Below are 72,089 nucleotides of genomic sequence, written 5' to 3' on the forward strand. Positions count from 1 at the left end.
GTCCCCTTAAAGAATATGACATGTATCAAAAGTATGATCATGTGGTCACAATTTAGGCATGTTAGCTCTGGTATTTTCCTAAACTAAAAGGAACACTTTGCTGGATTTACCTACCTTAAAAAAAATTCATACAAGTGAACCCTTGAATCTCAGCTGACACCATCAAAGAGAGAAGAAATCATCTTCTCTTTCCTACTCAACACATCTTGTACATCATGAACTGACAAGAAAAAGTACAAGTGTTACCCATATAATTAACATTCTCCATTCTGGAGAGGCTACAGGAAGCTACAGGACAGGAATAGTGTGCCAATCACAGTAAGATGTTAACCATAAGCCAAAATAACATTGGTCACTATTTTCAGTGTAAGAACAGAGGGCAGAGGCATAAAAGATTAGCTCAATTAATTGTGGGACTGAAAATTTTCCAGAGAGCGAAGGATACTTGTAAGATATAATAGAGTGCAGCCCCCTCATCCTTCATATGGAGGTCAAGCTCACAGAAACTCGGCCTGCTGAGCAGTTTCTGCTTGCTGCAAAATGAGGAATTGGCATGCTGCAAGAACCAGGGGGCTGCTTCTGGGAAATTCATGTAGTAAAGCACTTCAATATAGGTGGCTTACCTTGCTGGTAGAATCTTGAAAACAGGCAAATGAAAGGGAGACATAAAATGCCTCTCACTACAAAGACTGTAAAATAACTAGGATTTTTTTTTTTAAACTTGTAAACTTTTACCATTACTTTCACTAAGGGATGTACTGATCATCAAAGAACAGAGTAGCAGTAAGTATTTTCATAGAAAAGGTGGCAACAGCAAAAAGAAAAGGATGTGTTCTGTCACTCACCAACACATGCTTCATTTTTTCTAACCATCTATTATTATTATTTGTCATGCAATTCACTAAGCAGTAAAAACATGGCTGTAGTTATTCACAGGTCACTGGAAGTCTGGCCTGTGCTGCAGTGGAGTTGTGGAGTTGTGTTTCACAGGATAGTTTTATTTATGTTTGACTGATGCAGGCACAACTGGAGGACAATTTTTCTTTTTTTGGCTTTCAGTATAAACACTCATGGCAGCTCTCTATTTTGGGTGCAGACTGAAAAACAGATTGTTTTGTAGCTGCAGAAGTCTGCTGGGTACATCTGAGAGCATTGTTATTGCAACTGAACTTTTCTCTCAGGAAAGCAGGAGGAGTTGCTTTATTTTTTAATTCTGTGCAGCTTTATGTACACCATTCGCTCCAAATATTTGATGTTTGCCACACTTGTTATGAGTTTCTCCAGAGAGATGCTGTCTTTTGGCAGCAAAAGATAAAGCTGACTGATACAAATGAGTCACAGTACCCCAACAGTAATTAACAGTGATGCAATACCCATGCGAAAAAGAGGACTTGAAGAATTAACTGTTGAGTTTTCTTGACGATGCAGCTGCACTTTAAGAGAGAAAGCTCAGCCCATCATAGAACTCCATTGTGTACATTAGAGAAAAAAGCTTGGCAAGATACATTAAAGATTTTTGCTAAAGAGATACAAATATTTTGCAAGGTCAAAGGGCACTGAGGCAGGCTGTACTTACTTCCACAGAAAAGTAGGCTGAATGACAAAGAAACAGTAATATTTTTTTATCTTCATTTTCACAGTTCATCATCTAAGAAAGACTGTCTTTTTCAACCTGCTGAACTGATTTAATCCACCACAACTCCAAGTTAACTTTTACTTAAAAGTCAGTCTATGACATCCTAATCTAAGAACTTATCTGTGCTCGTGGTTTCAGTGCAGTCCTACAGAAGGCCAGTACTGCTATTTATAAACTGGATTTTACTAGTCTATAAAGATCTCATACAAGTCTTATGGGTCGAAAGAAAAGGAATAATTTGGTAAGAAGACGAACGATTGAAGCAACTGTTTTATAGCACAATATGAAACTTGACACTGTTTGCTGCTGCCAGTATGATTCCCAAGTGAGATGGATAAATTGTGGTCAAGACCTGGACAGGTTAACTAGTGGTCATCAGTGCTGGTGGTACCTTTATATACAAAAAAAAAAAGGATACTATTGGACAAGGCATTTGAAATTTAATACCAGACATGAAACAAGACATCTGTTGGACTCTCATTTGTTTCTCTTTGAATGGGCTTTAATTGAAAGCTCAGTGAAAAATGCAGGTTACATTCTTAGTGTTATCAATAGTTTGTAACAGCAACAACATCAGAACAGTGATGCATCTAATATTTATACACTTTCTAATTTTAGATGTCTAAGAGCAATACATTATCAGATATATATATATACACACAATTTCAAGCAATTAGAAGTAAATAATAAACCCCTCCTCCCCAAACCCTGAAACAATATATTTCCTTACACCAATAACGTCTTTTTCACATATACTTGACAGAGTCTTTTTAAGTTACTTATCTTAAGAGTAATCTGTTCATGGAGATCCTGGACCAGCCCCATTAAAAGTTCAGTTTTAAGTTTATACAGCTTGCTAGCCACATAACCAGTGTGGCTTTACATTGTAAACAAATCCAAAATGTCTACAATGATTGGAATTAGTTTTGTGTAAAGGAGATATATGCAGCTCATGATAGAATAAATTTAAATCAATACATTAAAAAGAGAGAGGGAGAGAGTTACTTGACAAACAAAACAGTTTAGAGGGATCAATTATGTGATTATTTAAAAACCAAGTTAACTTCATGGTAAGATTCTTGTTTTCTGTACAGAGTGGCTCTGGTTCATCTACCTTTAGATGCTCTAGAAATCTGGTCTTAAAAAAAGGTTTGATTTTTGAAATTCAAAAGCATAGCTTCCAACTTTAAAAGCCCTGCCTTTGGCAGCACTAGTACAAAGTTTACCAAAAATATCTCAGGTGGTTGTTCAGTCTCATTTTGTGAGGATAGCTGTACTAGCATTTGGAAACTTCAGCATATGTACAGATGCAGTAAGCATAAAGTTAACCTTCAGCAGGGAGGAATCACCCTTAGAAAGGTCCAACAATATGTACCTAGAAAAGTCCAAGTGAAAACAGAACCGGAAAACCGGAGACAGATGTGGGAGGAAAGCACAGTTTATAGTAAAATTGAAACTGGCAATCTTGCTTACTTTTTAACAAAATTACAAATAAAAATCTCTTGAATTAATTTGATAGGAACTTCTGTAAGTCCAAATTGGAGACAAGGCTGAGCAGAATCCTACAGCTTAGTTAACTTGTGTCAAATGGGATGCGAAGACAGCTGCAGCTTTCTGACAGAGGTGTTCGAAGATGGCTGATAAAGTTTGCAGTAGCTCATAATGTCCCATCTGGTTTATTCACTTGTTTGAACTGCCTAAAGGGCCAACTGTAGTTTAGTCATGTTCCTCTGGTGCATGTTGTGATGACGAACTAATTCATCAGACCTGGCAAATTTTTTTTGACAGCTGGGCCACCGGCAACTGAAAGGCTTTTCACCTGTTAACAAAACACCCTGTTATTAACCAGGTATACAGCTCGCCTCAGACACTGCTGTTTGTTTTCTTTCTTGTGAGGAGCCAGGCAGAGCTCGTGGCAGGGGGAAAAGCATCCCAGGCTGTCCTGAGAGGGCGTGGGAGTGCTCCCAGCTCCTGCTCACATCGGCGCTTGGCGCTTTCTTACATCTCCTACAGCTGATGTTTAACAACAGCCTTTCCCAGTGACCTAGAACATTTTGCAGTGGTTCCCTCCTGAAGACTGGCCCTTACTGAACAAGTTGTTGCCATGTCTATGCTGCTTTCAGCTCTTGAATGAACTAGTTTGAAAATCAGTCCGGCATTCACACAAGCTTCAGTCACCCCTTGGACTGTGGTGCAGACAGTCCCTGGGAAAATTGGCAGCGACTGTTTAAGTCAAGGAGACCTTCTCCAGTTAGTTCAAGGTCTTTGACACCAGTCTTCAAACTGGTTACTGAAAGTGACTTACTATGGCAGAAGCAACAGAGTTCAGCATGAAGTCTGCTGAGCCAGACTGAAACTTGTCCACTACTGTGTAAAGAAAGTCGAGTTACATCTGTGGGCGATGTTAAAAGTTCAAAGTAGTCACTATTGTTCCAATGCATTCCCATCTGCATAATATTCACTAAAAATGACCCCAAGCAGAGCACATTTAATTTTAACAAGAAATGTCATCAACTTTTTACAGTTTAATCTGGTCTTCTGATATTCTACAACGTTTAAGTGGAATTTCAGGGTGTGTTTCTGATGCTGCTGGAATGCTGCTGGAATGCTTTCATTAGCTCAGATCAGTGCCTGGTGAGTCATGTTTCCTTTAGACCTGCGTTTTCTTTTTGCCCCCCCCCCCAAAAAAAATAGATGCAGTATTTTAAAGGAAGCTCAGCTCTCTTACTGGGCTCTTTAGGGTTGTCTGGACACCTTGTACTCTCAACTCAAGACATAGCAGGTTTGTACAAGCTCACCCAACCATCTTCTTCTCTTATTTGCCCCACATTTTGTGCATATCACAAACATCCAATTTCAGGCAAAAGGGGATCTGGGATTAGCATAAATACGTATTTCTGTTGGCAAAATCCCATACATGTAAGAGGAGGAGGGGGCATGGTTAAAATATACTTGTTCCACTTAACATACATGCTGGCAAAAGCATCAAATATTTCACATGAGTGCATAAAACAGTATGGGACAAAACTGACCTGGTTAGAGCTACAAGTAAAAGTTACATATTGTATGAAGTGGTCTTTCATCTCAGCAACATTAACAAAACCATTCTGTCAACTGATGCGAGTTCCCTACAATTGTCCAGATTTTCACTGACCTACTGCAGTAAAAGCTGCACAGTTTTGCTGTTTCCCAAGCAATTCTGGTTGTCCTCTTACAGAGGGCATCAATCTCTACTAGTCCCAAGCTGGTCACATTACTTTGTATGGCTTCACTGTACAGATACCAGAAATCACATTTCCATTGCAAAAAGTATGCAGAGATGTATGGAATTTTCCTTTGAGTCTTTTTCTTTTTTTTTTTTTTTTTTTTGTCTTTCTACACTGATGATTGCTATCAGAGAAAAATTTCTTGTGGAGACAAAAAAAACCCAAATACTTTGGTAGTAGACTTAAAATTAGGGTGAAATTAGGGGGAAGTCATCCATGCTTTGCTTCATCAAGACTTAACATGGAGTAAGTTAACTTGAGCTAGGTTTTTTCTTGCAAAATTTAGAGGGTGCAAAATAGAAAGAGAAATGAAACTACAGGGTAAAATGGAGATGAAAAATTCTGAGCCACCACTCAGGCTCATTCCCCTTAGGACACATGTATTTTACAGTCAAAGGAGCATGACACATCCCAAACTGCCAACAGGAGCATTGTCACAGCAGCACACAGCTGGGCTGCAGAGCTCCTACAGAACTGGAGCCAGCGGCAGGCAGCAAGCCCAAAATCTGTGCTATGGGGACAGCAGTGCTCAAGTGAAGCTGCTTCCAGCAGTGAGTGCAGTGTGGACTTGGATCACATGGAGCAAAGAAGAACTTAAACGGGAAGAATGAGTTTCACAGGAAAAAGGAGAGCAAGTTCTTCACTGCTTTAGCTAGTCTGGAATAAAAAAAATTCTGAGGCCCTGAAAGCCATGAATTAGCAGATCAGTAAGTGATGAAATGTGATGGGAAATGTTGTTTATCCTGACTTGCTTGCATGTGACAACCACTTGCCATATTGTCTTTATCAGAACATTACCTCTTGCTGCTTAATATCTGTCTTCATGCAAATGCACACAGGCCCTGCAGCTCAGCATGACACTATGGGGAGAGCCCAGGAATACAGCCATGCCCTTGACCATTTGCAAATAGCAAGTGCAGATATGGCCATTACTTGAAGCATTTATTTGCCCAGTGCCACAGAAAATGCCATCATTCTCAGATGAATCATTTCTTTCACTGAAGTTTCTTTTGTACTTTTGAAAATCTTAAATCTGTGTTTTTATCGTCCAGAAGAGACAAAAGAATCCTTAGCAGGCAGAAAAGGATTTTCAGACTCCTTGTCCATCTGTACAGAGACTGAATTTAAAAGGTTAACACCAGTATAGAACACTGTGACACTTAATAACATGTCAAAGTGCTGGGTAAACACTTACGTGGTAAAAACACTGCATATGTGGTAGAAGGGAACAGAATTTGTCAGTTCACAGGAATATTTCTAAAACTTACAAGTAAAGTATAGAGGTTGCTGCAGTTGTTCCTTAATGGTGTTTACATCTACGTGAGGGCAGAGTAGACTAAAATGGCCTCCAGTTTTTTCCCCTGCATTTATATGAAATACCATGGTTTCTACAAAAAGGTCCTTGAATATTTGAGTAAGCTTTTACTTTAGTGTCTGTCAGTGTGAGTTTGCAAAAGGCACTCCTTTTATCTCCTGGAGAGATTACAGTACAAGCAGGAACAGCAAGAGCTTTGCTGTGCTATCCTGCATTAGGCTCAACTGACACTTAGGAGAAGCATGAGTAGCTATGAATACTTTAGATTACAGACCCTCGGCTGAAGCTAGAATTAAAATTTCCATCTTGTAGGGTTTTTTCAGTAAAGGCAGTAGATCAACTTGACATTCGTGGGCTGAGACCACGATGTTCATTTCACAATAGCTGACAAAATATATTTTGCAGAGCTGAAATTTCTTTAAAGATGGAGAAATAAAGCATCACTTCCACAACCACCTAAATCTCTTTTCTGAAAGTTGACTGTGACACTTGGGGAATGTAGTCACACTGAAAAATCAGTACACTCTGAAATTATTTCTGTTATATTGAACATTTAACTCCTGGTTAAGAGACTTTCCACCCATGTGATTTATAATAACATTTATATAAACAAAAATTTTAAAAAAGGAAATATAAATGTGAAGAAAAGTTTACGCACTTGTTTTACCTGTATGAGTCCTGGTATGAGTCTTCAGATGATCAGATCTGGAGAACTTTCTCTGACAGGTTTTACACTGGAAGGGCTTCACACCTAAAAAGACAAAAGAAGTCTATTCTCATATCCCAGCACTACTTGGAAGGGTGAAAAAAATCAGCTATTTCTGAATTTTCAAAAGCCTGGGTTTTTTGGTACTAGTTACTGTAACTGCTCCTCCCAGCTTCATGCCTACACGTTGCAGAAAGTCATTAATCAGACCACCAGCCCTTTGTAACCTCCTCTTCCAATGTCTGGGTCTGAAGCACCCTAACAGCACCATCATAAACAAGCACCCACTTAAATTGTTGGACTAACAACTTCAAACTTTATTAATTCTGATCCTGGGGCTTGGCACCCTATGTAACTCATATGAGCAAATATGATATAAGTAGAATAGAGGTACATAGATTTATTTTTATGCAGTCCTAGCAGGCTTAACTGACTACACTTCTACTACTAACTTTACACACCACACACAAGTCTTGGAGACCTCTTAACACAGATGCTCTAGCACACAGTTGCTAAAAATGTATAATCTTAATAGAGTACTTTTACCACCAGCTTTCAGAGACACTTCCTACATCTCTCAACACCCTTTAAGTGGGACAGAACATCTTTAGCAAGAAAGGCAGTAGGCAGAAATCCACCACAGAACAGTGAGTAAACCAATTCTCAGGCCAGTCCTTGAAAGACAGGAGATCCTAATGCAATTTCTTGCTGTGACTCAGTCACAAAATACTCTCATCTCATCTCCCATGCAGAGTGGCCTCAAGGTTCTGCTCCTAGCCAGGAGGATAAAGCCATCAGCATCTCCTCTTCTGTGACTTTGAGAAGAGCAGTTGTTTCCCCTGTCAATCTAATGGAGACCTCCAAGAACTCCTGAAATGGGCTATCTCGACTTTTTGCAAAAAAAAACAAAACAAAACTTCTTGAATTTGGGTGGAACTCACAAATAGTTTTATCAGTCTCAGAATGTTTCACTCAATAAATGACTCACTAGAGAAAAAGAAACAAGCATTCATACTGCTGCTGCTCTCTCCTCTACCTGTGAGCTGCTATACACTTTCCTGCATAGTCTAGCCAGCCAGATCTTTCACATCTCTCTCTTGCTGCTCTTAGAATCCTTCTTTACTTGGCAGAATTCAATAAAGGCTCAAATCCAAGCTTAAGTGTTTTGTTGAATTAGGGTCTTAAGCATTATAGCTACTATGGCTTTTGCTTCTCCACTTCTGCTTTCCACATATAAATGCACAATGATTCCACCAGCCTTTCAGCAGCATTTGCCCATTAGCATTGCCCTAGAAACATCAGAACACCAAGAGCAGTGTTTATCAGTTAATCATTGGCAACTTTTTCTTGCAGAACTGTTCATTTTTTAAAAGTAATGTATTCTCTATACTGGGAATACAGTATAGAGCAAACAGTTTCATTAAGAAAGCTGTTTCTGAAAGGTGGCAGCAGGATTAAAGTGTCACCTATGCAACCACTGTAGTGATGAAATACCAACAAAAAATCAGCTGCAGTTCTCTCCTAGAGCTAACTTCAAGAATAGATCACTAAAAGTATCGTGTATGAGCAGACACAATATCAGAAAAACAGAAGTTTAGAAGGGTAATTTTTGAATCACAATTCACATAGAAAGATGAACTCTAATGAGCAGAGATGTTATCAACAAACCTGTGTGTCGTCTTTGGTGCCGTTTGAGTTGGTCTGAACGAGAAAATCTCCGTTCACAGTCCTTAAAATCACACTGATAAGGTTTTTCACCTACAAAGGACAAAAAGTTTATCAGAAAATGTGGCTAAATGAGGGGACAAGTCAACCAGAATCAGAAAATAAAATCTGTTACACAAAAAGACTTCTCTCCGGTCTAAAGCTGTCTAGTGGTGCACCAGCACTTATTTCCTATAAAACCTTACAAATGTATTGGAATCTATGGGGAAAGGCTTGCATGATTCTGCTGGAGTGACACTGATACTGAACCTGCTCAACCTGAAAAAATAGCCCATTAAAGCTACCAAAAAAAAAAAGAGGCTGTATGATTTTTGGTTTTTATTGTTTTCTGCTGGAAAAGAAATCTCTTAGTTTGTATTTCAAAAATAAACTGAAAACCAACCAACATTAATCCCTTTCCACTTGTTTCAGAAATACATAATTTGTAAAAGAATACCACTTGTGATTTGCTCTAAATTGGTTTTGAAGCAAAAATGAAACCAATGACATACACATAGGTGGTAAATTTAACAATACTAAATGGATTAAAAGAAAATTAAGAGTAAAATTCAACCACAGAAAAATACATTCTTCCACAAAAGACAAATTATGTTTCTTCTATGAATCACTGTTAAACAGAATCTCTCCTGCATCCCTCATGTAGCTGCCTCTCACAGACTGCAAAGCCTCATGTAAACAGACTCTTCCCATAGAGTTCAGCAGAGATCCTCAGGATGGGTATTCTCTGGGATGAAAAGTGAAATTCAAACTTGTACAAAAGAATGAAATCCCTACAAGCCATCTTCTCAACAAATAGGGTTTTCAATGCAAAGGACTTCACCAGCCATACAAACATGGAATGAGAAATGCCAGCTATCAAGGAACTCAAAGAAAGAAGAGAACACTGCTGGCATGTTACCAGAGTTAGTGGAATTTGGCCAGCAGAAAATAATCTAATCCTTATGCTGTTACAGAAGCTGTAAGATCCTTCAGATCTGACTCTCATCTACTCTCAGGCCCCTTTGTACAACTCTGGAAACCTGCAAGAGCCTCAGATATAATTACATTTATACCTACATGAATTCTATGTACAGTGCCACAGCCCTGAGCAAAGGCCCCAGCACAAGAAGTAATTAAAGATCTCTCACTGCAAAGTTGGCAGAATCCTGGGTTTTATCTGGAAGGTACACACCAGACCAGCTGGGACCCACTTTACAGTGGAAAGCTGAGATATAAAGCAAAGGTCCAGAAGAAAGGACCTAAAGGAAAACATCAGCTGAAGTGTGCAGTGGGTTTAATTTCTCTGGGTCTATTTTTAAACACCTACCACTTCCATAAAACTTTCATAAAATCTTCATTTCTCTTTTTATCAAGATGAGGAAAAGATATTGATGAAGAAAAGGGGTATCTCAGGGTACAAGTGCAAACTGGTTTAGTTTAAAGCCTCCCAATCACGTTGACACAGTATAAGTAGCATATTAAGGAGAACATTTCAAATTCATACCAGTGTAGCCAAGATCCAAATTTTACAAAAGCAACTAAATCTGCAAGAACAGGCTCACTTCCTGTGACAGTCACCCAAAGGAGTTTACTGATTCTCCAACCTAGGTGTGGACAATTTCCATGTCTGCTGTGCTTAATTTATTAGCATAAGGGATTAAAGTTGCCACAGGTGTTTGAAATAGTTCCGTACACTTTGACCACAAGGACTCCCTGGGGGGTGCCTGCTTTTCAGAAACCACTTACTTCCAAGGAATTCAGCCCTTTGGCAGATTTAAGAGGGGGAATGTCAGCAGAGCAGAATGCAGTGACAGGATGATTGTCTGCTAATTGCAATATAAATGCAGAAGACGGTTAAGGAGGTACTTGAATAAAACTGTATAGTGGGTCTGATGGAATGGCCATGAAAGTATTTCTTTAAATACTTCAAAATACAATCTTGATTAAATTAACTCCAAATTTAGCATATATACTGTGCATATATGAAAGGAATTAAACCAAGATGCTTACACAGAGATATACTGACACTGTGTAGAAAACTAAAATAAGCAAGCAAACAAAAAGAGGCACAATATTTTGATAGGAATCCTAATTTCCCTTTCCTTCTACATCTTCCATGACAGCTAGTCCCAAACAAAATGCCTGCAAAAGCCAACTGTCACATACCTGTTAACTCCCACGAGTTTCATCAGAACAGGACAGAAACGTTCCAGATTCAAAAAGGTCTGTTAGCACCTCATTAAATCACTATACCAAGAAGGGTTAGAGCAGTGTCCAGTTTCCTCAAGCATATTAGAGCTTCTCCAATAATAGGCTAAAGTTTCTCAATGTATGAGCAATATACCAAAATGCTGTCACCTTCCTAGGTGACCATATACAATTTCAAAACACAACAGGAGATGAAGTTTCACCTGTCCTTGCCTGAGATTTTGAGACTTCCATGGTTATTTACATTTCATGACTGAAAGAGGGCATACAAAAGAAGGATTAAACTTAGTGCATAACAGTATAGTCAAGATGAGAGAGGACAGAGGGAATAGCACTTCTTTATTACTTAGGAATATATTCACAAAAAAAAAAAGCTCAGCAATCAGAGAACAAGTGTGAATCATCCTTGGACACACCACATTAGATGCATCTAATAAAATAAACCTATTCACTTAAAACAACTAGAAGGGAGCGTGCACATTTCCCGTGGAGAAAATTAACTCAGCCACATGCATGTCAAACCAGAAATTCCTATTGCTGTAGCAGTTGCACAAAATGTTCATCATCATTGCACTTAATGAAGGATTACTGCAAGAGCAAAAGGCAATTTAATGTTCTTTAATGAAGTTTCTTTCTATCGAGTTGTCCAGCTCAGGCACAATCACACCCATTTATCCATTCCTCAGTCATCTCTGTAGAGAGGACATAGATCTGCCTTTCAAAGTGTTGTAGAGATGAGCTGTGCTAATGACTGCAAGGCATTTAGCAACATGGTGGCACATGCCATAGTAACAGGATACTTGCTTCTAGCAGAGCAAAGGAATCACTGCTAGGTGATTAGCATAAAAATCATTATCAGACTGCATTAGTTAAATCTGCTCCAGCCTCAGAAATTTATCACCAAGAACTTAGTCCTACAAGGAACAGGACAACCTTTCTGATTTACAGTCCCTCAGACTTCATTGTACAATCTCACCCCTGCAACTGACTGTATCTACATATCCCCAGCAATCAGGAAGAGTGTATTTTCCCTGCAAGGATGCTCAGCTTTCTGTTAGGATAAATCTGGTTTTTCCAGTGTGTGGCACTGAACCCAAAAGGTGTCTGGCAAGAACGCTGATATTACCACCACAAATGAAATTTACGGAGGTCTAGACATCAATTTGTTTCTGCATACAAGTCTCTGAAGTCTGCCACAGGATGACTGTTCACATTAACTGTTGTACTGTTGAAAAGTTATATGTATTTCTGCATTTCCTCTCAGAGGTCTGTCTACTGCAGCAAAATGCACCAAGATAAGAAAAAAGCTTTTTTGGCTGTACGTGTTTCAATAAAGGCATTGTTAACAATGGATAAGCAGTCTTGGAGGGTACAAAATGTCAACATACTTTCAGCTAAGGATATGTTGAAACATTGGCAAAAACTGATTACAGAATCTATTTTTGTGTTTCAGGGCCCTGCTCAATTTTGCAGTACTGCAACCAGTGAAGAATGGAAGACCTGATGAGCTAGTCCTCTGTAAGTATCTATTACAGAAAGAAAAAAAGATAATCAAGAGACAACATTATTCTGCAAAGATACTACCTGTTGGTTTAATACTAGATATATATAACCACTTGTTTTCAAATCATGTTTTGATAATTTAAAAAGTTGACCTATCACTACAGTAAGAAAGGTGGAAGAACTTCAAACATATGAGTGAATCCTGAACGACCTTAAAAGAGGACTGATAAAATTCTGTGTTGGCTGCAGAGAGATGTGCCAAATGCAACCACATTTTCCTTCACTTGAGCTGATATCTGACAGCATTCCTGACTTTATACTTGCTTGTCAGGATTATTCCCCATCAAAACACTGAAGCAGAAAAAGAGAATATTAGTAAGAATACTACTGTTTTTAGTAAGAATATTAGGTGTTATGTTTGACAGTTATTTCTGTCTATATACTAATTTCACCAAGCCAGATTTCTGTATCTGGTAGAAACAGATTTGCATTACAACAGTTGGTTTGACTGCTTAGGACTCCTGAAGAGAGTGGGACTAAAAAAAAGACCATTCTGGCCACCAAGTCCAGACTCTCCACCACACCAAGCAGTCAAGAAAATAGATTAACTCAGAAGTATTTGTAGACTATCCAGTACTAGACAGTAGAGTTCATCAAGCACTACTAAAAATATGGGCCCACCTGAAGAGGTGTTTGGAAGGAAAAAAAAAAACCACCATTTTTCTTCTACACTGTTCCACTACCTCATAAACCAAAGGAGAAGGAAGGAGCATTTATGACCTCAAAGACAATGACAGAAGTCTCTCTATGGGATGCTAGATGGCCAAAATCCTATCCCCATTGTCTTCTGGGGCTTTTGTGGCTCTACACACCTAAATCATATGTCATATTACACTGAAAATCTTCACCAATTAAGGAAAACAAAAAAGATATAAGCTGAAATCTTTGTGATGCATCCAGAAATAATATTGTGAAAACCAAGCAACTAAGTGGAATAAAATACAGGACCAGAATAAAGAAATCATAACCACTAAAATACAGCGTAAAGCACACTAGGAAAGAAATAAATAGATTATACGAAAAATTCAGAACTGTTTAGGCATACTTAAGAAAAACACCGCAGTTAATGGACCCCAAAAGAGCTCAAAACTTTCTTCTGTTTCAAATTTATTAACAGAAATAGAGTAGCATGTCTCTACACCTGCAGCTCTGGAGGTGAAATTCCAGTTACACTGTAAATTATTTGACTGTGAAGATGTCTGTAACTTGCCTATTCAGAAACTAAAAATGCTTTATAACATTTATTTCTCAACTATGAGTATTTTACACAATTAACCAATGTCACCACGTGGTTTTGAAAAGGAAAAGTTTCCAAGTATATTTATGATATGTTAGGTGATCTGCTAGGTCACAAGAGTATGGACTCCCTTCCTGTTGTCTGTCTCATCCCTTGGACCTTGCATCATATTAATGGCTAACTGAGCATTCACATTTACAGATTTTATACACAGATTCTAGATTAGCACAGGAAGAACTGTCTAAACAAAAATATGATAGGCAACCAAAAAAATGCAGAAGGAGCATAAGGTAAATGCAGAAGGTATATCATAGCATTTCCAACAGTATAAATCTTCCAACAGGAGAAATAATTCTGATTACTCTTTGGCAAGGTGCAGTAGGGCATTTAATACCCACATTTTGAGATGTAACTTTTATTGCCTGAACTCAGAGACAATCCAGATCTTAGCCACAAATTACTGGCTTCAGGCTCAATTCTTCACAGAAAGATCCCAAAGCAAGGAAGTTCATTTGCCTATCCCTGACTCTACTCCCATCCAGAAAATCTTACACAGAAGGACAACAGGATACCAAATGCCTAGGATACTCGGGTAGATAAACTTCTTAGTAGCTAAAGAAGGGGGGGAAAAATAAGTGAAAATAAAAGGGGAAAAAAAAGAAGACAATTCACAGCTCTTAATGATGCTCTGTAAGAGTAAGAGAGGGAGGTGATATACTTGCTGTCAGTGCTGCTCTGTGTTTCTTTTCACAAGATTTAATGAATCTTCTGCATCCCCAGGAGGGATTGCCCAGATGGCAGAGGACACACAAACTCATCTAACAGATTTTTGTTGCCCCTGACCTGGCCAATCATTTCTTGCACCTTATGCTCTTTAATAATCCCCCTACCCACTTTGCTGCCCAGTGCTGTCATGTGATTTATACCAATGCATGCTGACACTTACCAGTGTGCTTTCTGCTGTGCATCTGTAAATGGGACAACTTAAAGTATCTCTTGTTGCAGCCAGGGTAGGCACACATGAAGGGACGTTTTTCATTCGTCTCGCTTGCTGATCGGACAATAGTGGGAGCGACTCCGGGCACCCGCCGGACATCCTGCAGTGACAGAGTTGTTAATGCAACGTGCATGTTCTCAAGCTTTGAATTAACATATTCAAAGACAAACAATCAAAGGCATATCTCCAGGACAGAGAGATACTTAAATATATTATACTGCAAATGGGCAGTTTTATTTTATTCTACATTAATGTAGTCATCTTAGTACGCCTTAGCCTGTTCTTTGCAGTGTATTAATATTACTTGAAGGTGAAATACAGTGACATCTAATTATTAAATTATCTCACCAGTATTAATATGCAAGATTAAATTTACTGCATTCTGACCTCATTTATAATCACACACTCCCAGAAGAACACACATTGGTATACAAAATAGTTTAAAGCTTATACCAATGAAGCGATAACAGCATGAGCCAGAGTAGCATTCTCTCTTTCTTTCAAATGCTCACATGAAGTTAAAGGACAGAGAAATGAATGTATTGGGTTAATTCAAACTGGTAAAAAAAAAAAAAAAAACAAACACAAAGGACTGTCTAGGTGGAGCTGGTGAATAGTTCAGCCTTTATGCATTTTGGCCACTGTTACAATGCCCTGTCAAAGATGATCTCCTCCTTCTGGGATAATTAACTTCCTTAAACAATGTCAACAGCTTACTTTTATTCACTCAACCAAATATGGCTCACAAGCCTATTTCTGAGAGCTTGCCACTGAATAGTGACTTGTTACACTCTACAGAAAAGGAAAAGAAGATGCTATCTAAAAACATTGATGTCTGGACACAGAGCAATACAGAACAGACAAATATTATGTAATGACTTTGCCATCAGTGGTAAGAAGCTATACCTTTTACACTGGCTTTTATTGATGATATGACTGCTTCAGAAAGGGAGGAAATTAACTCCCATGAATGTTAGGTTACTCCCAAATGTTCACTAATTACTTACTCATTAGGAAACAGCCACTTACTACATTTTGTTTTAAGGAAACACATTTGAATTTGTAAAGTTTCAGAAATCTGTAAAAGCAAAATATCACCTAACACTTTCTCCTACATAGTTATTAGACACAGTCCATTGTAAGCACAGAAGCTTCACATAGCCAAAGTGGTTGGAGCTAAAAGTTGGGAACTGGTTCATATATTTTGAGCCTAAGAAGCTGTTAAAGAATATTGCATTGCAGATATACTTTAGAAGAAGAAATAAACAACTCAAAGTGACCATGTCAGAAAGAAATTTTTTATTATGAAGCCTTCAATGGCTTCAGTAGAGTCAGGACACTGTAAAGCACTTCTTCAAGGGCTGGACTCGATGACCTCTGAGGTCCCTTCCAACCCAGCCAATTCTATGATTCTATGAATTCTATGAACACAGGGGAATGGCAAATCAAAGATGGATTTATAAATACCTGTGAAGCAGCAAACACTACAAACAGGCAGCAGTTTTACTTCCCTCTGAAGAATGCTCTGCAATACTCACTTGTATGCCTCTAAAAACTCCATGGGTGTGTATTCTGTATTGGGCCCCACAGCTGTATAACATGGGAGCACTGTGGTTCTCATTTTCATATCCTGTTGTATGGCTGTAAATAAAGATGGGAATAATAGAAAAAATGAAATATTTTTCAGTACCCAACTCCACATGTGAGGTTTAATTTCTTAGGTCAGTGATAACACATGCAGAGTTCCCTTTTATAGCCAGGACATCCAAGTTCATATGAAATTCACCAAACACTCTGCCTACTCTGCTTTTGTATGGATCTGCTCCTGCTGGCACAATGCATTGACTCCATACATATATGTGTTAGTACCCATTAGGACAGTCCAGGGAAAATAAAATAAAAAAAATTTAAAAAAAAAATTCTCAGGATTTGAACTCTGATGTATTTCCACAACAAGTTTAGGTAAGAGGAAAAAATCCACATAGCAGCATGACTGTGTCATGTGCACATGTACACGTTATTTATCAGCTAAATGTGGGGCTGGCTATTGCTAATATCTTTTGGAATGAGCAAAATGCCTCAAGTTTCACATTAAGTGCAGTGGATTTTTGTCAGCACCTCATGACTCAGATATTACCAGATAGTACCAAGAAAGTGATGACATTTATAAGAATAGCAGTCATGTACTCATAAACAGAGATTACAAATCAGTGTCCAAACTATTTATCCCACACATCAGATTGCAGAATGCACTACAAATTAACCCTTTATAAAAATAAAATAAAAAACCCAAAGAAGCCTATCCCTACTAGGTATAAATGTTCAAGATTCCTAATGCAGCAGCATCCCAATAATTTTAAAAATTGGTATCTTTTTGTTGTCTTTTGAGGTGTCACAACTATGCGTTTATCTAATTATGTTCTTCACACTATGGAAAACTTCTAATTACATCCAGAATTTTAGGACCATTGCTGCATTTGCAACCTTCTTAATGTCAAACTTATGTAAATGTTTTTTTTTCCATGAGTATGTTACAGTAGTGTGTACATTGCCACATGTATTTATATACATTAGTAAGTGTTCATATTTTGCACTACACTAGAAATTAGAAAGCCCAGGACAAAGCCCAAGGGCACAGAGCTAGGGACGAAGATGGATACATAGGATGTTATCCCATTCTGCCAAATGCTTGCAATAGCAATTTGAAGGAGTCCCTAAGGCCCAGGATCTCATTTCACTGGTTCTTCCTTTTTCTTCACTCAAAGTTCATGAGCAGAGTAGAATTACAAGGAAGTTTTAAACCTCTTAAGTGATTTGCAGAACAGCCAGTGGAACTGGAATGTGGGAGATCTCTGAAGAGTTTGTGAGCCTCACTAACCAGGAGGGGATCAGTGTTTCTGAAGAGCTCTGACTGCAGCCTGTGGCTCGCATTCCACAATATTTGTCCCCACAGCAGCTTGCAGGCTGCCACCTGGCAGATGTGTTACTTTAGAGCAAGTTCTTTGCTACTTAAAATACTAGATTCCAATCCTGGCTCCACCTGGCTGTTTAAATCAAATATTATGCTTTCTAGGTACCTATGCTCTGTTTATTTTGATTTTAACAGGCAAACCAGTGGCCACAATGAAATAACTGATAGAGTGGTGGCAACAAAAGTATCCCTGATTTGTAGTATTATCTGTAAGAAAAGAAAAAGTAAGATGCCGCTGTCTGATTTAAATTAATGAAACTCTTCTCTAGATATGTACCAGTTAAATAGGTTCTCCTCTCTGCTCAGGACTTTTGTTCCTTAATACAAAAAAAAAAAAAATCACTGTTTTCTTAATTCATTTTCCCCACCAGCATCAAATTTTCCTCTCTGGTGAAAGGCAGCAAGTCCACAAATGTTGAGAAAAGGAGGAGGGAAAAAAAAAAAAAGGTTGAAAAAAGGTTGAAAAGCAGCTAATCCATGGTGATTTCCATGTTAACCACAAACAGTGAATTTTAAAACAGAAATTAAATTAGAAATACCATTCCTAAGGCAGATGTTCTGCAGAAGAAGCTGTTACAGATCTGTAAGATAGCAAATAAAGGATAAATACAAGCTTCAGCATTGGTCACCCTGAGTAACCCTGCAGCCTCTCATTCACACCTGTGGTAGCAACCTTACACACTACAATCAGAGACACAAAGTTAGATAAGAATTCCCAGGACAAAAGCTTTAGAAGGAGGAACAGGAATACACAGTAAAAGTTTATGCCATAACATACAGCCTCACTTTCCCTCCAAATTCACATGGTTTTCATCTTTCAGTGATAATTGTTTTTCAAAAGACAAGTCAGTTCTGCAATAATTCCTCCCAGGAATAAGAAGCAGAACAAAGGCCCTGTCTGTGCCCTAAAGAATGGCTCTGTGAATGGGAGGTACCCTCCAGATGATCTCCATCTCCAGTTTTATTGCCCAGTTGGGAAGGTTTCCTCCAACATTCAGCCTTTTTCATATTTCCTTCCATTACTTCTGGTTATACTTCATTAAAACCGTACATGCAACTGCAAAGCCTTGAAGATTAAAACCTATTTTCTGAACCTCTTGACCCACAATATACTAAGTAATGAATAGCCATCTACTTAACCAGCTCCCTAGGAGAGAAGCTTCAACAAGCAGGAACTCCAGTTCCCATTTTACATTGGGCACAGTTCCATCAGCATTCACTGGTACTCAGCGTGGTCATACGGATGTTGACAGCAAAATGGATCACGTGAGACTTCTTGGTTAAAATGCTATTTATTCACTGTGAAGTAATATGGAATAACCTGACCTTCAGGGAGATGGGAAGCAACAGGTGAATGTTCTTTCCAGTCAGAGGAGAAACTGGAAAACTGAAGGAGGAGTTGTCACAAACTGTTGCTACACCTCTGCTCTCTGAACTTCAACCTTCACTCTGCAGCAATTTTAAATGCACCGTGAAATCTCTTTTTTTTTTCCTTCCAGTCTCCTTATTCAATGCATCCATGATGCATGCCACAAAAAGTCTAGCACAGTTGGCTTTATATACCAAAAATAAAAGCACTAATAGAAGAACCAATATAAATCTCCTACATACACTATTGAAACCCAAACACCTGATTTATTGCATACAGGAGATAACGATCAGATGCAATCTCACATACATGAACAATATAAATGAAGAGTGATAATCCAAGGTAGGCAAACACTAATAGCTGGGGTGAGACAGCTGCTGGGACCAGGCCCACATGTTCTCTCCCAACAGGATGGGCTGCTCAGGCAACACCACAGCAGCCTGGAGAAGTGCCAGAAGAGCTGCTCACTGCCTGGCTGCAAGTGCACAGAGAGCAGGGCTGAGGGCATGGCCAAAGCTCCTACAGGGTCTTCCCCTTCTCCAGGGGCTGAACAGCCCCCAGGAGAAATTCACCTAAAGTCCAGAGTATTATCGAGGGATGATATAGTTGAATTAACCAAAGAAGAAACAAGATAAAAAATCCCAGTAAGGCCCAGAGTTTTAGTTGGGAGATCCACTAGACCGATGCCTCCACAGGTCCTAAAAGGACTCACAACTAAGCAAGGCCAGATGCAGCCTCAGTAGCCTGCCAGGATCTAACAGATATTTTTGTTTGATTAAAGACTGGAGGATTTGGCCTCACAATCTAGTTCTGCCTTTGCTTATAACTATACAACTCCTTAACTTCAATGGGAACTGCACAAAAACAGAAGTGGACTATAAATATTTAGAATTTGAATCAGTTAGTGAAAAAAGGCCCCAGTATATTTTGTTCTCTGGTTCTAGGCAGCCAGAAACAGACCTGGAAACATAGCCATAAAACTCTAGATAACTGAGAAACAAAGACTGATACTTATGCAACACAAAATGCTAAGCAAGCGCTACGTGGTGTATTTAGAAGTGCTTGCATTTGCCATTAGCCCAGCAAATCCTTAACACTCGGAGAGTAGCTCTTTTAAAATGATTAATCTCAAAGTTGTACAGATTGTACAAAGATTAATAAAAATGAAGGTTTTACAGATGAGAATGTGTGATGAAAAACAGAGCAGCTTTTGAGAGTTGTATCAATCTAAGTGGTTATAAAAAAAACTCATAAAAGATGACATTCTAATCTGAATATTTTAAAAAATAATCAAGCTGCAATTTCTGTCAGACACCATTTTCACTTTGTTAAACCAAAATTGTCTGTCTTATGTATAAAGCAGTTACGATTTAATCTGAAGAGTTGAGCTTTTTATTATTATTTTATAAATCAAAAAAAAAAAAAATAAAAGAACCTTGAGGGCATACTGAGGAGAGTTAGAAAAATTCAGATGAAATGTGAATACACATTGATTCATGAGATTCAGACTTGGAAGAATAAAAAAAGCCAGAAAGCAAGATTACATAAAACAGGCACCACATTAAGCTTCAATTTAATTGTGTTTCAATGCAGGAACAGGAATTTTAGAGTTTAGAAACAGAGCCAAAAATGAGGCAAAGTGAGGGTGTGGGCTAGTCCCATTGATAACAGAACATAAAGGAAGAGAAGTAGAGTTAATTCCCTCTGCTAAAATATTTACCATCCTAGCACCCTGGGAAAAATGTGTATAGAGACAGCAAAAAGATTCTGATTAGTTATATAAAAGATCATGTTTCTGCCTGTTTTTTGTCTAATACTATTATGGAGGGTGGAGTATAAAGCTGCATTTTTATCTGTACTTTCCAAGACAAAGGAATATTTAAAAATGTGATTTCATAAATTACAGCCCTTCTGCTATCTTCAATGAGAAAACCAACTGGTTGATGAAAGGAAGGCAGTGGATTTTAAGGGGACCCTGGTTTCTCTGACCTGAATAGAATCAGGATTTCACCCAACACTTCCCTTCAAAATGTGGCCCTCAGCTCTCAGTGGGAAAAGGGAAATTCTGTATCAGATACAACAGCCCATTGTCCATTTCCAATTCTTGCTGATTGCAGAACTGAACCCAAGTAGGAAATACAGATCAAAAATTTTACTTGAGCAGCTGAAGTATGCTGAGAAGCAGCAAACTATGCTATATTTCTGTTGCATCTTGCTGTTGAGTGTGTGACTAAACTTCTTGTCTACCACAGCATATCATTTCCTGATTGGTATAAATTATTTCCATGTCACCTTATACAGATCTCATGAAAATATCATGGAGGGATTTCTAGTCATGAAGTCTGCCTCTGTAATACCACTATGAAGGGAAGCAGTATTTCCCACACTGGACAAATAAGAACACAACACAAAAATATTAAGTACAGAAACTGAGGGGAAAGGTGTCCACTGATGTAGGACATCCATTTGGAGATTCTGGAACCTGAGTTCTCAGGGTAATTAAGCAAGGACCCATTGGCTTTCCTGCAACACTGTATCTGATCTCAGCTGCTCCAAACAAAATACCACAAAATGATGAACAAACCACCAGCAAACAGTCTGCAGAGATAAAATGCAGTCCCACAGTGATGTTCACTTCCTTGACCATAAAGTTTTACTTTCAGATCCTTGAAGCTGCCAGTTTGTGGAACAGCTCATGCAGACAACAAGCTACCTGTGCCTCTTGTCAACCCAAAGTTCAGAAGGTGACAGAGAAGTCCCAGGACAAAGAGGCAACACATAATCAACACAGTAGCTCACAAGGAACTAAATGTGGACTGTTCCTGCCTCATGGGAGTTACAAGCACAAATTGAGGTCAGTCTTTGACATTCAGAACCTAAGGAAAATCTACAACACAGATTCGAGTAACTTGGACCATATGGGTTGTTTAGCAGTGAGTTGTTTTCTTCTGCAGAGACAACTCCTTGCAGAGAGAAGCTTCCTTTTGGTTTGCCAGCAAGTAGAAGCATCTAGAATTCAATTTTTATGGCACACTCCACATTCTGCAGTAATTTGGCTTGCAGCCCTTTTTATCTGCTTCCCAATTTACACCTCCCTCCCCCTGCCAATCTATCATGTTGTTGTACTCTGCCAGAAGACATCTGTGTTCATCTTACCTGTCTCTCTCCATCACTCAGCAATGCCTGTTCAGGCACTCTATTCCATACCTTTTACTGCCCACCTCTGCCTGACACTCAAGTCATGCCCTCTGCAGATCACTAATGCTTACACCTACGGAAAGGACTCAAAGACTAAAACTCAATGAGATGAAGAAACTTCTTGCCCTCAGTTTCAGTATCATACATTAAAATATTCAGGGAGGACAAAAGTCAGGAAAAAAAAAATCTTCTAGGACCTTCTAAGGCTGAAGCTGGCTCTGAGCAGTTGAAATCAGTGGAAAGGTTTGCTGCCAGGCTCTTGCTTCTGATCACACAGGAACAGGACTGTTCATAGGCCTGCAACTCAAAGGGAATTATTTTCACAGCAACTGAAAAGGACACAGCTTTGGCTATCTGACAGCATTCCTTGCCAAATTTCAAGCTTTTAATCTGAAGTGAGGAGATTCTGGAGCTGACCAGTCAAATATTGGCAAGAATGTAAACAGCCCAAACTAGAATGCTCTCAGATAAACCACTAGATAGTTTAAGCACAGAAACCAATTCTGTGCTGACTTTACCTGAAAGGCACAGCAACAGCTTCATTTCAGTACGTTAAATGTATGCTAAACATGAACCCAGGCTGCAGGCTACTGAACTGGTTTATTGTCAAGTACAAAGTGTATGAGCAGAATGCTTTATGTAAGTGTAGAGTTCTCCAACTACTTGCAGGAATTGTTGGAAGTGTTTTCTTCCCACTTATAATGTGCAAAAGTCTTGTAGAAGCCAGGAAGTGCTGGGGAGAAGTCAAGGCAAGGAGCTAAACAAGGACTGTCATCGTTGGACAGAATCTAGAAGCTCCATATTTCAACAGAGAGATTGATTCCAAAATTCTTAAATTACAACTACAAGATTGAGAAAAGCATCTGAAATACTAAATGCCTGGGAATCACTTATGAACAGTTCATATATTTTGAAGATGTAAATCTTGGGAAGAATACCTTATGTTCATGGCAACTGAGACTGGAGGTACTGTGTATTGTAACTCTCAGCCAGAAAAGACAGATAACTCTTTTGGCTCATATTACTAGTGATGAGGCTATGTCTAGCACTGATTTTCCACAGATTCTACAATCTTGGCCTATACCAAAACTTTCAGCTTCATTTTACCATAGATCATTCATCTTGATTTCTTTTTCCCCCTTTCATGCATCCTAGGTCACATACTTTACACTGCTAACAGTCTGACTCCTGGACAAGTAAGAGGCCATTTATTTTGTTCAGTACTCCTTTAATATTTCTATTGTGTCTTTTTTTTTTTTTTTTTTTTTTTTTTTTTTTTTTAAACTGAGTTCCCCAAAGAATAACCTCTTCCTTGTTTTAATAGCTTGGACCTCAGTCAAGGTTGATGTGTTTCTTCATTTTGCAGGATATTTTCTTCAGAAAAGACAAAACAGTGTCTAATATTGCAATGACTGATCTTTAAAGAGTGCAGTTTAAAGAGGAAATCAAAAACACTTATTAAAATAAAAGTAGGAAATAACCTTTAAAAAGGAGATCACCATCAAAGACACTGAGCTGTACACAACTGTAGGATTTGGGGGTCTTCTTAACCAAAAGAGTTTCTTGACGGATCTTTGTAGGCTCAATTCACTGGGTCACTTTGATTTGGTTTACTATGCCACTGCCTTCTCCCTATGAATGACCTGTTTGGGAACGAGCTAGAACCAGGCCCATAATAATTTTTTTCTTTCTCACACTACAGCACTGATCCAATGTCCACCTTGAACAGGATTTTCACATTTATGGACAACCACAGGAAAGCAAAGATCTCTGTTGTTTTTTGTAGAATTCTCCTGTTGAACTCACGCTTAAGACATTGAGAACATCTCAGAGCAAGCTGGTGATACTCAACTTCAGCAAAGGAGATTTTGTAGCCTATTATCTACTGTACCATGAGAGAGAGAAGACTGTCTACTCTGATAGTAGATCGAGACTGTCTACTACCTCGTACCAGAGGAGGCAAGCTTCGGTTTTCTCTTGACAAGGATGCAAAGGTGGGTCTTTTGCTCATGGTAGTCATCGTAGATGAACCAAGGGTCTCAACGCCACCTCGCGCTCCCTCCCCTGGGTGCTTTGGAAGACAACGAAACCAGAGGGGCCGGGCACAGGCTGCCGAGCGGCCCCGGCACTGGCACCGCCAACTTCGCGCCTCCTGTCTCACTTTTCTCCCCGTCCATAACCCGAGGACCTCCCGTCCCCGGGGCCCGGCGGGAGAGATGTCGGTATAGGACGGGGCGGGCGGGGCCCCGAGCGCGGCCCCCTCAGCGGCCGCCACCCCGGCGGGGCCCCGCGGCGCCTCGGGGCCTTCCTGCCCGCCCAGCCGCAGGAAGCCCCGCGGGGGAGGCGGGCCGGAGCCTCTTCCCGGCAGGTGGGAGGGCGACAATGGCCGGGAGGAAGGAAGCCGGGAGGCGGCAGGGCCGGGACACAGGACGCAGCGCCTTGCGAAGGGAGGGAAAGGGAAGAGGGATGGTAGGAAAGGGCGACGACTCGAGGAGGAGAGCAAGGAAGGGGCCGCAGCTCCCCCGCCCGGAACGGCACCGGGACCGGCCCTGCACGGGGATCTCCTCGATCCCCGTGACTGGCGGGGAGCCCCGGGATCAGCGCAGGACAGTCCAGAGCTTTAGCTTATTATACCGTCTGCTTCGTTTAGTGAGCCGAGACCAGCCAGCAGCCTGACACTGAGCTGAGGCTGTCACAAGTGTGGTTAAAATCACCGTGAGCTCCTGCCAGACGAGGAGCCGCTCTAGGAACCCGTCGGTATTTTTTTCGTGCTAGTAGTGACAGCATTGAAGTCGTAAAATACAAGTTAAAGGTGTCTCAGTAATACAAGTACCCCAGGGAGAAAAGATCAGAAAAGAATAAAGAGCCTTACCCCTTCAGTGTAGATCCCAAGTTCATTTGATTCCATGTCATGCATTCGAGCTGTGACGTCATTTGGTATAAATTGTCACTGTTGTGAAAATAATGTAGAATTAGAACTAAAATTACTGCCATCAAATAGCCCGATACATTGATATAGCAACGGTTTCTTCATTATTTTAAAAAAGTATATAACATTAGAAACTGAATTAATTCCACACAATCCCTTTTATCGATTTAATAATAATTAAAAAGGAAGAAGAAAAAGAAGGAAGAAGAAGGAAAAAGAAGGAAGGATGAGAATGAGAAGGAAAAGGAGAGAAGAAAGAGAAGGAGAGGAGAAGGAGAAGGAGAAGGAGAAGGAGAAGGAGAAGGAGAAGGAGAAGGAGAAGGAGAAGGAAGAAGAAAGAAAACGAAGAAGAAAAGGAAATAAAACAATGTCAGTGGATTGAAAAGTCTCTTTGAATCTGCAAGCCCATCAACTGGTAAATAACTGGAAGTGGAGACATACAATTTTTTCCATACAGAAAAGTAATATCCGATACTGACACATTTAAATTAATGAAACGAATATAGGCAGCCTGGCGGGCTAACGAAGCAGATTATTTGTTTTAAAAAGGCAAATCTTTTAACTGTTTTAACCAGGAGTGTGAGAGACCACGTGGTTAATGGAGTGGAGCAGCTATCGTGACTCATGATGGATGTTACTACACAGAGGGGCTTGACAAGCAGGAGAAAAATGGAGTGGCTGAGCGATAAACGAAGCTCACCGCTGGAATATACTCTTTCCCCGCCGGTGCACACCGAATGCTGCAGACTGCGGCTTCCCGACCCGTCGCTTCCCTCTCTGCAGAGGCCAAGCCGGGCAGGGAGGCTGCGGGGAGCGGCAGAGCCCGGCGTGCAGGGGCAGCCCCGGACTGTGGTCGCCACGGAGCCCCAAGGAGCCCCGCGAAGCGACTCGCCCGCCGGCTAAAAGCTCCTCGCCATGCCGGCGAAGGAGCTGCCCCCCGGGGCTGGCTGCGGGGGCTCCCCCGCCGCGGGGTCCCTCCCAAGCGCAGTTCCCCGCTCGCCCCGGCGAGCAGCGGGCGGCACCGCGGCGGGAGCCCCCGAGCCTTTCAGCCGGGATCTGTGATTGATGCCGGGAACAGTCGCTCACAATAAACGCAAGTCTCCCTGTTGATTAATTACACCAAAATTCTCTGGACTTATGCGGTGAATTTATATCATTCTGTTAGTAGGGAGAGGGTATATTTTTTTCCTTATTTGTTTTCTTCGTGGCAGGTAGAAGCGACCTAAAAAAGTCAGATTCCAGTGGGAAGCTTTTGCATATAAAACCAAATTAAATTACTTCAATCTCGAAGTATGCCTAATATCATTTGTCAGTATCACTGGACACTATTATTCATTCGTGTGTCTGAAGTGCTATTATGCTACTACAATGTCCTGCATATCAGCTCAGGAATTGTTAAACTCTCCTGCAGTTTCCCCATTTGCAATAGCAGTCCGTGCTGGTCTGTGCCAACTACGTTTTGCAATTCCACGAATTCTTCCTGTAATGCTGCTGTAATTAATTCCTCCAGGACCCTGATTTTTATTAGAAGTGCCCGCCCGATGCATTTACAGCAGGAGATTTCCCTTTAACTTTCTTTCGCTTGACAGTTCATTTATAAGAGCCTCCCCCACAATATCCACTTTTTCCCCTCCTTTGCTTTTTCATAAAGCAATACACTTATTCATCTTGTCACTAGCTCGCAGCCACTGTACTGCATGCCGCCTTTGGGTGACAGTGTCCAAAACAAACCGCTCGGAAACCAGCGCAATGTCCACCGGCGAGGTGAAGCCGTAGCCCCCGTCCACATCTCCCTCCTGCCCTGCCCGACGTCCACCCGCTCTTGGCTCCTGGCTTCGCAGCTCCATGAACAGGGGAGCTCAAACTGCCTTCAGCCTTGGAAGAGAACCTGGAATGGCTTTCGGGCAGGCTGGGCGTCGTGGAAAGCATTGGGAGAAAGAGGGCGAGCTAAGCGATTTCTGCAAAATCCCTTTCTGCCGCGGTCGCTCCCTCTGGCTCGGGGAGGCCCCAGGAAAAACGCGCAGCCCTCCCTCCCTCCCTGCCTTGCCCTCTCGCTGTAGCTGCGGTGGGGCAAGAGCCAGGGGAACGAGTGTCGGGGGGAGCAAGAGCTCAGACTCGGAACTTCACACCAGCCCGGCACCCCCACAACCCTCATATGGGGTCTATGTGATCTCTGCTGCCGACAGTGGCCAAGGGAAGAAAGTTCTTTCCTGAGGAGATGCTCAGCCCACGACACTGCGAGTTCTACACATCGAAAAACCCGGGGTTGCCCAAGCTTTGGCTAAATCGGTTTGGGAGCAGGAGGGGGGAGGGCACTGCTGGGCTCGGCTCCCCCGTAAGCCTGGAGGCAGGAATGGCCGCACCAGCCACCGTTTGCCCGGGGGCCATCGGGCACCGTCACAAGATGAAACATCTCGCATCTGACGTGTGACAGAGAACAGGACATCCCTAACTCCTTTTACGCTTCGCCACGGTTTATAATTGACGGTACCGTGAGATGATCTCATGGAATTAACAGCTCTTCTCAAAATCTCGGTTTCGGATGAGGTTTGAATGATGAGAAGGAAAGCGAGGTCTCCGGGGATACGCCTGCACTGATTCCAATCTGAATCCTTGGCCCTCCAAATGGCCACAAAGAAGACACTAAAAATAACTTATTTTCATTACAGAGATGCTTTTAAAGAGAAACAAGAGGAAGGGGGGGGGAAACATTTCTACAACGGGGATTAATGTAAGTTGGAGTGAAATAAAAGGAAGTCAAAGCTGAGCAAAAAGGGAACTTAAAAGGAAACCAGTAGTAGATCATATAGAGTTTGTTTTGGCCTGCACTGCAGTATTACCGAGTTCTTGACCTCTACACAGAAAGAGCTATAATCTGAACCGAGACTCCTCCACTTTTAAAGTCTTTGTAAGTGTGACTCACAGTAAATTTTCAACATCGAGCATGTTTACTACATTAAACAGCGCGAGGTAGAAAAGTTCACATCACCATTTTAATGGACTCACAAATGCTGGTCATCTAATGCACACTTGCAATCTGCGCGGGTTTGTCATCCATGTCCTGCTGTCAACAACAGGCGCAGTATTCCTTGGCAGAGGAGCGGGCTGCGCTATAAACACGAGAGCAAGTAGTTGCCGAAGCGAGAGATTTAAGAGATACTTTTGCTTCCAGTGTAAGAATTACGATCTTTTAACCATTTATTTCAAGCTGTCGCCTTCCAAAATGCTTTGCCTAAGTACGGGAGAGAAAGCAACGCTCTTCAGCGCTACTCCCGCCCGAGTACCCCACACACCACCGAGGAGCTGGCACCAGCCGGGCAGGAGGATCTCCTGGCCGCAGGACCCTGCTGCTATCGCCCATTCGTCAACCCACCCGGAGAGGTTCCCGCAGGGCTGCGGCCGCGCTCTGCAGAGGGCGGGGAAGCCGATAGCGGCTTCGTGAAATTCTCTTGCACCCTACTCCTGAGATGACGAGAGGGAAGAGAGAGCATCAGGTGGAGATGCTTCACTCCTGCATCTCCTCGCAGCTGCTTTCTTGCTCCACCTCTGGATGAGGAATTAATTCCCCCTTGGCTCTCGATTCGCCTCAGCAGAGATCAGAGACGGGGGATGATGGAGGGAGGGATGGGGCCCGGCGAGAGAGGGTGCAAGGCCGGGCGGACCCGAAGCGTCGGATGTGCCGGGTGGGCGAGGGACCACAAACGACGCCCGTGGGTTACTCGAGCGTCCCGGGGAAGTGCGAAGGAGAGGAAGTGCGGGGCAAACATCGACTGCAGCATCCCTCCGAGGTAAGAGGCAACACCTCCCGCTCCCGACCTCTGTTTACCCCACCAGAAGAGAGACGCCTGCTGTCCTCAGCCAGTGCAAGGAGAGACAGACGCGACGAATCCTGTCACTCCGGGCATGAGCACCATACCCTGCGTGCTTGTTGCGCGCTTGGCGCAGCAGTCACCAGGTGCGCAGGCAAATGCGCAGCGGCTGTCGCAGACAGCTTCAGTACCCCATCCCTGACAGAGCCGGTGCTCAGGTGCTGCAACCGAGCCATCAGTTGTCAAAGCAGGGCTGGCAAACTTGACCTGAACTGCAAAAACCAAAATAACTCTTTGCAATGGAAGTACCGAATAAACATTATTAAAAAAAAAAAAAAAAACAATCAACATTCTATCCGATCGATATGAATATTGATCGAGACAGTGCCGTCGGTTTTCAGGCGGCTGTAAATGAGGCTAACGAGTCGCACCGGTTCCTGCACGGTAACTAGTAACCCACTTTATTGACAACACTTTCTAGGAAAAACACTTTTGTAGCGGGAACATTGGCTTTTTTTCCAGATACTTTTGAACATGTGCAGGAGGGGACAAGAGGAGGCCGTAACGAGCTGAGCCACCTGTTCGGGCTTAGATGCTGGAGCAGGCTTTGTACATCTGGAGCTGCCCCCAACACGGAACAGATTCTGCCCTGATACACACCCCTATGCATCAGTATGAGTTTTAAGGGCTTACATCCTTATCCTACTGAAGTAAGCTCCGAAGGAGCACAGTAGGGTAAAAGCTAAGGTCGGGATGAAATCGGTCCCTTAGCGCAGCGCTGCCCACTTGCTCCGGGAACCAGTTCCCGAAGCGCTGGGCGGGAGGTGACCGCGTTAGGGCGATGCCAGGATGTGCTCACCCCCACCTCGATGCTACCTCGGTAGAGGCACGTGGAGGAGAGCCCTCTCGGCACAACCTGCCGTTTCCTATCGGAATCACACCTCCCAGGATCCCTCACACCTCCAGGTCGCTCCACTACACGTACAAAAGCGTACAGAAGCTGCGGGAGGGAGAGCCCGCGGTGCCAGAGCCCGGCGGGACTGAGGAGATGGGCAGCTGTCCGTGCCCGCTCAGAGCTGCCCTCCACAAACCTTCCTACAGACCATATTTATAGATTTCCCTGCGAGGGAGCAATCTCTGTCACTTCAGCGCAGGAGTTCGCCCCGCCAATTATTCTACAGCCTAATCTCTCTGGATAGGCTTCTTTCCTTCCTTCATTACCTCATTCCCTCCTTCCCTTGACGTCAGCTCACGTTCATTAGTGAAGTGGCTTCTGGAAGTGACAGTATTTTATTGTCCCACGTCCAGTGTTGATTAATCAGAGATGATATAAACGGCCTACGAGAGGAGCCGCTCGCGGCTTCCTTCACGGACACGTTCTGTTTTGTGTGCGGGAGTTACTTAGCAACTCCAAGATACGGGACTGGCTCCAAGTTCACAAAAAGTTGAAGAATAAATTTTGGGGAACTTCTTTGCTCACTGAACACATTGTAAAACTGAGAGAAACGTCCAGCCCCCATGACAGAAGAAGCAAATGTAAAACCGCTCTTGCAACGGCCCGGTTCTGTTGGCAAAGTGCTTCCAGCAAAGCTCCAGATGCACCCTTCTCCCAGCAAGGAGACCCGATAGGTTGATTGCCCCGTTTTCAAAAAGTAACCTCCCTGTAGGCCACTCACTGCCGCTTCTAAGAGCCATCGGAAGGGCTCTTGGTCTACAAGATGAAGCCCCTGCCTATCCAATCCCTGTACCGTGCTCTCCGCATCGGTGCTGCCTCATCTTTCCGACCTTAAGGAAGAGCAGCAGCAGATATTCCCAGCGCCGGGAATGGGGAGAAGGCGGAGGGGGCAAGAAGGCGCCCTGGGGGCCGGCTCCTGCGGCCACCGCTCTGCATCCTGAGCCGAGACCAAGGGAACGGATGTAGGGACGGGGCGGCGGGGATCCCACCTGCCTCGGGGACAGCGAGGTGATGGAGCACGGTTGGGACCGGGAGCCACCGGCGAATCCCGCAGCCCGAGGCTCTGCTGCTGTCCCGGGCACTACCCCCGGCGCACTTGAGAGCACTTGGGCAAATCCCGAAGCCTTCAAACCTGCGGGCTTCTGGACAAGTGTGCTCCAAGACACGGCGGGTACGGGGCTGGGGACGCAGCAGGTTTTTTGTTTTGGTTTGGGTTTTTTTGGTTTGGTTTTTTTTTTTGGTTGGTTGGTTGGTTGGGTTTTTTGGTGTTTTTTGTATTTCACTTTGTTTTTTGTTGTTTTTTGGGGGGGGGGTGTGTGTTCCTTTTTGTTTTGTTGTTGTTTTAACTTGTGAATCTTTTTTACTTTTTGTGGTTGTTGTTTTGGGAGAAAAGAAAGAAAGTATCTGTTTCCCTGCATAAAACAGAAAGCTGTTTGAACGGCATGCGGGGGAGAGATCACGTCTGAGCAGCAACCCGCGCAGAAAGAGGCAAGGCAAAAGTCCCTGCCGGAGGAGATACCTGTTGTAGGGTGCCCGGAGGAGAAGGGCCTGACTGCCCGTGCAGCTGTCGGTGGGTGTGTGGCAGCCATACACCGGGGGAGGCACTGAGTATTGTTGGTCCCCTGTGGAGAAAGCAGCAAAGAGTTAACCCCTGCCGTGATAGGACGTTATCCTGAGCTGCTCAGGAGGCTGCAAGGCCCCGTCCTCCGGCCTTTGGGCAGCTCAGGGGCAGCGGTGCGACTCCGGAGTCAATCCGGATTGCCGGCTAGCCCCTAGCTCCGCTTGAGACGGTCCCCAGTGGCTGGGAAGGCGTCCCGCACCGCGCGGAGGCTGAAATTACCTAACGAGGGCTGCTGGCTGATGGGGTCCTCGTGTTTGAAGGAGTGGTTTGTAAACTGAGCGGCGTGGTGAGATGGCGTGTGGCCATAGCTCGGGGTCCCGTCAAACGCCACGGTGCTGTAACCTGCCGAAGAGACCACAGCGGGGTTAGGAGGAGTCCTGAGCCCGCTCGGCCACCAGCTTCTCTCAAAGCCCCTCTGAGCAGGCGTCGAAAGAGGAGACCCCACTCCCGGCAGAGAGACGCAGGCTCCCACCGCCGCGGGCTGCAGTAATGCGCAGAAATTACTGCACCGCGTTGTTCTTCCGTCCGTGCTGCTGCCCACACTGGGGAAAAAAAAGACACAAGGATGTGCCCCCTTCGTTCACCCTCCCAGCACATCCCCCTCCCCACAGGCGCTTCGCGAGGCTGCGGGTGCAGGGACCCCCGTGGGGACCCCCCCCGCCCCGGGCAGAGGTGAGCCTGGCAGCCCTCTCCAGGGGGCGGAAAGTCGGAAGTCTCGTTCGTGTTTAAAGATAACAGATCGGCTTCGGTAATAAAAAGGATGTTTTCATTAATTGTTGCTCATATTATAAAGGAAGATTCCCATCTGCTCAGTGCACTCCTCTGCCGTTTCCAATTTAGAAGTTACCCTTTAATCTTTTTTTTTTCTTTCTTTCTTTTTAAGAGCAGCTTTCTGAAGAGTCTGCAATAAAGAGGCAGAATGTTGCACGCAAAAATAAAACTCCTTCTTTCAGCGAAAATTGCTCTCCAAAATAATAAACAGCCTGTTTTGTTTCCTACACCGAGCAGATTCAGATGGAAAGAGACCACCTCTGCTGACCCCGGGCCGGCATGAAATCGTAAATCAGGTGCTTGGACATCAACTTTCATTAATGACTTGGAGCTGGCTAAACAACTTCAGCTAAAAAAGTAATTACAAAGTAATATTATCTCAGAGGCTTCTCGGCTCATCAGCATTTACCCCGAGAACCAAGTTCCTCCGAGAGTCACTCTTGCAAAAAACCAAAACAAAACAAAAAGTCCGACACGGGCTGGGAAAAGAAACCAAACCGACGATGAGAGTTCCCTCCCTCACACTCCTCTCTCTTCACCCGCCTATTCCAGCATGGGCATCCTCCACAGCCCCATCTGACAGTGGATATGACCAGAGTGATTTTTTTAGGTCGAGAGGGATCATTCGACTGTTTCCAGGCTCCTCTTTCAGTTCGCTCCGATGCCGAGCGCTGGGCGCTGCACAGGTCTCTGCTTCACCACCACCGATAGATAATCACAGGGGGGTTTCAAAGACAATAAAATGGAGAGGTAACAAAGGGATCCTGCTGTTGCTTCTCCATTTTATTGTCTCTGCAGAGAGGCTGGATCCAGTGGCATTGCAGGAGTTAATTAAACTGAGAGGCTGCGTGGAGAAATTAAGAAAGCAATGGGGAGGGGAAAAAAAATCCAGTGGACGTGGAAACCTTGGCTTTCACGATGATTTTAAGCCGTCCGTGAGTCTGCGTGGCTGCGACAGAAGTGTGACTGACTTAGCCCCGGCCAAATCTCTCTCGCATCTCCCTCGCCCTAAGAGCAGAGCTCCAGTCGCGGCGACGCGAGCAGCGCTGACAGGCCGGTACCTTACGGGCTCCCATCCCACAGCTGTTTCTCGCTCCTTATCTACTCCCTTAGCCCTCAGGGTAGAGGCTCAACCTTCAACTCCCTTCTCCCCATTTCCCTCTGCCTTTTTTAAAAAACTTTCAGAAAACACTGACACTTTCTACGTTACTTCTGGCCCTGCCCAGACTTTCGGTGACCTTCAAAACGCAGCTTGGAGGAGAACGAGGTTTTGGCCGCATTTTCCGGTGTTGCCTGACCCAAAACTTCAGGAATGTGATAAGAAAGTTGAGTTCTGAACCGAGCTGCCGATAGTGAGGTCTCTTTAATTAGGGCGTTATCAGAGGCAGGCCTGATTAAAATGTGCTGAAAATAATTGAAAGTTGTACATCTGCTGGAGTACGGGGCCCACTGGAGGCATCCAGTTGTTGGAGGAGCCCAGCTGGATGAAAGAGACAGGCGAAGCAGAAGAGGAGAACTGGGCAGAGGTTTCAAAGCCTTAGTTCCCTAACCCCCACATCATCCCAGACTTGGCAGTAATGTCAACGCAGAGCCAAGGTAGCGTCTTTCCCACGGTCGGAGGAGGAAAAAAAAAGAAGTTTAACCTTGAGAAGAGCCAAAGCAAGAACATTTTATCCATCCACGAAAAAAAAAAAAAATAAAATAAGGCAAACACCCCTTGCCGAATTTCTTTTTGAAGGACCTCGCTGCTTGTCGTCGAAAACAGTTATGGCTAAGCCCTAATGCTGCCCGTGCGGGGAGACAGCCCCGAGGTGAAGGAACCCCCACATCCCACAGGCGCCGGGATGGACACCGCGTCGAGGCGGCTCGGCCCGGTGAAACAGAGGAGGGAACGGGGAATCGGCCCCTGCTCCTCGGGACGGCGCCTTTCGCCAGGCCCACCGCAGAGCCGCGATTCACCCCAGGGGCCGGGGCGGTGCGGGAGGCTGAGGCCGCAGGGCCCCGGCTCTCCGGGCACGCACAGGTGTGTGACCGCAGCGCTTGTGCTGCCGCAGACCGAGCACCTCCCGCAGCGTGACGGAGGTTGATTAAAGCCCAACACGGGCTCCGTTCCCCCTCAGGGTGGTTAAACTCAGAGGACAGAGTGGCGCGGGGTCGCAGCTATTTTGTCCTTGGCCCACCCGCTCACCCACTCAGGGCCGAGTTTATTTTTCTCACACTCCTCTCCACCTTCCCGTAGTGATTTCCGCCCAGCGACTACAAATCTTCTCCAATACCTAAAATCCTTTCAAATGTCTTTTTTAAATCCCAGCACAGAGCCCCCTGACCCGACGTGCTCTGTGTTGAGGCGATCGCAGGCCGCCCCCAGCCAGGTCTCGACTGGGTCCCGATGGGACACGCATCGGCCCCGGGGACCTCTCCGCCGGCCCAGCCGTGCTGCTCCCCGAGCTCCGGGGATGCTGCCCATCTTTCCCAGCCGAGCTCGGCGGCGTGGCCCTGGCTCCCGCTCCGTATTTTCCGACCTTGGAGTCCGGGACCGGGCGGACAGAGGGTGCAGGGGTCGAGGGGTGAAAGCAGCGGAGCGGTGGCACCGGACCGCGACCCGGCACTGCCCGGGGAAGCCTGTGCTCAGTCCCGCTGCACAACAACAACCACTTCCCCTCCTCCGCCATCGCTTCTCCTCGCAGCAAATCGCCCCGGACCGCCTCGCTGGCCTTTGGCTACCCCTCGGCGGCCAGCGCAGACAGCACCCGACCGGCCTCGGCCTCCCCCTCTCCGGCCCCGCGTCCGGCTTCTCTCCGCCATCCGCCAGAAAGCGCGGAGCGCCCGAATAGCCCAAAACCTCCTGGGGCTGTCGCCCTCAGCCCCTCTCTGTGGGTACATAGTTGCCTCTGTGGGTACAGCAAGCCCCATCTGCGGGCTGGATGCGGAAGACCCCGCGCTAAAAGCGGCGAGACCCGGCGAGCCGTTCTGCTCCGGACGGGCCCCGTATCCTCCACCTCTCCCCCGGCCCCAGAGTTTCGGGACGGCGACGGCCCGACCACCCCTCGGCCAGAGTCCCCCGGCGCCTCTCCCGCGCCCGGGTTTGCTGGGCAGGCGCTGGACAACACGGGGCCTGCTGGAGGAGAAGTAGCAAGACCCCTGAAGGTCTTGGGCAAGCTCTCAGCATGCTCGCCCCCTTTCCCCTCTTCCTCGCGCTTGCACCAGCAGATGTTTATGCTGCACCACTGGACGAAAAGCGATTAGATTATGATCCCAGTGCCACACGCAGGGGTTGACCCTTCGACTGGCCGTGAAGCCCACGGGGATTTCTCGGGGCGGTGCGAACAGCATTCTGTCCTGGCCACTGAGATGATGATGAAAACAAACTACGAGGCGCCCCTGTTTATGTACCCCGGCCTGGCCTGAGAGTTCAGCGAGGTTAATTTGACGCGGGGCTTGAAAACACTAATGTGCAGACAACGGTTTTCGGATTCAGGAGAAGGTTTGGAGGTACACCCCGCCCCCCGCTCCCCCCCAGGCCCAAGGTTTGTAAAGGGAATTGCCTTGAGCCAGAACTTGCGGTGTTCCCGGCCCGACCAAACCTTTCAGAGGCGAGAGGCTGCTCCAGCCCGGGAAGTGTGGGCGGGGGGGGCTCCAGCTCGCCTGGCAGAGCCACCCTCTGCACCCCTTTGCCCCACCGGAGGGGTTGGGGTAATCAACTCCTGTCTCTTAAAACTCCCCGGAGCGACGTGGCTGGGGCACAGGGAGGGAGAGGAGGCAAGGCAGGGCTGGCTCGCCAAACCCTGCAGCGGAGGGAAAGGCTGGGCTTGGTGTTTACATCAAGCGCGGCCCGGCAAAGCTAAGCGGACGTCTCCGGGGGCCGCCCCCCGGATCCCGGGCCGCCCGGCATCGCTGCCCTTACCCTGGTTGCGGATCGCTTGCTGGCTCTCCAAGCAGTTGGGCAGGTAGGGCCCGTTGGGGAACATCCTAGCCTGTCCGGAGGGCGGCTGGCTGGGCGGCGGGGCGCCGAAGGGCCCGTAGCGGCAAGCCCCGGCCGTGCCGGTGAACTGTCCGGAGAAGTGGACGGTGAAGGCGCTCAGGTATTGCTCCTCGTGTGGGTCCGACCCGTTCCAGCTCGGCTCCTGCTTGATGAAGGAGTGCGGCCCCAGCGAGCCATAGGAGGCCCCCGGGGGGAAGTCCAGGACGGGAGCCCACTGCGCCGCGCTGCTCACCGGCATGGTGCAGTTGCTGTTGGCCGGCAGGGAGGGCACGGAGGGCAGCAAAGCGTTGAGGTCTCGGACGTCGGAGCCCATCTGGTCGCAGACCTTCTGCCTGCTTCCGGGCAGCCAGTCTCCCCCCGGGCCGCACTTGTTCCAGGACACCTGGCCCCTGCCCGCCAAGCCGGAGGCCGGCTCCGGCTGCAGGCACCAGGCTGGCGAGCTCAGCCCTTTGGGGGAAGTTTGCTCCGCCACGCAGCTCCCCGGGTCCAGCCCTGCGGGAGCCGGCAACAGCGACAGGGAAAGGTTGTTCTCCAGGATCGCCTCCGGGGTTGCACCCGCACGCAGCGCAAGGCAAGGCGGGGTGCGCGTGTGTCTGTGTTTCTGCGTGTGTGTGTGTCTGCCTGTCTGTCCGTGCGTGTGTCCGTCTGTCCGTGCTAGGGGGGCACAGCCACCTCGCACGCCTCACATCGGATGCCTGCTCACTCTCAACTTTGCAAAGCTCAAATAGAGGCGCTTGCAGGGGAGGAGGAGTCAGCCACGCCGATCCTCCATTCACACAACCTCCGCCGAGGGGCTGCCCACAGCCCGCTCTGCTGAACCCAGGCGGACCAGACGTGCGGGGAGGCGGGGGGATGGTGGGGGGAATGGGGCGGGGGGAGCGGGGGGACGAGGAGACCCGGGGATGGCGGGGGTGAGGTTACTGTGAGAGAATATATCTCCCCTTCATATCACTCCCATCTTTCTTCTGATGCAAGCGCCACTAAATCTCACCCCAACGTCCCTTCGCTTTAAAAGAGACTTGCGACACTGTTAGAGGGATCCAGGTGGCCAGTAAGTACGTGCTGGACGACTTCCCCTGACAGCTCCATGCATGTCCGCGGGGATTCCCGAGGGCAGCGGGGTCGCAGGCCCTGGGGACGGCGCGAAGAAGCCCCCGCCTTTGCAGGAGCCAGGGGAAGTGACCCAGCCCGGGGCGGGCGGACTCTCTTTCTGCGAAAGGAAAGTGTCTTTCCAGGTGCCTCTCCCGCTATGGGAGGAACCCTCATCTCCCTGAGCTCCTGCGGACTCCGGGCTCCTTGCCCGGGCCTCAGCCCCCGCACACGGTTCGGGGACTCCGGGCCGCGGCACGTCGCGCATAGCCGACAGTGCCAGGGTACCGAGGGCTCCACCGGCGAGGGGTGGGGAGGGCGCCCATTAAGAGGGCACCGGGGCCGACGAGGGCCCCATATCCCAGCCCAGTCCGTTAGACCTGCCAGCGTGTGAGGGAAGGAAGCGGCTGAACAGGCAGAGGAGGATCGCAGCGCTGCAAGTAACTTGCTTTTAGGAGATTCACCCAGCACTGATCCTGGGAAACCCCGGACGCTGTGTTCCCTCCCCATCCAACTGGACAACACCTCCTGAGCATGCATCCCGGGGGTGGCGACGGGAAGGCCCCCAATGGCATCTCATACGTTATCCCCGAACTGTCCTTCCAGGTGACACGAAGGGTTTCAGGTCGGCCCTGGAAGCGAGGGATGCCGTGATTTCGGCGGTGCAGGACGAGTAGGAAACCCCGGGACGAGTGGCAGAGCCCCACGGGACGCGGCTGTACCTGTCGCGACCAGGCGCATGCCGGGAGCGGGGGCAGAGGCGAGCCCGCAGCATCCCCAATGGAGACAATCTCACCAAGCGCGAGACGAGGGATCCTGCAGTATTCCTTCAAAACTACTAATTAATAATCAGCCTTGGGTGACGGGGAGGAGGGGAATTAGCTTCTACGAGCACTCGTGGGACAGCTCCTGGGAGCTGCGCCCCGCTTCAGTGTACGCGCAGAACGCACGGTGGGAGCATCACGACCCGCAGGTCCTCCTGTCCCTTGCGCGTCTTCACCGGCCTCTATCAAAACCGCAGCATCGAAACCGCTGCCGGGGCCATCGCTGGGCACACACCCAGCATCGCGCAGTCGCATCCTCTCCGGCCGCCTCACCCTCCCTCTGCAGCTAAAATAATAAAGAAAACGCCATGAACATTTACCTGCCGCTGAAAAGACCGAGCCCGTTGTCTTCCCGATGACAATTCACTCTCCAGTATTTTCTTCCCCTCGCGGCATTAAAGGTTACCACAAGCATCGCCAACCTTGAAACGCTGTTTTAAAATTCAAAAGGTAAATGTTACAACAAAATAAATTAAAATAACTCGTTAGTAGAGTAGCAAAATATACTTAAATTTTCTGTTTAAATTATTTAACCAAAACCACCAGATTTTGTTATTAAGTTACTTCAGTTTTCACAAACTATCTTCAAATAAATCCTGTTTGATGCTTAAATCTGTTTGTTACAGAAATCCACGTGTAACCTAAGAGCCAAAGATTTGTTGATTATCTTTGCAGATATTAAAGATCGTCTAAATTTGCAGGATCTGCGGCTTCGTATGAGCACACACAAAATTAAACTGCTCTGGGGTGGCATTTGCGAACACCCGTGAAGGGGGATCTGGGCTGACCCCGCGGACACCTCCGGCCCCCGACTGTTATCTCTCTGCCTCCCCCTCTTCGACCGCACCGAGGGTCTCTGCAGTCACCCCGTACCCGCAGGGACCTTGGGGGGGGGGGCGTCGCGGGGAGGTGCGGAATCGGGATCGGGGCTGCCGCTGGATTCGTTCATTTCTGTAAGAAACCGACACCTGAAGTTGATCCTTTTTATTTCCGACATCTCTACACAATCGGCAACGTAGGTACAGCAGTAGAAGCCTTTGGCCAGCCTAAGTTGAGTATGTAATTTCCCCTGAAAAGTAGACGTCTCCTGGTACAAACAGAAAAACCTTTTTCCCGCAGCGGAGTATTTTTCGAACTAAGGAGAGGTTTTTTCCTTCTGTTCTTGAAATAGTCTAGCTTGATATATCTTTTTCATAGGTAAAGATGTTTTCTTGATTGCTTTAGGTCTGCATTATTCCACCTGGGAGGAAGAACTGCCGAAGCCCTTCCAAATCTCGCTTCCCAGCGGTGAGACAGGACCCCTTGGCCATCACTGCATGCCCCCTCCCCGCGGCTGGGGGAAGCAGAGCTCGGCCAAGGGGGCTCCGGGGCCACCATCTCAGCCCCGTGCAGCCCTTGCTCCGGCACCTGCGCCCCCCGGGGCCGCCTCCGCCCTGTGCCCCGGAGATGTCCCGGGAGAAACCCTCAGCGGTGCAGCCAGAGGAGAAGGGAAGCCCGGACCCCTCTATCCCGGCACGGGATGGGGACTTTTGGGAAACGGACAGCATTTCCTTGGCCATTCCCCTATAGCCAGCATCACAGACAGATAAAAATTCCCCATTTTCTAACCCAGGCAAGCAGCGCTGGCAGCAGGTTCCGTCCGGAGCTCCCCGGCACGCCAAGAGGAGATGCTTTCCCCAGACAAGGGACATTTACTCGCCTATGCCGCGGAGATCCCGACCCTGATTCCAGTCGCACTCTGGTGTAAAACACCCCAAGCCCTGTAAACCGGGTTCCCGCGTCCGGGCTGCAGTGCCAGGCTGAAATCAATGAGACGGCAGTTTAGGGACAGTATATCCCTGGCCGATGTACAGAGCTGGATGGTCGGAAGATGTTTGCCCTCTCCCCACCAAACTCTTCAATTCGATCCAAATCTCTGCCAAGCATCTATCAGACTCAATTGTTTTGCCCGCTATTCATGCCTATGGTACGCACAATATTCTATTGTGCTCACAGGCATACTCTGCAAGATCAAACAACAGATATTTCCTGCACAGTGATCATTTTACGTAGTGCCACATTCAATCCGGGGTAAAATGGTGTCGGGAACCTGCTCCAATTTGATCATTGCTGAAGCACCACCCTAAACAGTGTTTCGCCGTCCCGCTTTCTCCCTTGACATGCTAACTAGTTAATGGACCTGTAATTCTTACGACACTTTACTAAACTCATGAATGATCCCCTCGAGTTTCAGAGGTGGGGGAGACTGAAACAGAGATAAATCCCCAGCCCCTCCAATCCTGCTCAAGCTGCTCACAGCACGCAGCGAGATCTGTCTCCTTTCACGCAGGTAACTGATCATTTAAGTGCTTGATTATTTAAGTGCCAAGCGCAGCAGACCTGAAGCTGCGAAGCATCTTCAGGAGCGCAGGGAGCTATAGGGCAAGAGCTCATTCCTGCGGGCCCGATTCCGCAATCCTGGATGCCTCCCCGCAGAAAGCTTCGGGGGCACCCCGGGAGCCCAGAGCAAGGCAGGACCGGCCTTCCCTGCCTGGGCTGACGGGGGCACTGGCACGCTTTCGAGCTGGGGAGAGGACATTTTGTTTATCCCTTCAGCCGAAAAAACGCCTTTTTGATGGCAAAAGGAGGGAAAGGTGCGTGCCCTCTCTCCGGTCCTCCTCTGAGCGCAGCCGAGCGGGTCCGTTCGGGACCAGGGACCGCAGGTAACCCTCCGTCCGGCAGGGCGCGGGCGGGCCGCGGCGAGGTTCGGACCCGGTCCCTGTACGCCCGGTGCGGCTACCCTCCCCGCCGGACCGGCACCGGGGGAACACGGGAAGGTGGGAGAGGCGGCGGGGTGAGCACCCGGGCCGCTTCCCCAGCGCCTCGACCGCCGTGCCGTGGCGGGCCGGACCCGGCCGGTGAGGCTCAAGCCATTATTTTACCGTAAATCTTTGAAACGCTGGAACTAATTACGGAGAGGATATGTCTCAATTTGTTACGCATTAGTGCCGCGCTGGGACGCAGGCACCGAGCACGGGGAAATTGATGAGCCGAGCCGAGCCCAACCCAGCCTAGACCCGCCGGGGACCGCGGCCTTGACCCCGCGTTCAACCCGGAGGGCGGCCCGGGGGGCGGTCCCGCTCCGCCTCCCGCACCTGCGGGGCCTCGCAGAGCCGCCTCGCTCACCCCCGGGCCGGTCCCATCCCCCTTCATCGCATCCCATCCCATCCCATCCCATCCCATCCCATCCCATCCCATCCCATCCCATCCCATCCCATCCCATCCCATCCCACCCCATCTCCCGGCGGTGCCCGCTGCAGAGCCGGAGGGATGAGAAGTGGGCTCAAGAGTAGGACGAGGTACTACGGAGGCTCTGTTAAATTTATTACCCTGCTGCTGAGACGAAACTCAGTATAAATCACGGAGCTGTATAGGGCCATAAAGTATCCTTATATCTCCTGCCCTCGCCGAGATTCTGGTAAATAGGAGTTCATAGAAAGCCTGGTATCAGTAACATCTTTCAGATCCGGTGTATGTGACATTTTAAAAGTCTTAGCAATGGGATGTACTTATGGAGCATCTGAAACTATTACATAGAAATTTTATAGGTACTTATATGGTATTTATATACAAAGAAATTAGGGGTGGAAGCTCTTGGGTAACATGCTCAGTTCTTGGCATTATCTCTAATGGTTTTGAAAGTAATAAAATTATTATTTTGGGAGGGGAAAAATACATATATTCAAAACCTTAGGACATTATAATGGATGTAAGGTAACTGAGATTTAAGGAATTAATTTCTCCCTGGTTGCCAAATGCAGATCCCAACATAAAAGCATACTGAACTCATACTAATAAAGAAATCAGTAACAGTACCCACCACGGACACAAATATGAAGAATTCATTGAGCCACCTGGAACACCAATGCAGATACACATCAGAAATATAAACCAAACATTTACACATTCAAATGTGCTAAGAAAGGTCCAGGTTGGAGTTGCTGTCCCCAGCCACAGACCTCAGCAGCTTTGGTACCTCATAGGTAAGAAAAGGCAGTTTGTAACAGATGCCACCAACCTGATTTCCTAAACACTAACCATCCATGCCTTTATCTTTCAGCTTCATGCTTGAACAAGCACACTCTAACGATGCAAAACTCACAGAGTGACTGTGTTCTTACAAAGCCCTTTTACAGCCCTGTGCAAAGATACTCTCTTGTCCAGCCCTCCTCAGTGGGAAACCAGGGGAGTTCCAGTGATGCTGGCCTGTTTGTCTCAAGCTGAGATCTAAAACACTTTTTACAGGATTTTGTTCTCATCCTACACACTTCAGAGGAATTAATCCATGTAAGCACTTAACAGTGCTTTAGAGCAAGAGTGGTCCACTGAAATCAGTACTTAAGCACTACAGTCCACCAGGGTCTAATGTCTTGGGTGGAGAAAACCAAATATATCTTCTTTGCCTGCCTATGTTCCATGAGTGCAAAAGATAAGCAGCAAAGACAAAGAACTAATAGAACTAACTTTAGACAATGCCTAAGGCAGATGAGGAACAACAGTTCCTGGGTTTTGCTCAATGCCTTCTTCATGCTCTAGAGAAACAAAGGAGGTGACAGTAATTTTGCCAGAATGCTGGGCCTCCAGAAGTATTTGTGAAGTGCTTTGAGACCTTGGGTAAGCAAAAAACTACAGATGGTTGTTGCATTACGCAGCACAATTCTGTGTCATCTGCCAGGGATGTGACCTGTGAGGGGGTGGCAGGACTGGAGCTGGGGAGCTGTTGCAACATGGTGAGTCCCTGCTCCCAGCCCTATTAGCACAGCATGCACCAATGCCTCCTTTACAGCCTGAGAAGATTCCACTGCCCCCAGCCCCTCAGCACAGCCCTTTTGCTCTGTTCATAACAGGAATTACCCTGTCCTTCAGTTTACTGCAGATGCATAAAGGTACATGTCTCTTTTCTCTCTCTGGACTATGTGTACTGATATGTGCAGATTGAGGCAATACACAAAAGGCAAAAAAGCTCATTTTTCTCATCTAGTTGGCTGGAAGAAACAGGCAGCAAAAATGTAGATCCAACCAAAACAAGAGCTTTCCCAGTTCTTTTTTCTGAGGCTTCTCACTCAATATATTTTATTCTTCAAAACCAAAGCTTTACAGGCAGCCTCTCCCTTGTGTATCTATCACGTGGTGCTGCATGGGATGTCTGGTTTGGCCACAGGGGTGAACAGTCATCTGGAAACTCCTTGACTTCAGGGCCTAAGCCCAAGACAGATTTGCTTCGAGCAGGGACAGAAACCCTGGTGCCCTCCACAGAGTTAAGTGCAACCTAACTGGACCCTGTACATGCCTGCAGGGTTCTCATCAGTGTCACTGCTGGCTGCAGACTGTGACTGTCACTGTTCAGCCTCTGCTCAGCCCACTGCCACCAACAGATTTGTCTCTCTGAGAGTGAGCTACACAGGGACAGCTGGAGATGAGACCTGCAGGGAGTGCAGGGGGGAGAAAGGAGAAAAGGGAGGGAGCCCATGTGTTGAACTTGCCTTTGAAGTCAAATTTCTTCTTCATGAGATGTAGGATATTAATTTCAATTCAGATTTTATGTATGTCTGATCCTTCTAAATTTGCCTGAGTACTGCTACAACACAGCAGCCAAAGGCACTGGGTTTGCTGTAGCCACTGAGTCATGGACTCTGATCAAATTTACCAGGTTTTCTTCCTTCTTGTAGCGTGAAGAGGAGTTCAATAAAGTACAGATAGGAACTCAGCCCTACTTCTGTGATGTCTTAACAAACCTTTAACCTAGTTGAAAAGAAACAAGCACAAAGAAACCCCGTCAACTTATTATCTATGTTTTTTAAATGAAACAATGAGAGGAACAACTAAATAAGTGCGATTCCTTTCTTTAGATTGCACTATCATAGATTAATAGCTCTATGAACAGATTTTCAAGTAGCACCATCATGCTAATCAAGAGATTTAAAAAGTTTATGAGCAGTTGCTTAGAAAAAACAAGATAAAGTCTATGGAAATCTGATACTAGTCAATGGTGCATTTATTCAAAACATAATACTGACTTCAAGCCTCCATAAATCCTTTGCAAAAGAAACTTCCATTGTGATCACTGTTCCAGATCTAAATGATTTATATTTTTTCTTTGGTAGACATTAGATATATCTCAGAATGTACAAGTTATGTTCCTATTGATACAGAGGTAATCATGCCCCTAAGAGATAATAAATATTAAATTCAATTAGGAAGATACTTTAAAGAAAGAGTACCCTTATATGATTTTAAAAAAAAAATATTAGTAGATTAACTTACATTTTAAAAAATCCCAGATTTCTGTGTAATTTGTTGCAAAATTCATGACTTCACAGTTCCAACCAGTTAGCTCTTGGGAGCAGAGCATATGTTGCATTAAGTGCAATTTTAAAACGGAGTTCTTAGCAATATTTATCTCATTGCTTCACTCGGAGTAGCAGCAGCCTTTGTCATTTCTATATGAATTTGAGGAAAGGGGTTCTAATGTTTTGAGCAGCTGCCAGTAAATAAGGAGTATAATGAAAGCCCAAGAAGAAGAGGTGCACCAAGAAAAGAGTCAGTCAGCCCATTTACTAACTCCATGATCTGGGCTTCCCAGTTTGTAAAAGTCTTTTGGTCTTCACTACCTCTGGGTTTCTGGGTTTTCCATCCTTCTCTCCTAACTGTTCAAATCCAAGTGGATTCTCAGTTATCGATTTACTCTCAAAACCTCTGGGCAGAAGTCAAAATAAGTTCAGCAAATTGGTGGGATATCAGCTAAAAGCACACTTAATTTTTCACCAGACAAACTTCTCTCAGAGGAACTACTGAAGTCACCTTTAGCCAGACACCAGATCTATAATGAAAAAAGTCTACATGGGTAACATAAACACCTTGTAATAGCTGTATATACTTTATCACAGAATGAAAGTTCTTAAATAAGTTAAATAAGTTCTTGAATAGTTTTTCTTATTTTACTGCTCTGTGTTTAAGCATAAAACCCCCTCTCCAGTCAAGTAAGGATTTCAGAGTATTTAATACTTGCAACATGCTCCACTCCAACATGATCTATTGATAACAACCACTCAGATATTGTTTAGGCCCAGATTTATGAGGACATACACAAAGACATTTGCAATCGTCACTTCATGCATCTTCAAAGATTGTGTCCCTTTGGGTACCTGAATACAGCCTTGTCATCTCCTGCACTCAGCAACAAAGAAACAGGATCAGTCCCATAGCCACAGTGAAGACATTTGCATGCACAAGCTCAGAGGAGGTGAGTTTTCTCCAAGACCTGTAATATTATTTAGTAACTCTAAACAAAAGAGAAGCCAAAGTCTGGCCAGCACACAAGGGATGCTCTGGGCTGCCCAGCAAATGCAAGGAATCCTAAGAACCTCAAACACAACTAAGAGATGGGAAGCACTCCTGGATGCCAAGTTATTAGGTGACTACAGAGCTATGCTTTGTGGAGCACTGCAAAGCTCTGAAGAGTCTTGTACAACTTTTCCCAAATCACAGAAGTCCCCTGGGACACTTCAGTTAATCAAACAAGATCTCGTGGTCAGGAAGCTTTTCTTCATCCAGCCAATTTTATTTCCCCTTCATCATTCCATCTATTACTCATTACATACTCCTGCCAAACTCGACATAACTCTTGTTCTCTCTCTCTCTCATGCTTACATGTTTCAGTTACATATAGACCTTTATATCCTTTCATCCCTGCTTGTCCTACCCCTTACTTAGGCTGCACATATTTAGTCCTTTGCACTTTTCTTGCTGTCCTCCTCTGAGCTCCCAACAACTGGATCTCTCCAGAATAGAAGCACACCAAGTCAAACTAAATATTCTGCAAACAATTACATTTGGCAGTCTCTAGATTTAAGGAGGCACAAACAAATGACTGGTTCACCTTGAACAACTGAGGGAGAGTTCAAAGCCATAAAGTTGTCAAATCAGAATAGGGAACTTTGGATGACACTGCAAGATCAACTTCACAGGGAGACCTCAAGTAAAGATGTCTTCAAAAAATTCCCTGTCTGCTTTAAGGTTCTTGTCTCAAGGAATCTGTCATTAAGTAAATATTTGCAGTGATTTTTCTGTACAAAATGTTTTAAAAGCATTCTGCCACCATGCCATTAGGAAAATACTGGTAAGTGTATATTATCCTTATAATCTTATAATATGCACACAACTTATAATATGACACAACTTAATGATTATTCCAAGACACTGAAGTTCATGTAAAGGGAACTTTTTACCCAATTAAATTGCTTACTGTTGAGCAACTCATGCTTAAAACATTAGAACATCACTGTGTTAACACAGTTACAACAGCGTGTTTCTATCATCATACTCTGCTTCAAAGAAACAGCTTCCACGGAATTTCAGTGCTAGAAAGGAGTGGTTCTTATCCACAAACAAGGATAGGTCATTCCACAAGCCAGAGCACACTACAAATTAAATTTCAGCTACAGAATTCACCATTTTATAGGCTCAGGTTGAAAGACTTCAAGTTTAGTGATGTGAAGATTGTGAATATAGTAATTTTGCTCTTCAAAACATGGGAACTCTCTGTTTGAAATTAGGTTTACATCCAGTTAGGAAAGACAGTTATCCAGATGCCCATTTTTGTTAAACTTTATCAGTTTTATGACTTGACATTGATAATGGTGTATTTTTATGTAAGGTGCCAAAACTAAAGCAGGGCTACATTATCACTTCCAGACCTCAGAGTCTGAATTTCCTTTTGTAGCAGAAGAGACAGGTAATGTCACTGGAACCTCAGAGCAAACATCAGCCCCAAGGAATGAGGCAAGAGACAGGTACTGGAACATGCAGTGCAGCATGTTAAATGAGCTGAGTGCAACACACAGATAAGCAGTCATTTCTTTTGTAGTCCATGGAAGGTTTCAGTTTCAGAGTGAGCCCTGATGCCTTTTGGGCCCTTGCCCAAAGCATTTCCTAGGACCACTCTGAAAGTGCAGCCCATTTGGGGCCACTGAAACATTCACCATGCCTGAGAGAAGGGTGATGGCTGCAGAGTTAAAACAAATCCTATGTGACCAGAGCTGTTGATGCCTGAACAAGAAACATCTGGCCATCCTTCAAAATGGGAATGAAAATTGGTGTTGATTTAAAGGATCGTGAATGCACAATAGGAAGAAAACATTTATGTGAAGCACCTGCCTCCACCTGTAAAACCTGCACCTCCATGGAGCACAAGTGGCACATAACATACACGTTCCAAGCCAAGCCCAAATATTTATACTAGAGCTACATCCTTTACAGGATGGTTTCTGTCTTTCTGTTAAGCTGCTCTTTTCCCCTCTCCATAGCTTCTGCACTTGTTTTCCTCCCCCTGAGTTTGTTCATGTCATAAAAGAGAAAGATATTTCATCTCAGTCTTTCCCAGGTAACTGAAAGGAGCTACACCACACAGAACATTTGCAGATAAATTTCATGCCAAAGACTCTGAAAGTTGCTCTGAATACCTGGCATTCATTTACCAGGGAAAAGGGAGAGAAGGGAGTCTTGGGCTTCCTCCCCCCTGCCTTTAACACTGGCTGGTGCAGCACAGGGCTCTGCCTCACCTCCTGCAGCCCTGGACTCTGGGCTGTTCTCTGACTTTTCCCAGTGAGAGCTGGAGTCACGTTCTTTCTTGATTATGGCTAGAAAAAATAGGTAGCACCAAATATGCAAGGTATCAGGTCCTATGACTGCTAAAAAAAGAGATCTAAGTACTTATGTGGATTACATTGGAAGCATATTCCTAGAGATACTGTTTGTGTTTTTAAAGTCTTTTGGGGTGAATGTTGCTCAATGGAAAAGCAGCATAGAAATTTAACAAAAGCCACACTGCAAAATGTAAAAACAAAACAAAAAGTAATTCTCCCACAGGAACTGAAAGGCATTTCATACATGTCCAATGAGACATTAAAAATAATTATGTGGAAGAGTAATAGCTCCCTTGGTTGTTTTAATATATTTTTGTCTACAAACAAGAAACGTTCTCTAAACTGCTGCCTTGGCTTGGCTTGAAAGGTCTCTCAAACAAAAGCCCTTCAAGTGACCCTTAGATTATTAAAACTCACTAACAATGAATGTGGATCTCAGTTCAAACAAAGACTGCAAAACTAAAAAGACAGCAGTTTCAGTCTTGGAAAAGAGTATGCCTCAATAAACTAGAAATATGTAGAATGTATTTTTGATCAGTAGTCCTACCTCCTCTGAACAAACCCAAAAGCTTTTGTTTAAAGTTTTCAAGATTGTTTTTCTCTTAAATAATACCTGCAAATAGTCTCACTTCCAGTACAAATGGCAAGTTTGGATGCTGTGTCTGAATTTAAACTTGCCAGAGTTCATTCAGAGAGCAATTCAGGGGTTTTTGGTTCTATTCATAATATTTCCTCCGAAACTTGCTAAATGTCATTAGAATCATCAGAAACATTTGTGGTGAACAAAAAATGTCAGCAATGCCAAATTACAAAGCTTAAGCACTCTGATCTGTGTCTCCCATGAGAATGATACAAAGGTTGAGATATTCAATGACAGACATTAATGTCAGATGCCAAAGCAGGAAAAGCAAACACAGGAGTGGGGAGAGATATATAGGCCCCATAGAATACCTTGTTTTGAAAGTCATATGTCTTTTAAATGGCCTTTATAAATGAAGAAGTTCACTCAGAATGTATTTTTGTGATGTTTGCTGTCAGAACATACACTGCTGCCAGCTGACTGAGTCAAGTTTGCATTTGTGAGCTGGAGGCACAATTTTTTGGTACTGTGACTACCAACAGCAGTGCACAGCACTCAGTCTGGGCCGCAGCCAAAAAGAATGTGACCAAAGCAAGTAGACTGTACAAAAAGTCAAACCCATCACAGATCCTTTATGTCCACCAGACTTGCTCTTGCAGCCAGTGGAAGAATTGGAGAAACTGGGACCACAGCTGCAGCTTAGAGAAGAGGTGGTCCTCTGTCCTTTCCACCTAGCTCAGCAGGCAGCTCACCAGCCCCTCACCAGTTGCTCTGGCATCCTATGTGTGCCATTCTTTTCCCTCCCACTCTCCTTCTTTTAGAAGGAAGCACCCAGCTCACCCAGATCTGTGGCACACCCAGAAAAATTTTATCAATAGCTCCATTTGCTATTTCAAAATGATTGGCATCAAGCAGACATAAGTGTTTAGCCATTTCTTAGCTGTGTAGAACATGTCATACTAAAACTCTCTGATGTTTTCATTATGGAATTTCACCACCACTGGGAGTGCTGGTAGAACAGAGCAAGTGGATAAAAATCCAACACCTTTGCCCAAAACAAACAGCCTCTATGCATTAACAAAGGAAGACAACAGACGTGTAGAACTGTTTCTTCTCATTTGCTGTGGCCAACCAACCTTGTCTCTCCCTTAACAGAAAGCTCAAATGAGCCTGATATTTGTAATAGAGAAAGTACAGAGGAAACTGTGCATTGGCTTTAACATCTTGGAAACCATAATATTATTTCTCTACTAGGGATGCTTAACAACTGGAACTGGATTAGCATCCTTGCTGACCAAGGGTTTCTATTCAACTTTTTTCTATTCAGAGCAGTAAATTAGCTACCTTTGTGTTAGGCCTGATTCCTGCCCAGGGGGTTAGGAAGATGTTTGTTCTGCATAACCATGGCAACAAAGTTGGCAACTGGCATCAAGTTTGGCTATTCCTGCAAACAGGAATTACCCCATGAAGTCTTATTTACCAAATGCCAAGCAGCCAGCAGCATGACAGTGATGCATTTAATACTACCTTGCATTTAACAGTGTCAAGACTGGATTTGAATAGAGTAATAATAACAGACACTAAAACCAACCCATCTACCTTTGAGATGTTTGTGGTTTCTCTTAGTGAGCTCTCTTTCCTGCCTCATGTCTCTGCTCTCACATTGCAAAGCCTGAAAGTCTGCAAAGTCTGAGCTCACCTGTAGCATGGAGTGATCACACAGCTCGATGAAAGTACAGCTTCTCTTACTACATTTCACACAATGAATTAAGTGAAACACAGAACAAAAAATTAATAGGTATATGCAGGAGGAAGATATTTCTGAATGAGAATATATATATATATTATATATACCAGAGTATGCGTAAACTCACAGAACTACTAACACGTTTAAAGTACCATTTCATACACACATTTAGTTTAATCCAAGCAGCTAATAAGTCTTGGAAAACAAAGCAAAAATATTTTATCTTGGTTCAAGCAAAGCATTTGAAAACAGGTTCCCTTAGGAAACAAGGCTTATGTGATTGCACTGTTGGTCCATTTGTGTCTCAGATAACTTCACAACCTCAGATCTGTTCCAGCCAAATTCTGTAGAGACATGACACTGCCAGCAATGCTAAGTGTGCACAAACTTCAAGAAATTGGCAGCTCAGCAGAAACGAAGACACCTAAACTAATGTCCCCACTAAAGAAGAACTGCAGTGTAAGCTCAGCAGTTATTTGCACAGTTTGGGTCCCCTCTGGCCAGTTACTCATCAGAACTAACTGCAATATGAGCTACCATTGCCCAGCTGTTATCTGGGGAGAAGTAAGGGAAGTAAGGTAGTGGGAGGGGAGGGATTCATGGGGGACATGCAGGGAGCAGGGGTTGAGGGGTGGGCAAAGAGCTCTGAGGCAAGGATTCAGATCCAGGCAGCCAGGATTCATTAGTCCTACTGTCACAGAACAACTTGTTTCTCAGTGTTTCATTTCAGCCAAGAAATGAGCAAAAGGAGTTATTTGCACAGCTCTGTTTATATTGAGTTTCAAAATCTTTATTTGCTGACGTTTCAGTTCCTGCTTCCAACCACGGAGGCTTGTGCAGGGAGAAGATTTGAGTTATCCTCAGCAAGGTGAACTGAACCTTTACACTGATGGAGGAAAGAAAAGATGGATAACAACACTGATCTAGAGGTGCAACAAACATCATGTTGCTTTAAGTGCTCCGGACGAGAGCTTGCACCCTTCCAAAGGGGAATATTTTCTGCTTCTTTTCATCTGCACCATTGTCCCCTATAAACCTACCTTTTATTCTACTTGGGAATAGTAGAACGTGTTAGTAACAACAGAGTTTACTAAACGTGGAATTAGCTGGATTGATTTAACCATTTAGGCCTTTACTTGTGCATAGGGAAATGCACTGAACCTTGAAGAAGTTGTTTGATACCATTTTTTTTCTAAGCAGATTCTCTTTCATTTTCATTTTTTATGGGTTTCTCTCTAAAGGATCCCATAAAAAGTTGTCCTGTGACATACACAAAAGGAGGCCAGGAAAAAAAAAAAGCTGGCAAAACCCACTACAGACAAATGTATTTCCGAGCTAAATATCAATTCCTTCCTCTGCCAGAAACTGACCAGGTGATATAAAGGTGCTCAGCTCACTCTAGGATACATAGTCTGACTTGAAAATTTTCACTCTTCTCAGTTTTAAGTTCTTCCCATGCGACAAGACCTGTGACACCAGCTCCACTGTTATGGTACCCTCCATTCCTGAATGCCATTAAACATGTAGACATAACTAAAATCAGCTTCATCTTTGCTCTATCTGTTAATAGAGGGTTTGATAAGGGCAGAAGCAGAATTATCACCAAAGCAGTGAGTTGTAGTCTATATCAGATCAGTAGCTGTCACTTAATAATCCAGTTGTTATTTCTAATAACAAAAACAAAAAAAATCCCTAAAGGAGTGCTACAATCCCTTGGAAAGACTTTTCTGGGTCCAGTTTTGTTTAAATGCAGAGATCTAACTCCTCTATAGTTTGTACCCCATGCCAGTAGCAGGTGATGTTCCCAAAGAGAAAGTTCAGTATCCATGGGAAGAAGTTTGGACTATTCTTCAGTGTCCTACTAATTACAGGGTGGGACTAGAAGAACCTGGGACTAAACTTTCTTGAAAAAAAAGTTCCTATCACAGTGTCTGTGTCTGAACTGTCTGGCAGTACCTGCTATAGCTTGTTCTGAAAACCTGGCCCCACGTTACCCACATGGCTTCCAATGGCCCTATGTAGGTTTCTTCATCTTCATCACATCTGGGAGGTGGGAACAGTGGAGGACAAAAGAGACAAATATATGGTCAGGTTTCACTGTGAAAAATAATTACCAACACACAGTGCAGAGAGGAGAAGTGTCTCAATCATTCAGTTCAGATGTAGCATGTGGCACCTTAGTATAAAGCAAAGCACCTGGGTTGCCCACAGAGCAGTTTTAGTCAGTGGTTTCATCATTTGGTTTGCAGCATTCTGCAGAGCTAAGAGGAAAAATAGCCAGAAAGGACTGTGCAAACTCAGTAGTGGAGTAGACCTGCATATCACATAGTAGAGACAAAAATTTTGGCTGAAGAGAGAGCAAAATTGTGCAGGAGTATAGAGGGAGGCAAAGAGGTTTGGAAGGAAGTTAATGATGGTTAATGATGGGAGATGGCTGCACTCTCTCTCCTGCCATCATCTCCTGGCCAGGGTGTGTCAGATATAACTCCTTTCTGTCCTCTAGGTGCCACCTAAGGGGTTGTGTTGGGAAAAAAAAATTAAGATGAATGTGGAGGTAAGGAGTGAACTTTCACACCAGAGAATTCACCTCTGCTTTTCTGGTCAAAGTTGAATCCAATTCTTCTCAATGCTGGCCTTTCTTCTGGACAGAAGCTTTCATAGAGCTATAAACTCATACCTGCAAGAGCTGTATGCCCAAGAAAGTCCAGACCATTTTCTGCTGGCTCCGTTCATCTGTCATTTGTGTTCTTAGATTTCCTATTGTCCAGACAAGGACTCTGACAGAGCTAAACAACTCCACAGCAGCAAATAAATTCAGAGCATATCAGTGTCTCGTATATCAGTGTCACATAATGCACCACTGACTTCCCTTACTTTCAAAACAGATCCAAGAAGAGACATCAGTTACAAGAATGCCCCTTATAAGCTAAAGAATCCCTTGCTTATAAAGCAAGGAGGATTACACAGACATGTGCTTTAGGAGCAGACCTACCTCTATTCAGCAGCATCTAGGGCTGCATGAAAGAAAAAGGGGTGATTACAAGGCAAGGACACATTGATCTGAAATATCACCTTATTTTCACTGAACAAGGCTTGCAAGGATTTTAACTCGGAGCTGCCCAGAACTGAGATGCACTTAATTTCTACTTTCTCTTTTTGATGTGGTTCTTTTGCTGTTTTTTTCTGTGCTTTTACAAAAGGATCACTGCCACAGCTCACTGCACAGCAACTGCAACCAGAAGTTCCTGAGAACTATCCTGGGTCTGACACAAATCCTTCCATGAATCTGTCACCAACCTTTGTTACCTTGTTTTTTCTACTGATTCAAATTAGGGTGTGAATGACAGTGCTGTGGCCAGTGTAATCCATGGCACAGATCATCCTGCAGCTCTGGATCATCTGTGGCAGCATCAGGTAACTTCTTCAGAAAAGCTTTAATTGAACTTGAGTGACTAATATGTTCAAACCAGAAACTTTCCTGTGGGTTTTAAAAATTTAATTATATTCCAACCCCAAATTTTCCAAGTGCTACTCACTGAAAATACACAGCTGCACTGGTGAAGCTGTCAGTGAAAGGAAGCAAGAGGTTTTGGCAGCTGTGCAGAGGGGTAGAGGTGAGGCCCTGGACTCATGAGAAGGCGTTGGAAAGAGTTTAAGCTTGGAGATGTCTGGAGTCTGCTGACATTTTTGGCGAACTGAAGAAAACTCATTTCATCCCCATCCTTTTGTGAAAAGGACAGAGGTGATGAGGCTACAAAGCAGCAGGTCTTAGTCCCAGCTCTCATATCATATCATATCATATCATATCATATATCACCACAGTCAAACAGAGTGTGGTTCCTGCCAACATCTAGAAAAAGGAAGAGGTGTACTCTGTAAGGTGAACATCAAGATTGGGAACACTTTGGGAGGAGAGTTCTGAGCTTTATGAAACGGGCATGCTTGAACCTAAAAGCACTTAAAACACATGCTGATGTTCCCAGTGGGATTTTTAGTTCAGGACAATTGCATACACATCTCTGAGCTAGAGATCTTCTCAGGAAAGATGATGTTCATCATACAAGACACTCTGAAGAACTACTTTTACCAAAAGAATAGCCTTCCTGGCATCTGTTTTCCTTTCCATGCCACAGAAATATTTTCTCTCTCTTTAAAGCAAGGTTCACCATTTTCTACATTGATACAGGCCCTACCAGTAGCCAGCACTGTGGCTCCATCCAAGGCGCTGCCACCAAATAAAAAAAAACCAGAAATAAGAATTCTCTGGGAAATATATTTTCAGCTTTGAATGTAACAGAGAAAAGTAAAACCCACAAGACATACCAATACTTCTAAATAAATTCCTGAGATTGTGAAATGCCATAAGAAAAAAAGAAATGACCACTCTCAAAACAAGGCTGCCTGAATAAAATGGGACTTTCCTGTGCAAGAGATGTCAGCTCAATACAGTGGGTGAAAAGTGCTATGTAAGAATTGGCTACTATTCATTCTTACTGCTGTTTGAGCTGCATGCACTACACATCAGAAAAATATCCCCTTTCCAGCTATGCAGTGCAGTAAGACATCTTTGAGATAGAAAATTCAACTTTTGAAGCAGAACTTTACAGAAAAACGTTCAACTCCAAAGCTGCAGAGCATTGTACTGTCACTAACATTAGCTCAGAGCATTGCAGCTTATTTGACTACTTTATTCCTGAACTCTTATTCCTCACTTTAAAATGTGTGAACAATGTATATTCATAGTTTCCCATATTCAGAGCTCCTCATCCACCCGTACCTAAGGGGATGTTCAGCAGTTCACATTGCAGCATGCAATAGTACAAGTATTCCATGATCCTGTAATATATTGTAGTATTTACCCAGATAAAATAGTGGGTCAAAATAAAGACAAAATGAAGAGATTCAGAACATCTCCAAGAGATACCAATGGCTACAACAGAGAATTGCTGTCACAAGGGAGTGTTATGGCAGTGAGGAGGAGCTGTCTGCACAGACCCTTCAGGGAGGGGAAAGTTCCACATTTCACAAACCTGCTCAGTAGTACAGAGGGAACAACACACCTCTCACAGCTGCAGGTCCATATAGGAAAAAATATTTTCCCTTAGAGCTTGCTAGCCCCCCCCACCCCCTCATGAGGCTTCTGCAGTAGAGAAAATCTTACTAACCCCAGCTGTGGATCAGTCTGCCTTAAACACACTGTGCAAGTGTAGATGAATTGGTCATATCTAAGGTGCTGATAACCAGGACCCACTGCTCCAGCAGATACAAAAGAAAAGCAGTACAGCTCTCCCTGACACTATGAAATCCCCTTTCCTGCTCTGCAGAACTGGCCCCTCAAGCTCTCCTTGTTGTGGTAATGTAATAGACTGAACAGAAAAGTGCAGCTTTCAGCAGTGTGCATCAATGAGGGCATCAAAATAGGTTTATCAAAGAAAAACGTGACTCTTATCCATCCTTGGAACCAAATCAGAGAAGATCTAATGACAGAAGCAGGTCTCCAAGAAGAAAACAAAGCCAAACTAGTTTAAAATAGATCCAAACAAGAATATATGGGTTTCTTTTTGTTGTGGTCATTGCCAGTGAGATTATGATTGGTTACAAATGTTAAGGGCCCTTGAGCTGCTTGAGTCCTTAATCCATCAAACTGGTCATCACTATGTGCCAAGCAATGACCTCAGTCAAAAGCCATAAATCATTGCTCAAGAACCAAGCCTGAAAGCTCCCTCAAGTCCCTCTCCTCTCAGCACTTGTGAATGGGGAGGGGAAGCTGCCCAGGATTTTGGATTCACTGACTAATATGGAGGAAGATAAAAGAGCTCTCAACCCCAAGTACCAATATTTGTGTTAACAGAAGCTGGTATGGAGCATATAAATAAATAAAGTGCCACAGTGTACTTTGCATGTAGGTTAGGAACTAAGAAAGAGATCTCTTTCCCAGTGTGGTCTCAGTAAGATTTAAAGCAGCATGTAAAGAATTAAAAGACACCTTACAGTTACCATACTTCCTAGAAAATGCTGAAACCATATGCTGTTTGCAGATCCCTAGAAAATTGATTCCCTATTCAGAAGCAAAGGACTCACTAGCCTTACTCTATTTGGCACATGTACTCAATATGATGAAGCCCTACTTTCAGTATGAAAGTAAGTCCATCTTTAATTATGTAAATAAAAATTCATCTTTAAATATGTAAATTGTGTAAATTAATCTTGAATTATGTAAAAGCCCAAAGCATGTTTCACCAGGAACTGAATGACAAAAGAGACTTAAAAAACCATGGTGTTATAAGGATTTAGAGGAGCAGGAGAATGTGTGCATGCAGGGGAAAGAACATTCAAAGAAGTAAAGAATAAGTATGGTCACACTTTTCAGCACTTAACACTTCACAGCAAACTTTGTTTCCTATGGTAGGTAGGACATCTTTCATGGAGCCTTCCATCATCTCTCCCTGTTCAAGTGACTCCCAGTCTTTTTCCTCAAATGTGTAAATGTTTGTGTGTGTGTAATAAATAAATAAATAAATGTCTATATTTAAATTACACTAAGTAATGGAATTATAAATAACAGTAAAAAAACCATCCAGGGCATAAGTTTATTGCTGACTTGTGTACTTCCTAATTTGCCAGTCATTTGCCTCCTTACCAAAAGCTCAACTGAAGAGCCTGTTTCTGGCAGACCTTCAGGAAAAATGCTGAGAACTGTCCAAGAACTCACTGCACCTAAGGCCACTGCTGCATTTGTGTGTGCAGGTTGGCTGCAGGTTCAGATCAAGAAGACACATATGGTACTGAACCTTAAAGCAATGCCTCAATGACAAACATTAATAAGAACCTGCAAAAAGTCTTAATCTTGAAAGCTTTTTCAATTCCCAAATTAGGTTGTAGCAATTACAAAAGAAGCCAATCGTATTATTCATTCCAATTTAAATGTAGAACTGAGACCTTATAGGAATGGACTGTATTTTGGCAATGAAATCTTACCTCTCACAGTCCAAAGTATTATCTTACATGAGAATTCATCAGAATGAAAGGCATTGGCAAAGTAAGTATTTTGGGGTTTTGTAGTTTGCTTACAATTTTATTTTTAAATGCCTTTGGCAGTGAACTTCATTTTTAAAATTCCATTACATTGATGCCAAAAACATTTGCCTTTCACATGGTATAAATGCATTATAATAGTTTTTTTGGTTTTTTTAAAAGGCACAAAGTGGGCCAAAAGAAGCATCATATGAACATATACAAATACCAGAATGGGGAAAAGTAAAAATTACTGCATGGAACTCAATGTCCCATTTCTCAATACCAGGTCATGTGCCTTTCTGAAGTGCCCATCTGGCATACCAAGATAGCTATTTCACTTTGATATGATGATTGATAGTGACAACTGTATATACTAAAAGTACTTTTAAGGTAGCATAATGTTATTAAAGAATTAGTAATGTAATCCTCTGCAGCAGTTCTGCAAGCTGAATGACAAAGCTTCTTGTAGGGACATTCAGCACTACAGTCCCACCTCTCTCAGATAACTAGAAATTTGTTTGTCCTTCCCATTTTCTCCACCCACTTCCAGCCCCGTGACCTTCTCACCACCTCAAATTACTATACACAGATCAATGGTGGTGGTAAAGAGGGCAACAAGCCCAGTCCTAAAACCATCCATGTGGTGGTCGTCTCATCCACGTTGCAGGCACTGGGAGAAAATAACATCAATTATTTTCACAGACCATTTCCAGAGTAAAAAAACTTGAGAATACTGCCCTTCAGTGACTGTGTAGCACTTTGGGTGATCTTACCCCTTGTATCTCTGTAAAGGACTTGGCACACACTTTGTTCTAGTATGTCACACACTTCCAATTTCTATAGAAACCTAGCTTTGATATGGTTTTTTTTTAAGGTTCCTTTTTTGGGTTTTTTTTTTTACAAGCAGGAAATGTACAGGCAGGAAACAGCTTTTGTTTTACTATTGCGCTTTGTTCCTAGTGGCTTTGTTTTTTCTCCTAAAATTCAAGTTTCTTCACATTAAGAGTAAATGGCTGAAGGGACTTAAAGCTCTGAGGTTAAATTTATTCCTTTTGGTTTCAATTCCAAGAACTCCTGAGGAATAACAGCCTACACAGTGGGGATGACTGACTTGGCTTTCATGACAGGATGCTCCCTCTTATGAACCACAGGAGGACAGAATCACTCTGTACCCCAAACTGTCCCTCACACCCCAAGGTTCTTGTTCCAGTAAAGTTGGGGAATTTTGTCATGGGCCAAATCTTGTCATGACTGCACCCTCCTGCTGCAACAGGCATCAGGGCTGGAGACAGCTTTTTACCACAGGCTCACATGTTCTTTTCCATACAGATATTTCACCAGCTTTTTTCCAAACTTGTGTGCAACCTAACATTTAGGAAACTGAGAAGTGCAGTCCTGCCGTGTGTGGGAATCATTGCATAAAGTAATCCAGTCCCCCAAATTTTACAGTGGTCTTTCCTTTTGCAACACACTGGACATCCAATGGCTGCAGAAAGCCTGGGGTTTGACTTGAGAAGCTCAACATAAAAGGCAATTTGTAGTATAAAACTGCCAATGCAACATGGTGTCTTTTTTGGCAGAGGAGATAAAAATAGCAAAGGAACAACAGCTCTGTTCTTTTTATGAAAGGCTGGCAGCTTTCCAGTAGAGAATTAAGTACTTTTTGTACTTTGGGGGAAAAAATGATGGGACGTGGTCCAAGACTAGTCATAGGAACCTGAGAAATATGGAATAAGAGGCTGGGCTGAAGCAGCCAAAGTGGTACCACCAGCTGCAGCCCCATTAATTAACGCTCTGCGGTATGTAGCTGTAAGAATGACCCTGATACTTGCTGAATACAAGCAGATAACTTTTTCTGAGCAGCTATGCTTTTCTTACTGAAGTATATTTATCCAAGAAGTACCTTGCACATTTCCCGCATCTCATGGGGCAGTAAATTAGTCCTAATTGCAGAGGTATGTAGTAAAAGCTGTGTTCAACCTTCTGCAGCATGTGAAGATTTATTTTCCAGTTTTAGGTTTTCTCTGGATGTCTAGAATTGGATGGGGAAGAACATGAGAGAAAATGCAGGGTTTATAGATTCATAAAATTACCTTACTTGTGTTTCTCTCAATGTGTTTCTCTCAACTTAAAGACTGCAATGGTTCTGCAGCTGACAGGGCAGTGCACTAGAATATAGGTTTATTTATTTGTTTACAGTTCTTTATTTTATTTTTGAAAGGATGATGATTTTATTTTTGAAAGGATGACTAATTTGAAAGGGGAAAATATGACATCTACAATGAACAGTTTTAACATAGCCTAACTCTAGTTTTATCATTTTGAACAAAAGTGCTGATAGCAGATACAGAGCAAAATTCAACAGCTCCACTGTGCACACAGTGGCAATCACCTGAGCTAGGAGAGTCACTGCGTGCAATCCTAAAGCAGATGAGCCCCAAGATTTTGGGTCCTTATTTGTGCCAGATGTCATCAGCTGGATATAGCATTTAGTCAATGTGTGGCATTCAGTCATGCTCTAAATCCTCTTCTACAAATATTAAGTTTCTTTGTCCCTTTGGTCTGCTGTCCCTTGCTGATCCCCTGCTACAAGTGGAACTCCACATTAACATCAATCAGGGAACACCAGCCAACCACATCACCTCCTCACTCCTTTCAGGCCCTGCTTGTTCTGGTAGTTGTAAACTTGACAAAGAGCTTGAGGATTTAATCTTGAATCGAAGCTATTGTGCTGGTCCAAGGAAACAATGTTTATATGAGACTCAGCAGCAGCAAACTTCAATGTACTGTGCTGATGATGGACACTTAACATGTATTTCATTTAGCAATGAGTTGCCTCTTTCTGTTGAGGGATCTAACAGACAGAGAAAACACTGTTTTCTTGTTTCTCAGTAAGTGCCAGAAAGAAACCACCTCTTCTGAGAAAAAAACAGCACAAACACTCATGACGACAGGTATGTAGTTTTGCAGCTGTAATAAAAAAACAAACAATAAGTAGTCACCTAACTCAAGGCCAAGCAAAAGAAGAAAAGAGAGGAGAGTTTTTGAATTGTCTGGTTCTTCTGGGAAGACAGCTGTGCATTCCAGCAAGCAGCAAGAATGTGGGTTTTTCCATTTATGCTGATCAGAAGCTTTGCTACATTCTGGGCAAAATCATACACTCCCCAGCACCCCCAAATATCTGTCTCAGCTAGATACTCTTACACAAAGTAGCACTATGTTGTAAGGAAGAATAGAAAAAAACAAGAGTCTCTAAAAGGTTTCTAATGACAGAGAGCATCAGAGGGCAGAAAAAATTGAACAGGTCACTGTCAGGAACACACATTTCTTTTTCTGGCTATGCAATCCTGCATATACTGGGTACAGCTGAAATGAAACTTGATCCCATCTCAGGATCTCTTCAACTCCTACCACAGCCAGTGGTTGTTGTAACAGAATCCAGTAATTCTCTCAAGTGACAGAAATTATCACCTGCAGTTGTGTTTCTGCTAGTTCTTTTTATCAGTTTATTATGATCAGTAATGATCACCCAAAAAGCCTCCTGGAGTCCTTATGTTACTGTATTTCTGTTTCCCAAAAAAATCACAAAGTGTTGGGTTTTTTTAATGCTCCCTCCTAGCTTTGGCAGAAACCTGCTTGTGCTGATGCCAGTGTGAACAAAGGGATGCCAGGGAACTTCTGAGGAAAACTCCCCCTGAGCTGCTACTGACTGTGATCGTTAGAGAGACATCTAATCCTGAAGCTAATAACTAAACAAGTGCAAAAGAGTCTTGAAACTCACTCCTAATGCCAAATAGCACAAAGCTTAAATAGCATCTCTATCTTCCTCAAGTATGCTGCATTATAAACAGACCCTCCTGGTACCTTCCAAAACAGCACCGTAGAAAAAGAATCCAAAATCCAGACAAAAAGAACTTTTGTAGTAGCCAGCTTGTAATGACATGACAAAAATGACTAGATAGGTGATAAGAAGATCCACAAAATGATGTGCTGCCATCCCTTCCTTCATCTGCTCTTCAAAACGTGTGGTTTCCTGATTTCATAAGTAAATAAACCATTATGAAATTCCCAATCCACTACTTAACTCCAATGGCATCCAGTACAATTCTGGCCAGCTTCATGTATTTGCCATATTTTCTAATAACATTCAAATGTGGAACGGGACAGAAGTTGTGATGAATGCAGTGCTAGGAGGGTCATTTATTGGTATTTGCCTCAAGTTCTACCTCCATTCCAAGCTAGCACCTACCTGCTGCACCAGTAGATGGCTCCTAACTCCCTGTAGCAGGACACACATTTAAAGTTAGAGCTCTGTCACCTCTCGAAGGAAAAGTGTGTTTCACCTTTTTTTAATGTCTACAAAAATCTCTTGGGACTTGGTCTGGCTTTCATTAATTTCAAGGGGAGCTGGAAAAAGCACTAGAAGAGCTTAAAAAATAACAAACAAGGAGAAAGAATAGGATATAAAAATAAAATTTATTGCCTCCTAATCTGCCCCATTCTCTTTTTTACCTTTCAATAATGGTTACATGCATCTTCTGCACGTTCAAGCATCAGAAAAACATATAAACCATTTTTATTGCATAAAGAAAAAATTTATCTATATATTTCAGCTTAGATCTGCAAGAATCCACTTAAATTTTAGAACTGGAGTGAGAAAACAAAGACATTTTATTCCATGCACAGCAATTACTTCAGCTGTCACCACAAGTCACTTTTACTGCTAAAGCAAAAGTGTGAAGCATCGAGTGGATCACATGAAAACAACACGTTTGTTTAAAAAGACCACAGCTTTTGTTCTCACCACTTTTAGGAACAAATAATAGCAAATTACCAACCACAATTAAAAGGAATGAAAATGCCATGCATTCAAGGAACAAATCTAATTGTTTCCTTAGGAGTGAGGAGAACCAAAGCTAGTACCTAGCTTCAAAAATATTTACAGATCTTCTGCAACTCTCCCACGCTTCACTGTGCAGAGTGAAATTCTGCTGCTCAGGAAGTCAACAGGAGTTTTGTTTCAGTGCAAGCCAGAACTGTACCCTCTTTTTATTATCTAAGCCCACAAGCCTGAAATTCACCCTTTTATGATTTTTTTTCAACAATGAAAAGGGGTTGTAGCAGTTCCTGTAAGGATTTTAAATCTAAAATCAGAGTCTAAAATGGAAAGTAAAAGAAGTTACTAAAAACTCTTCTGGATTCTGCTCCAGAATTTACTGATGTAAATACTCTGCATTTCCTCTGCTTCTCTTGTCTTCCTCAACATTTACACTTGAAAGGGAATAAACCCTAGAACTACAATACGAAATTTGTCTGAAGAGTTTAATTAGCACTTTTTGCAAAAATGTAGATCATCTTTGTGATATATGAAAATAGCAGATTATAGAAAGAAAAGACCCACAGCAAGCCTCTAATTAAATTATGTCATCCAAACCCAGGATGAATACTTGTAGTTCATCTACCATAGGAGCCGTTGTATGTGAAATGGGGTAATGTATAAACAAAGTACTTTATCTGGGGTATGACTGGAGCTCCAAGATTGTAACGTCCTTTAAGATAACATTCCAAACCTATCCTTTTAAGTTTTCGGCCAAGAATTTGTTTTTATGATTTCTTTGCTCTTGGCAAAAGGAAACTATACTTCAGGCTAAGTTCTCCCTCTCATTCAATGTCACTATCACTCCCCCATTTTTTGCCAAAGAAAGGATACAAGTGTTCTGAAAACCAAAACTATAGGGAACTGGCTATAGCTGCTCTTTGTTGCTGCTTCTTCCTTTATCATATTTACCATAATATCATGAGACAGCTCATTCAAAACACAGTAACAATATTGTTTCATCTAAAACTGAATCTCACCCTGCAGTTCCCACTCAGGAATCCCAGGCTCCTCCAGCTGAGCTAAGAGAAGGTAACAGGAAGGGCCTGGCTCCCACCCTGGGGTGACAAACACAGCTGAGCCCTCCTTTCCAAGCAGAAGTAGGCTCAGGATTTAGTACTAGTACAACTCTGCTGCTCCAGTGCTCCTTGAAAATGCAGTACTGACTTGCCCAAGTGAGTAACAGATTTAATTTGCTTTTCTGCTCCTAGTCTGGGAGAGCAGTCCCAGTTTTTGCTTGACACAATTTTAGAAGTCCTAAGAGCTTAAATCACTGCTGTGTCCCCAGACTCTACAGGCCACTAGGAACACCTCTAGTTCCCAGTAAATCCCCTCACTTCCAATATGCACAATGTGATGAGGTCATTGATTGAGAATGACCACTAATAAAACCACAGAAGGGAGATTTTAGGGAGTGTCCGCTCCCTTCTCTATCAACTGCAGGGATTTTCTAATCACTTTATACTGCTATAGCACTCTACTGGGATTCAGCTGTGTTTCTGAGGAGAAGAAAAAGGTGCTGCAGGGTGAATATAAAGCTAAGGTTGACCAGCTTTGAAAAAATCTCTCTCTACAATAATCACAAACAACATCACTCTTACTTGCACTTTGTAAAAGGAAAAAGATGTCGCAACAATTTTATTTTCCTGATAGCCACACCTACACAGGACACTAAAGTAAACACCATGTATCACTACAGAGGGCAAGTCCTCATTTCACTTTGTTGAGCAATGCCAGAGTGAGGCTACACCACTGTAAGAAACCTTTTCTTCTTTAGTTTTGCATTAATCACTCATGGTTCACAAAAATTAATCTCTTTTACAGAGGTCCTAGAAATTGAACAGAAATGCTCTCTAAAGAAGCAAGCAGGTAATTATATGATACAAAAGCTTTGTAGCAAATTTTGGTGTAGGGAGATAAACACAGAGTATATGTGCAAGAGTGTGGTTGTTTGTGTAAGCCTCATGCTGTTGCTCGTAGCCTCCTGATTGATGAAGTCTGGTTCGTGCTCTGCTGAGAGTCAGCATTTGTTTTTTCAGAAAGAATTGCTGTATTTTGTCTCCTGTCTTTGGGATACTCAGGGGAAAAAATCCTTCAGTGCTGTAGGAAAAATTCTATTTCCATCTTCACCCCCGAAAACCATCGAAAATTTTAGGAGAGGAACAAAAGTCTTCCTTAAATTAAAAAATCCCCCTCAAACCAGGAAAAGGAAAGGAACCTGTTACCTACTCAAGACCGAGAGTTAAATAGAATTTACCTTTATTCCAACAACAAACAAAAATCCAGACAAAGGGAGAGCTTGTCTGGATTTGTTCTTAGGAGTCTTACGCTTGTCTTACTCTTAGAGTACTTACTCTAAGAGACTCTGAGGTGGCAAGGAGAAACAGGGACAGGTTCCTGACCAACTGAATGCCTTCCCTGTTCCAGTAAATTCCAAGAAGTGTTCAAATTCATGGCATTTGCTGAATCTTTCACAACAAGATTTACATATGATACAGGGGCTGTGCTTATTGTACTGTTCAGGTTGCCATCCCAGTGTAGCCACGTTTTAAACATTCTTTTCTCCTATGAAAACACTAAATTCTGGTCTCTTCCTCAGTCTTTCAACTCAAAGTCCTTGGTCTGGACTTAACTAGCTTCACTTGGTATTAGCAGGGTAGTCAGACCTCAGAAAATTAAAAACTTATTAATCAAAAACTTAAATATCTTTAAAAACAGCTAACTAAATTATGAAGTGCTTTTTAAATTTTACACTCCAAAAATCATAGTGAATCCCTGCCTTAAAAGAATTATCCATTCTAAACGTGAAATTTCTGTGGTAAAAATCATGCAATAATTCTCACAGGAATGAGGGAAGTTAATGCCTATGGAAAAATGATATTGATGCATAACATCTATCCTATTAGACAATATGAATTTAAAAATACTAATGAAAAAGAATTCTAGCATATTTACACATCAATGAAGGGACAAAGACTGATGTGTGCAAATGACAATAATCTCCAAGGCGAAGGACTAGAATCAAAGAATGGAATGTTTTTCTGCTGGAACTAGGAACTAGCACAGCCAAGAATGTCATGAATATAAATACATAAGTGTTTTGGGGTTTTTCCCTGTTGTTTTCTCCTTTTGTTTTTTGACTGGTGTTTGCTAAAAACTCATAGTGCTCAGCACACAAGTGTTTGGTCTACAGCTCAGCACTAGAGAGGCAAAGACACAGCGTTCTGCGACTTTCACAGAACATCCTGGGCCAAAGATTTTTTTAAGAGCTTTATAGCCATTTATAAATGGACTTTTAAAAACAAACAAACCCATCCCTTTATTTTGGAAGGCTGAACTAATGGTCTTGCTTTCAGTAAATTTCTACTACATGATGAACTATAAAATGATAGTACAGGATAATTAGCCAGGTGAATACAACAGTAGTAAAAAAGTTGACCAAAGTAATCTGAGTTGCTATTTTTATATACAGAACATTTCAAGTCACATCCCAGTAATATTCTGGTCTTCACAAAATGTAGGATGGTTGAGGTTGGAAAAGACATTTGGAGGTCATCTTGTCCACTTGCCCAAGCAGGTTGATTTAGAGCCAGTTAGTCAGCACTGACAGTCGTTCTAAATTGAGGCTGACACATCTTTAAAGTAATTGCAGCTCCTCAAGGGATTTTTTTTTTTTTTTTGGGGGGGGGGGGGTCATTATTACTTTCAGGGTTCCCAGAAATGTGGGAATTACAGAAAGATAGACTTTAGGCTGATTTCTTTGTATCTCCATTGTACAAGTTTTTGCAAATTCTAAGCAGACAGCCACATCAGCAGAGCTTTCATTTCTATCAGTGATACCTCTCAGATTTTCCTGCAGGATTATATAAAATTTGGATTATTTGTCACCAAATATTATTTCATACCAGTAGCATAAAGGGAGAGAAAAGAAAAAATGGATGTAGAGAGATCTGAAGGAATTTTAAACTTCTAAAATTTTATATTTTAACAAGTTTGTGCTCCAACCTGCTACATTAAAATCTCTGAAATTCAGAGCATGCTTGCTCATTGGCTGAAGGTTTAAAATATTTTCTAAATATTAACAAATCCCATGTTTGTGCAAACTGTTTCTCATTGGCTGTTGTTCTATCTCCTAACTTCTATTATTCAACAAACTTGTTAGAACAACTCCCCTACTACCTCCTCAACATTGCTACAGGATAATATAAAACTTTTTAAACCCAGGTGTACAAGGTCAACTTAATCTTGCAAATAATCTTTGTAGGGTACAAGAGATTCTCCAGTATCTTTACCTCATGAGCTTAAAAGAGTTATCAAAGTTAAAAGGCAGGATTACACTTATCAGACAAGTATTTCAGTTTGAAAGGACAGACTATTGATCAAGTACTTACTGATCTTATTAAGCACCACATGAAAGATTTCCAGTCCAACCAAGAATAGAAAAAGTTTTACTTCAGTGAAGAGGCTCTTTTAAACATGTAATCCTACTGTCTGTTAAATAGAAATTATGTGAAACCTGCATACAAAATGCTGCTTTTTAAGAAAAGTGTCAATTTTTCTCTTCATGTCACACGAAGTGGTCAGAACTTATTTTAGTTACCATGACAAAACTTGAACAAACCAGCAATCTCAAATACAATATTCAAGGCTTGGAAAAGGAGTCCAAAACCAAACTAAGCAGAAAGATTCAGACAAGAATGTATTGGTATGTATTAGGCTTACAGTATTTCCACTTGGATACAAGTCAAAGTAATCTGTAAGTGATAAATAATTTGTATATGGGTATAATTGATTTAAATGGAAGTTTGTACTTCTGATACTACAATTGTTTACTGGTTTTCTTGCTCTCTACTGATCTATTTATTCTGACTGTTAAATGGTTTTACCTCTCAGGCTTAGCATAACTGTATGCAAACAGGAACAGTGGAGACTGTGCATCCTGATGCCATTGCTTATGTTAATATCAATCCATTCACACTTGTACAAGAGGGAAGTTAAGCAATTGTAGGTTTCAAACTGCAGGGTAAAGGCAGGCATGATCCTGTGATGGCAGGACAAAACCTAGGACAGTGCTAAATCAAGTGGAGTAATTATTCAGAAATAAGCTACATACAGCTCTTCAAAACAAGAGACTCCAGCAAGAGAATCAGTTATCATGTATTTTCTTACAGCTGCTTGGGAGGATGCATGAAGAGAGGGAAAGGAGTACTGCAGGTGTGCAAACCAGACACAGAGGAGCAATTAAAGCTGAAGCAACATTTTCACCCACTGTGGCAGCTACCAATGACTTCACATTGCAGCTCAGAAGGTATAAACTCACAAGTATGCTTAGGTTAGAAGTTGCTTCTTTGGAGTCTTGAAAGGTCTGGAGAGTGGGCCTATCACCTTCTTGGTGGAAACGCAGGTTTTATGCATCATAAACAAGCACCATTTAGCAAAACTGCACTACTGCCTCCTGGTCTAAAGAAAACTGATCAGTTGGAGAAGCCTCACTCTGTGGTCAATAGGTACCAGTGAGCTGGGCAGCTCCTTTCTTTTTCACTCTACATACAGAATTTTCACCATGGTGGAAAGAATATTCTAGTCTCCTGGGATTCAGAGAAGATAATTCTTACACCTCTAATGGAAACAATGTGGGTTCTCGCTTTGTTAGTGTCTTCTAAAGTAAAACCTGTTTTGAAAGAAAGTATCTCCTTGCAGTTAATAGATTGAAGGTGATAAGAGGTGCCAATTATAAGAAACTGTAACAGGATACTTAACTAAAAACATGGATTTTCAAATCAGTCTGACCCTGAACTCATCAAATAAGTTCAGTATTGCAGAGAAAGGATTTGGTATCATCACAGCAAGGGCTGACTGCTTTTGTGAGAATTTTGAAAACCTCACCACTGACAAACAACTCCACTTCTTTTTAAAGCTGTGTTTACTTATGGCTCTGTGGAATTGGCCCAACATATCTTAAATACACTTGAAGTTATTGTTGTTGTTTTTATTTCACAGACATTTTCTTTCAGAGCACATCTTTTGTTTCCACAGGAATAGCACTAATTGCTTGTAAAGTCCTAGCATTTTCTTGGGAGCTAAAGGGAGCTGTTATCTGTCATGCCATGTTTCTGTGCCTCTGCTCTGGGTACTGGACATGGTGTGCTATAGGCCAAATATCTTTCTAAATTAAGCTCATAATATCTCTGTTTTAGGTAGTATTGTTTGGTAAATATTAACATGAATAACTCATCTGCAGTGACCATCAGCTTCTGCTGCTGTACTCTCTACTATTTGTAAATAAATTCTGAAAGGTTGTCTAAACACTTTATAGTCTGGAGCTATGTAAGTGTTCAGGAAAACACTTCAAAATGTGCTTTAGGAGAATTTATACCCTTTTTTCTTAGACCAAATATACCAGGAGGGGGTGTGTGCAATACATTGCCTTCCCAAACATCTGATTTGAGCTTTAATCATACCATCTTTTGAACACCCCACTTAGAAAATGATCCTTTGAAGCTAACCCAGGTAAATGCTGGAAGTATAAAGATCACCTGTCTAAGAAGATTGTGGAATTTAAAAGATGTTGTAGTCATATGTATGAATTGTTTCCTGGTTTTCAGTTGAAAGACAACATCTCAAAACGTTTCAGGAACTTTTTAAAGGAATAGGCCAAGTCCTTACACATAATGTAATAACTGCTACTGTGATTAATTTAGAAACACCACACATATCATCTTGTGAACTCAATAGCTGTCACAAGACAAAAAAAATACTGCATGCAAGAAATAATTTTGTATGATGTATAACTCTGCAACCTGAGGTCTCAAAGACTTCATTAAATATTGGTTTATGTCATAGTCAGCAGCACCACATATGAAGATATGGCTTACACTTGCAATTCCTAACTTACATGAATTATTCTTACATCTGTGAGTAGTCCAATTGACTTCTATATTGAGCCAGATTGCAAGAAAAAAGCACTTTAAGATAAAACCATGACTCTGAATGTAGCACTAACATTCTACTTTCATGGCCCATAGTAAGCTACTTTCTTTAAGGGAAGATTTGCTATCTAAAGACTAACCACTACAGATTAAAATAACATTTCTTATAATAATTCATCAAAGCTCTAATTTAGGTTAACTGCACCCTTCCTTTTCAGACAAAGCATGCTTATTTTTAATCTAAGCAAATTCATAGGGAGGGATTGAAAATTTTAATTGTTTTTTACTTTATTTTTATTTTTTTAAATCTGCAGTAAACTAAACACAGATGTCTCCAAAAGCACGATGTTGATGATGAGAAATCAGTTCTTGTATTTGGAGAAATCTAAACGTAAGCAGAGGCATCCTTCTCCAAAAGTGCTCGCAGATTTACAGCTTTGAAATCGTCTTCTTTGACTTGAGTTTCCCTCTCTCTCACCCTGCACCCTGACAAATCATCCTTGCCTTCTGTGACTGATAATCCCAGTTGGCTGCAATGACACCTACTGGATGTCAGAGCTGATGAACTGCAGACCCTGCTGCTGCTGAGTTGAGCTCGCATCACTGCCAATGCAGTGTTCAATACCAGAGCCCTCTCTCAGGCACAGCTCCCGCCCACTGCAACTCTCTTCCTGACTACTTGGATCTCAGTTACCCCTATGAAGCAATTTCCTGCCTCTTTCAGGCTCATTTCTCAACTCCCAGGTAACAAATTTTCAACCTGATTACAACTGGGCTGGTTTAGTCCAGGCTCTTTTAAAGCAGTTGCATAATCTGAGCTGCTCTGCTGCAGCTGTTGTTGTACAAAAGATATTTTATAAACTGCAGACAAAATCCTTAGATACTTACAAAGCTACTATGCAAAACACCAAGATATACTGCATCGTGCCACGGGTATTGTTTTCATGAGGACCTTTCTGTTTGTTCAGTCCTCACTGTGAGAAACCCACACTTGCATTTTGGAGTTGACTGGGAAAGAATTTAAAGTTCTGATTACAAATTTAACATCACTGAGTTAACACCATCATTAATTTAGCTCATACGTATTGCATCTTCTTGAGATGGAAACTGACTACACTGCTGGCAACGTCAGGATTTTTTGAAATGGGCTTTGGGGGAAAAGGATTGCGTTTCAGTTGTGTATGATCAATCATCTTTGCATGCCAGTGTGGTATCATATAATCAGAAAAAGGAGGAAGCAGAAAGTTTCCAGCATTCACTATTTACAAGACTATTAGCCAACCTTCTCCACTCTCACAAGCAGGCACAGCCAAATTACGTGGAATTAACCCAGGAATGGGATCAAGATTAGATTAATCTTTGCTTAGATTACTTTTTTTTTTACACATATTGCACTAAAGGTGGTACCCAGGTATCATAAGAGGACAAGTGGAGGCCTGGTGGGATTCCAGGCTTTAGAATAGAATTGTTTTGAATTAACTGATGTTACCAGGTTTGGAAAGACTCTAGAGTCACATGTGGTGGTCAGGGACTCCTTGGCTGAGGAAACTTTAGAAGAAAACATGGACATGAACCTGAGCCTCTCTTGTGAATTCTTCCTTTCAATGGTAAAATAAATGAACGTGGATCCAAATTAGAAATACATTACCTAAGTTTATTAGGAACTTAATCGTCCAGTAAAAGACAGAGAATCTTGGATGAACTTCTCTGCACTCCAGTTCTAGCATTCAGCAGAGGAAATAAAACCGTAACACACTAATGAAACACTAAGTTAGAATCACCCACACACTTGCTGAGTAAAATAATCCTTTTTAAAGTTCTTGAAAAAAAGGCACACAGGAAAAGAAAAGTACCCTGGTTGGAAAAGTATGCTCTGAACATGAATACAAACTGTGAAGCCTGCTTAGAATCAAGTGAGATTCTTGTATCTAAAGGAAGAAGAATGCAGAATTTAGAATGATATTTATAAACAATAGATATTTATTATAGGCCACTGGAGCACAGTGTCCTGTGACAGCTAAGAAAAAGAAAAAAAATTTCTCAGTGAAGTTAGAACTACAACTGTTCACAGTCTGTGAAAGAAAACCACACAAAATACTGTAAAATACTATTTCCAAAAAGGTTAAGACATAAATATTGAGATATATACAATGCACATATCCTTATCAATGACATGTTCAAGTGGTATTTCAGCTCTCTCCATGCCACACCAAACATGATCAAACAATGACATTGAGGAACCTGTCTATCACACACTACATACACTTTGCTTGGGGAGAACAAACTTGGGACTCAACACAATCTTTAATGTTATTTTTTTTTAAGCCATCTGTCATTCAGGACACCTGAAAATATTTGTAGAGTTCCTTCAAGTTGTTTATTAAAGAGCTTTTCAACCTCCACACTCCAGAAAGGTAGACCTAGCCCATGGCTTTACCTGAAAACTGAGAGGAACAGTGCAAAATAAACAAACCACAACCAGAGAGGGAGAAGATATGCTTGCAAGGAAGACTAATTTTCTGAGTGAATTCCTTGGCATTTTAATCAAACCCTCTGTATGGGAAATCAGCAATGTCAAGCTGACACCTCTGTGCTCTTAAAACATAACTTAAAAAGCACATAAATAATGATGAATCATTGTTGGGTTTTTTTTTTTTTGGTCTGAAATCAACACAAAGCAACTCACAAACACAAGTGCCTGTAGCAAGAGAATGAGAAGCTCTGGGCTGTATCAGCCTCCTCTTTCCTCTGTAGTTCTGAAGATTTTGTCTGCAAAGCAGTGATTTGGGCTGGTCACCTGCAAAGAGCCACCTGAACAACCCCTGTAGTGTGGCAGAGTTCTCATCCATTAAAGATGTAAAATGCTCTGAGCATTCTGCACAGAAGATGAAGCAAAAGTAACCATAGTTCCCTGCTCTGCTGGCAGTGCCTGCTGGCACATGCTGAAACAAACTTTTACATTTAAACCCCACTTTCCTGATTTCACTCCTTTCCTTTTCTGCATTCCTTATTTTCCCTTCATGACACTCTATCATAGCAATATCCCTCCTCTTGGTTACAAGGACGTAACAAAATTTGGACCTCTGTGCTGCAACAATTTTCCCTTC

The 72,089-nt window shown here is 43.3% G+C and overlaps 1 protein-coding gene across 3 annotated transcripts; it reads right to left on the reverse strand.

Annotated features, from left to right (window-relative positions):
* Positions 1-3,240: 3,240 nt before the first annotated feature.
* On the reverse strand, positions 3,241-36,926 carry WT1 (WT1 transcription factor). Of its 3 annotated transcripts, none has more exons than XM_008504768.2 (9): positions 36,160-36,926; positions 31,704-31,826; positions 31,383-31,485; positions 25,043-25,120; positions 16,171-16,273; positions 14,582-14,732; positions 8,592-8,681; positions 6,885-6,968; positions 3,241-3,455 (listed from the first exon to the last, which is right to left on the reverse strand). In XM_008504768.2, the coding sequence occupies exons 1-9, from the start codon at positions 36,548-36,550 to the stop codon at positions 3,334-3,336; spliced, it is 1,245 nt and encodes a 414-aa protein (XP_008502990.2). In that variant the 5' UTR covers positions 36,551-36,926; the 3' UTR covers positions 3,241-3,333. The 3 variants fall into 3 exon arrangements, with proteins under 3 accessions (XP_008502990.2, XP_008502989.2, XP_030307048.1); XM_008504767.2 differs by having other exon boundaries at positions 6,876-6,968; XM_030451188.1 differs by lacking the exon at positions 25,043-25,120 and having other exon boundaries at positions 6,876-6,968.
* Between the last annotated feature and the right edge of the window lie 35,163 nt (positions 36,927-72,089).

This window comes from Calypte anna, chromosome 5 (assembly GCF_003957555.1).
Source record: "Calypte anna isolate BGI_N300 chromosome 5, bCalAnn1_v1.p, whole genome shotgun sequence".
Lineage (NCBI taxonomy): Eukaryota > Metazoa > Chordata > Aves > Apodiformes > Trochilidae > Calypte > Calypte anna.

Bases quoted from the DNA above. Each gene is read 5' to 3' on its own strand.
- WT1 (XM_008504767.2), bottom strand. From the start codon at position 36,550: ATGGGCTCCGACGTCCGAGACCTCAACGCTTTGCTGCCCTCCGTGCCC. The intron at 31,486-31,703 runs GTAATTTCAGCC...CTTTCTCCACAG, and splicing joins CAGCCAGCAGCCCTCGTTAG to GGGACCAACAATACTCAGTG. The intron at 8,682-14,581 runs GTAAGTGTCAGC...TGTCCTTTGTAG, and splicing joins GCACAGCAGAAAGCACACTG to GTGAAAAACCTTATCAGTGT.